The sequence below is a fragment of the Vigna unguiculata genome, chromosome 9, assembly GCF_037176805.1.
Source record: "Vigna unguiculata cultivar grain cowpea cultivar isolate G323 ecotype 2 chromosome 9, ASM3717680v1, whole genome shotgun sequence".
NCBI lineage: Eukaryota > Viridiplantae > Streptophyta > Magnoliopsida > Fabales > Fabaceae > Vigna > Vigna unguiculata.
This window is the reverse complement of record NC_140800.1, coordinates 4010593-4082681: the sequence shown is the minus strand read 5'-3', so window position 1 is coordinate 4082681 and position 72089 is coordinate 4010593. Positions and strand designations below refer to the sequence as shown.

The 72089-nt window shown below is 33.6% G+C and overlaps 6 protein-coding genes across 6 annotated transcripts; 5 read left to right on the top strand and 1 right to left on the bottom strand.

Moving 5' to 3' along the window:
- Positions 1-4878: 4878 nt before the first annotated feature.
- Positions 4879-7985, top strand: LOC114164862 (uncharacterized). Its single transcript, XM_028049634.2, has 6 exons — positions 4879-5645; positions 6078-6175; positions 6773-6797; positions 7088-7208; positions 7297-7431; positions 7605-7985. The coding sequence occupies exons 1-6, from the start codon at positions 5309-5311 to the stop codon at positions 7807-7809; spliced, it is 921 nt and encodes a 306-aa protein (XP_027905435.1). The 5' UTR covers positions 4879-5308; the 3' UTR covers positions 7810-7985.
- Positions 7986-15173: 7188 nt separating this feature from the next.
- LOC114162780 (pectinesterase/pectinesterase inhibitor PPE8B-like) lies at positions 15174-18593 on the top strand. Its single transcript, XM_028046758.2, has 3 exons — positions 15174-15544; positions 15644-16174; positions 17575-18593. Exons 1-3 carry the CDS (start codon positions 15190-15192, stop codon positions 18270-18272), a joined length of 1584 nt encoding a protein of 527 aa, XP_027902559.2. The 5' UTR covers positions 15174-15189; the 3' UTR covers positions 18273-18593.
- A 10445-nt stretch (positions 18594-29038) lies between these two features.
- Positions 29039-31070, top strand: LOC114162726 (pectinesterase/pectinesterase inhibitor PPE8B-like). Its single transcript, XM_028046687.2, has 3 exons — positions 29039-29410; positions 29511-30011; positions 30111-31070. Exons 1-3 carry the CDS (start codon positions 29089-29091, stop codon positions 30812-30814), a joined length of 1527 nt encoding a protein of 508 aa, XP_027902488.1. The 5' UTR covers positions 29039-29088; the 3' UTR covers positions 30815-31070.
- An 18365-nt stretch (positions 31071-49435) lies between these two features.
- Positions 49436-51661, top strand: LOC114162238 (putative pectinesterase/pectinesterase inhibitor 12). Its single transcript, XM_028046065.2, has 2 exons — positions 49436-50564; positions 50775-51661. Exons 1-2 carry the CDS (start codon positions 49637-49639, stop codon positions 51461-51463), a joined length of 1617 nt encoding a protein of 538 aa, XP_027901866.1. The 5' UTR covers positions 49436-49636; the 3' UTR covers positions 51464-51661.
- Positions 51662-62213: 10552 nt separating this feature from the next.
- LOC114164829 (putative pectinesterase/pectinesterase inhibitor 12) lies at positions 62214-64173 on the bottom strand. Its single transcript, XM_028049602.2, has 2 exons — positions 63203-64173; positions 62214-63000 (listed from the first exon to the last, which is right to left on the bottom strand). Exons 1-2 carry the CDS (start codon positions 64155-64157, stop codon positions 62324-62326), a joined length of 1632 nt encoding a protein of 543 aa, XP_027905403.1. The 5' UTR covers positions 64158-64173; the 3' UTR covers positions 62214-62323.
- Positions 64174-68012: 3839 nt separating this feature from the next.
- LOC114163017 (putative pectinesterase/pectinesterase inhibitor 45) lies at positions 68013-70272 on the top strand. Its single transcript, XM_028047063.2, has 3 exons — positions 68013-69182; positions 69282-69442; positions 69526-70272. The coding sequence occupies exons 1-3, from the start codon at positions 68152-68154 to the stop codon at positions 70215-70217; spliced, it is 1884 nt and encodes a 627-aa protein (XP_027902864.2). The 5' UTR covers positions 68013-68151; the 3' UTR covers positions 70218-70272.
- The last annotated feature ends 1817 nt before the right edge of the window (positions 70273-72089 follow it).

Genomic DNA, 72089 nt, shown 5'->3' with positions numbered 1-72089 from the left:
TGCAGATAAGAAAAACCCCTGACAGAAAGGATCTCACAACCGCACAACACCTAATGAACTTGAATACAAAACCACAAAGGAGGGATGAGATCCTAAATTCAACTCAGAAAGGGATAAAATTGCAGAAATTGGGAATTGGGAACTGGAATTGACTTACATGAAGGGGGAGGATGTTCAACTTGGAGGGAGGATCCTGCACTAGCTTCAAGCCTGTTTGCTACCACAAGACAAGAAAGGGGTGATTTTAGATGAAGGACAAAGGTCACAAATTTGGAGAAGTGGAGGAAGTACAAAGAAGAAAAATGAGAAAAGGAAGGTGACTTGAGTGAGACTGTTTTGTGCATTTCAGAAAAGAGTTAGTGGAAAAAAGGGTCTCACAACAAATTTATAGTCACTATATAGTGACCAATTTAAATATCGATTTAAAAGATAAAAAATTATTGGTTATTAAAATAGTTAATATTATGATCGCTAAAAATTTTAGAAACCAATTATAATTTTTAATTCATAATAGTGACTATTTTAGTAACTGATAATTTTTTATTTTATAAATTAGTATCTAAATTGGTCAGTATAGTGACTAACACTTTTTGATCGTTAAAATTAATTGTTAATGGAAGATTTTCTTGTAGTGTTAATAGTGGATCTATTGCTAATCGGAAGATATGACGACAATAAAAGTTCCAAAATTCATTAATAAAATTTGTTTTACTAACATATTTTGTTCGTTGCTAAAATTTATTAGTGGTTGCACAATTTTTTGTGGGTTTAGTTGACTCAACCCATCTATTTATATTTATAGGAGTACAATATTAAAATAAAGGGTTAAATATGTTTTTGGTCCCTTAACTTTGAGTAAATTTTGAAATTAGTCCATTTCGAAACTTTGGACTAATTTAGTCCTTCATCTTTCAAAATACGTGGATTTAGTCATTTTAATCAAATTTTGTTAAGTTTATTTAACCTTTCAAGTGCGTTTCATAATAGTATTTGACTTAACATTAGAGCAAAAATGTGTCAAACAATATAAACAACTCAAACACAATTCTCAACTGCGTACGAAACATCAAATAAACCTAACAAAATTTGATTAAAATGACTAAATCTACGTATTTCGAAAGATGAAAGACTGAATTTGTCCAAAGTTTCGAAATGGACTAATTCCAAAATTCACTAAAAGTTAAGGAATAAAAATATATTTAACCCTAAAATAAACTAGGTCACCTATATAATTGGACAAAGGAATAAATTAATCATCCAAATCATTTAAACTTAATTCAACAGCATTTCAATCTTTTGAAAAATCAAGATATTAACCTACATAAATATATTTAATAGAAAATTATAATAAAAAATAATTAAAAATTATAAAGGTAATAGTAATAAGTTATTATAATTAAATTACCAATTAATTATTCCAATCCAATTTAAACACATTTAATCTACGAATTAAATAATTCGGTCTCAATTTAACTCATATTGAAAAGAAATATTTTCTTCAACCCAAAAGTATTCTATCCTAAATCAGATTGAGATATATATTCTTGACACGACACATAATGTTAGCGATAGAAAATTGATATTTGACTCTTTTTCACCTGCTTTAAAAGTATTGTTGCTAGGGTGAAAAATGGAGCGCCCTTCACCGATTATCATATTGTATGCGGCTAATGTATTGATTGTAAAATAATGGAAAATATTTTTTAATTACTAAATTTTGATAATTTTCTTTTATAATTTTAGGTGTTATCTTTTAAGTGATTTTTTTTTCTCATTCTTAATATTCAAAAATCACTTAAAAGATGACACATCATATTGTAAGAAAGTTGTCAAAACTTAGTAATCAAAATATCATAATTCTAAAATAATACATCTATAATGGGACATGTCAGATTTTATTTATTTAATTTTATAAATCCCTAATGTTTACAAGAAAAGAGCCACGAGTTTGTTTCCTTTGAGTAATGAAATTGGTTAGATTAATAAAGAGTGCAAAATAATCTTCTACGTTGGTTAGCTTCAATTAAGGTTCCTATGTTTTATTTCCTCTGGGGAACGAAATTGTTTGGTTTTGGCGACTGAAAAGAGTGCACAAATCATCTTATCCCTTAGGTAAGTTTTGACGAAGTAGATATAATTTTCCTTTTTAAGGACTAAAAAGTTAGCAGTAATTTTTGAGGACTAATTTTGAAAAAAAAAAATTAAGAAGTACAAAAATTGTATGAAATTAAAAGACTAAAAATAAATTTAAATGCTTATATATATATATATATATATTAATTTATTTTATTATTATTATTATTTTTTTAATCTAAAAGTCTTTGCCACTGTATTTTCTCTTTGGGTCATTCTAAAACTTTATACCAGACAAGAAAATAATATGTTGACCAAGATTCTTGACTTGGATTGGACGAAGTAAAATGAGTTTTTTTTTTTTTTTTTATCAAATTTAAGGGATTTTCTGTATGATGTTTACATCGTTGTTTTCTAGTTTATTTCTTCTAGTTGAATCCTTACTAATCTAAATTATAATGTGGTTGTGTTAATGAAGAAAGAGGGTTCAGACAGTAACAGTAGCTTGGTATGGGAGTTGGTCTCTGTTAACAAGTGGGCTTTTCATTATGGGCTACAGTTTTAAAAAACTTTAAACCCGTATCTTCCCATAATAGATATTCGATGTGGCTTGATCTCAAAAGTACTACTAGTTTCCTTATACATGTTAGATTGCAGCTTCTTCCAACACCTGCATACATTTCTTTCTGTACCTCCACAACTTCTCATTTTATTTTCGTTGCATAATTTGAAAATGACTTATAAACTGTATAATCTACAAGTTTTCCAGATCGTATAATCCAAAAATAATTTTTAATACAATCCAAATTTTTGTTTTCTAAAAAGATTGACTAAAAAAACGTTACAATCCACAAGTAAAAAACAAGTAAAAATGGTTAAAGAGAAAAAATAAGTTTCAGATTATATAATTTAAAGATAATTTTTCAAGAGAAAAAAATAATGATGAGAGAAAATTCCTTATATGAAACTTGTGTATGTATTGTGTCTACTTAGAATGAATTTTTGTCTATACCTTACTATCATTTAATAAACTGTTGTTTATTAAATGCAAAAAACAGCTTTTGGTGTCTAAGTTAATTTTCTGGGTGTAAAATTTGCCTTTCCATCCCAACTTTATGTTGCTATAAATGTAGTGGAAATACCGAAAGTTAAAGGTAGTTGGTTCAATCTTTTGATAGAATGTGATAAACAAGTACTTGGAAGGATATATATATATATACATTGTACCTTGGGAGAATGAGAAGTGGATGACTCAACTGCTTATCTTTTTTTTCTATACCATTATTCTTAGGGTATCCCATATTTTTAAGGAAGGAAACAATGAATTTGTTCCATTAAACAGGACTTTGTTGGTAAACAGTTGATTTACCTTCTTATAACTTTGGTAATTTCCAACATGCTTTTTTTGAATCTTGCTTTTTTGTTTATATATATATAATAACTAAAGTGAAGATTTCTAAAAAAAATCTAAATTAGTTCTAAAAATTGTGTTAATTACACATTTTAATTGGAGATGATGGTTAACATTTATAATGAAAAAAAAGGCTAAATATAACTTCTGATAAAAAGCAGAATAAGTGAATTGTTTTAATGCATTAAAATATCCATATTATATATATATATATATATATATATATATATATATATATATATATATATATATATATATATATATATCGAAAGTTAGTTTAAAATTTTATTTGTGATTGGTGGGAGGTTCTTTTGATGGGCACCAAATAGCTGAGCCACCTCACCGCCGTACCCTTCGTGTATCTATCCACTTCGACTTCGCAATTTCAGTGGCACATGTTACGTTAACCCAATTTGCGGTAGAAAAATAAATATATATATATATATATATAAATACGAACAAATCATTTGATCTAATTCATGTTTTCTAGATTAGATTGAGAAAATTCAAGCATTATTTTTAGTGAATGTATGAATACTATAATTTAAGATTTATTATGGTTAAAAAATATAATAACTTTTTTTTATTACAGTTGTTGTATTATTTTCTTTTTATATTTTTTTATATCTTATATAATAAATAGACACGTAAATTAATTAAAAATTACAAAATACATAAAGGTATAATTAATATGATATTAAGATTTCCCAATATAAAAAAAAATGAGAATATTATTAAAATATTCTTCTTTTTTTAACAAGTTGACGATGAGTCTCATTCCCTTTGTTTTCCTATTATTTCTTCTCTTCTTCTACCTTTACCTACCACATCAACTTCCTCAAGGAAACATAAATGGTTGGAAAAACAAAACAACAAATTTAGAATACATTTTACTTCCCTTCATACAGGAAATAATTTATCCAGTGATCTATTTAAATATACACAAATATTCTTTTTTTTTTTTAATTTAGGTAGCATAGGTCTTTATAAATTATTTATCAGCAAAAATATTTAATTCAATATCGAAAATCAATTTATAGGATTTGAACTTCTTTTTACACTGATTGAGTCCATAATTATTTTACTCATAGTGGAAAATTTTCGTAAACACTTACGTCATCAATCGCCTTTTGGCAGAAAAACTGAACAAAACAGCAAATGAAGCCCGAAATCGCAGTAAAATATCCTGATTATTACCCCCAATTATTTTTCATTTTTTTCCTCCGACAACAAAGATCATGTTAATTATCAATTAATTAGTTACAATTATTCAGTCAAGAAAAAAGGAAGGACCCTGTGTCTATATGTGCCGCCTTGATCCCGTATATAACGTTGGAGTAGAGAATCAAGATCTGAGCACTTTCTACTATTTTCATTGCTTCTTGTTTTGGTTTAGTTTAATGCATATTCTGTTTTGAGCATTGGAGCATCTTCTAGAAATTCTTCTTGTGCTAAGCCATTCTTTCCGCAGGTTTGAAATCAATTCTGTTTGGTTTTGAACCTGCGGTGTGCCAAGTTTTGTTTTTTATTTTCTGAAGTCGTTCCCATTTTGGTGGTTTTTTAACTTTAAGGTTGCGTTAGGAAGAGACCCTTTTGTTGCCGAATGAGAGTGTCCAATGAAAGTTTTTTCCTTGATGCATAGTTAAATTGTTCTATTGATTGGCAAGTCGAAAGGCCTTGGCTTTTTTGCAAGGGAATATTATTACTTTTTTACCAAGATTATGGTGTCCTTTTATTTAAATTAAAGAACCTGCGAGGCCTTGTGCGCTTGTTGTTTCAGCAAGCTCTTCCCCTTTTCTGCATTGCAATAATCTTTTTCTTCTCATGGCTCGTATGTTAGGCTATGAACCTTGTTCCCATTCAAGTAGGGCCTTTTTCAATTACTCTTCTATTTCTTCCCCTGAGGCTAACAGAAGACTTGGATTCACTTTTAGAGCTTGTTCTGATGCCAATGCTGGTGATAATTCTAAGAGGGTTTTCGTGAAGGAAAAGAAAAAGCTTTATGGTTTTGCATGTCTTCCTCACCCACCCTTGTTAGGTGATTTTGAGAAAGGTGTTTCTGTTGAAGATAGGTCTTTGGGTGGAAGTCCCTCCAAACCTTTTTGTTTCCCTGATCAACCCTTACTCCAGAAACTTGTTGTTGCTGTTGATGTTGATGAAGGTTTGTATTTTTGCATGTGTTCCCCATCTTTTTGATGACTTATATTATATGTTATCTTATTAGGCTTAGCTACCGATTTGGTCTTATAATTTTCTATGAAGAATCTTGGCTGAATCGTTATCCTGTTTCTGTTTCATTTATTAGTCTGGATCTATGTTACATTTCCTTTCATTTTATATTTTAGTATGTCTCTTAAACAATATTAAATGATTAAGAAACCAAGACAAATATCCCTTCCCTTGGTGCATGTTACATATATGCCTTCCTTAATTTACTTGTTTATTGTTTGAGTAGAAGCTTTTTTCAATTTATTCCCTTTTCTTAAATGTCAACATATAACGTTCTTGGCAATTCTTAGAATGTAAACTGTACTTTCACTTTTTGATTTTTCCTGTAATGTGTACCTTTTCATTTGCATTTATATATATGCAGTATTAGGAAACTTTGTCTCAGCTCTGAACGAGTTCATAGCAGATCGATACTCATCAAGTCATTCAGTTTCTGAGTATCATGTGTATGAGTTCTTCAAGGTACACCTCATAACTATATCACTAATTCTATTCTTTAATGTCAAGTAATTAGAAATTAGAAATTTACAAATTTTGTATTTACAATATTACAATGATTTGCATTATCTTTCAAAGGCTCATTTTGCCCCTTGTTAACTAATCCTCTTCAGAAGAATTGTAGCCTTAAATTGCGTACAAAATGACAACAGATGTAGTATTAGAGGTTATTAACAGTTGCATGGAAACCCAACTCTAAGGAATCGGGCTTATTTGAGGTGTTTAATTTTCTTAGGTATTGATCTTGCATGATGTAATTTTAAGTTTTAAGATTTGGTTAGAGGTGTGTAAGGATGAGTATGTCTGCCTTCAACCACCTTCTTTCTATGAATGAAAATTTCACTGTTTTTCTGTTACCGTTACAGAAAACATGTTTTCATTTATATTGCTAACTCTTAATTCTGTTCTATGATGGGTATCTTTGAGTTTTTAGAGTTTTTGTCCTTTTTCTTGAGTACTTTTCTCCTCGGTCTGCAACTTACAGTAAGAATTAGTATGATGGGTATTTTTGAATGATTATGTCTGTATGAGAGTCTGATGCATCTTTCATTTCTGATACAGATATGGAACTGTTCACGTGACGAAGGTAATTGCATATCTGTCAGTCACATGGATGTTGCATTGTTTGAAATTCTTAATTATTCTTCTCTACTCCCACTCATGAAAATCTTTGGGAAAATCAGATTTGAATTATTTTGTTTCTAATTTCTTTTTCACCTTGCTTACTGATTGAAGGAACTGTGTTCTGTTTAGAAATTTCACATCTTTCCAGAGATTGTGAATGAAGTTCTTAAACCAGTTTAATTGTGGACCAAAAAATTGTCAAATTTGAATTGCTTTTGCACACCATGCTAACAATACCTTCATGTTGTGCAGCGAATACTCGTGTTCATGAATTTTTTGAGACATCATATTTCAAGTCAGGGATCCAACCTATCCCAGGTGCTAAGGTGGCCTTGCGGAATTTATCAAGATTCTGTAACCTATCAGTTGTAACGTATGATGTTGGTATTGATTTTACTTCAGCCTGTAGTAGAATCTGGGCAGCATGAACTAACAGCCATTTTTGTGTATTTTATGATCAGATCTCGGCAAAATGTGATCAAGGATCACACAATTGAGTGGATAGAGAAGCATTTTTCAGGATTGTTTCAGGATATTCACTTTGGAAACCACTTTGCTCTTGATGGGGTGTCTAGACCAAAGTCAGATATTTGTAGGTATGCAGCATAATCCTATTCACCTGCATTTGTGTGCTTCAGCATAAAACCTTTGTTTCATTTCATTGCCAACATTTTGACCAATTTTGTTGATAGTCAGATAAAAAACACTGCTACCTTAGTGGTTGCAATGACTTGTTGTTTGATAGATTCCTTGTATTGTATACTTGTAGGTCTTTAAATGCAAATATTCTGATTGATGATAACCCAAGATATGCTATAGAGTGTGCTGAAGCAGGAATCAGAGTGCTACTCTTTGATTATGAAAACTCATACCCTTGGGCCAAGACTGATTCTGCTGATCAGCATCCCTTGGTTACCAAAGTTAAGAACTGGGAAGAAGTTGAACAACAATTGATGTCATTGATAGCTTTGTAGTTACTTACTTAATCCTACAACAAGGATCACTGAAAAATACTGGTTTTTAGATGAAGTAGTGGACTATTTCTTATGCCTGAAATATCTAATGAAGACTTGAAAAGGGTGAAATTATGTGAGGTAGCTTCAAGAGTTTATTATTGCAATGCAAGGGCTATAATCCTCGTTCTCACGTATTTCCATATGGTTAATAGAGAAAATTTTGTTTATACACCAGATAGATATTCAAGGAACATTCTTATCATGTGATTTTTTACCTTCATCTAACAAAGCAATCTGGACCATCCATCAAGTTCATTTTGTAACACTTTTGTTAACTCTTTCATTCTATTCAATTCCATAATGCATGGTTATACTAAACTCAAATTTTGAAGAACATCTTTTGAAACAAATAACCTTTTACTCCAGAAGCCTTTTTGAGTTTCATATACATAACATGAATTGAACTTTGCACTGTAGATTTAAGCCTTAATTGTGAGTTTGTGATATGATATGATATGATATAAATTTTCTCCTTTGTGCACTCTGGTGTTTGCGTGCTTAGCAAACTCTTGACTGGATTTTATGCAGCATGACTTGAGGGTGGTCAATAAGGTCATCCAAAGCCAAACTATATAATCAAAAGAGTTTAAATATACTTACTAGAAGTTCATTTTGATCTTTTTAATATTTTTGATTTATTTTTCTTTTAATTTTTTAAAATATTAATTTGGTTTTTCAATTATTAAAACATATTTAATTTTAATTCCTCTATTTAAAATTTTGGTTTAATTTAATTCTCATATCTTTAAAATGATTTAAGTTTATTTTTTTAATTTAAAATTAAATTAAATTATAAATTTTTTATAACATGTATATATAAATAATTAAATATAATTATTAATTTAGTTTGAGAAAACGTAATTGGATTTTTTTAAAATATGAAAATTAAATTAAATCAAAATTTGAAATAAAAAATTAAATTAATTTTTTTTTTAAATTTGAACCTTTCTAAATAATTGAATATCAAATTGAAATTTTTAAAAAATACCAAAAATTAACAAAAAGACAAGAAAAGCTAAAGAACTAGATTAAAAAACCAAATCACTTATTAAACTTAAAATTATATATTATTAAATATTTTAAATTGAGATAATTTGTTCCATCTAAATGATATTTCTATAAATAAAACAAATAGTAATAAAATTTCTAACCATCACAAAATAGATGTCTCAAACTTGCAGAGCAGGGATACAACAGAATTTCTTAATTTTGTGTGATTGTGTTTGGCAAAAGAGAAAGTCATTAAATGCATGGTTGGTTTTGACTCAGCTATAATTATGCTATAAATCGATTTTCAAAAATTAATAAATGATGACACGTGTCTAAAGCGTAGAAGAATTGAAACACATCCTACAAGGAACGTTGAAAAGCGTGTGAAGCCATCGAAGCCCTCGCATGGAATGCTGTGCCATAAAAAGACAGTGTTTCAAAGATAAGAGAATGAAGAAAAAAGGAAAAAGAAAAGAGTTTGGATAAACTATTTACATTACAATTTTTTCTTGATAATCTTCATAATAAAAATATACTAATTTTTTTATTAATTACAAAAACGGATTAGGATTGGGAAAGCTTCCAAAGAAGGAATGGAATTAATGTTATTCCGTTTGTTAAAGCCCCACTGCTGATAACATTTTGAGTTTTGAAAAGTGATTTTGATGATAAGTTTGTAATATGAATTACCTTATATAGAGTTCCATAATTAATGTGCATGAAAGGACCATAACCAAAATCATAAATTTCTTGATACTATTGATGATGCATGCAGGCTCACATGGTGGATCCACAAATTTACGAACCACATTAATTTCGTCTTAAATGTTAGACACAATAATTAGTGTATCTGTAAAAGGTCAAACAAAGTATGAGACTCACCATTGGGATAAGAGACCAAAAGAGATGAATATAACATCAAAATTTTTAGTCTTAAAGAAAAAACATACAAGTGAATTTTCGTCTACATAGTTCTAACCTCATTTGCCAAAAATAAACTGTTAAACTACTAATTAAGTTATTAAAGAATAAAATACTAATTTAGTTACTATTTTTTCTCTCATTAATTCAGTTCTAATATATATATTAATAAAATCTTAAATTTTATGAATTTTGTTGGATTTAACTTTTTTTGTTAATATCGTTTTAGTAATTAAGAAAAAAATAATCCTGTATATTACGTGATAATTATTTTTTAAATTTTAATGTTTTTTAATTTTTTTTAATATATGTGTTAAATCAGCATCATGTCACGAGAAAGAGATTGTGTCACGTGTCATGATTAGTGTCGGTACCTGTTAGAGTTTGTATTAATTGTCTTCTATTCAATTTAATTCCTATATTCGTTATTTTTATTCATTTCAATCCCAGTTTTTTGTTAAACTGAAACAATTTTCCCCTTTTCAAATTAAGACCAAATTTAATTTTTATATAAATGTTAAAATGATTTTTAGGTTCAACCATTTAATTGATTTTTAACCTAAAAAAATGGCATAAAGAATTAAATAATTTAAGGTTTAAACTCTAGGTTGGTCCTTTTCTTTATTTGAAAATCTCAATTTGATCATCAGATTTTGATTGGTCTCAATTGGGTCATATTTTTGAAAATGAATACCAATTAGGTAATTTTCGTTAATACTATACTAACAACATTAGATATATATGTGTCACATATTTATTCGTCATTTTCTGATTTTTTAATTTTTTTTTAAATTATCACAAATCAAATCAGCATTGTTCTATGTGACAATGTTAATGTGGCATGATAGTGGTAGTGTCACATGTCACTGTTAGCACCATATTATTGACTTAATCTCAATTTTATTTTTATATTTGTTATTTTAGTATCAATTTAGTCCTAATTGTTGTTAAAATTAATCAATTTAGTTCTTTTCCAAATAAATAACAAATTTATCTTTTACAAATGTTATACTGATAATTTTATTAAACTTCATATTTTATATAAATATTATACTAATATTTTTTGAATATTTTTAAACTAACTCTATTTAAATTTTTTTTAACAAGATTAACTTTATTTCCATTTATATATTATATTGATCTATTTCAAAAAATTTATAGTTAAAATAATTTTATATATAATTATTTGAAAAATTATTTAAAATATAAATTCAAATAAATAAACAATATTAAAATATGATGTAATAAATTTATTTAAAATATAAATTTTAATTTAAAAATATAATTTTAAAAACAAAGTATTAAATATATTATGATGTTACATTTATCCTTTTAATTAATTCATAAAAGAATAATAATTATGATTTAGTTAAATTAAAAATATTTTTAATTTTTTTTCTTAAAAAAATTATTTTAGTTTAAAATATTTTTTCTGTTTTCATCTAAATATTATATTATCTGATTCCATGATCAACTGAATAAATGTCTTTTTTATGTCACGTCAACTTGTTATTTTCTTTGTTTAATATCCTCTTAATTTATTGGTTTCTTTATTTTTGAGGAGGCTACAATTATTATAGTTTAAGTTTAAAGCTAGATATGTCTTATTTTACGAGATAGGATTATCCCATTTATATTTCCATCGAAGTATATTAATTAGCAGCAGATACCAAGAACATTTTGCACTGTATCAATAGCATCATGTAATACCTGGCTAAACAGTTATTAGAATGGACTCAATATTATACTGAAAGTAGTTAATTACTCATTTAATTCATGTCTTGAAATATATAAATTTTACTCAATATTATACTGATTTCTTAAAGTAGAGGATAGAGGGTGTATTTATTTGAAGTCACAGTTAACTACTTTAGTTCAATTGCAACCTTATTTGAAGTCACAGTTAACTACTTTATTTCAATTGCAACCTTAATTAGGTATTTCTCACACCCAACTAAGGTTTTAATACTTCATATCATTAAACTTAGAAACCATAATTCAATAATCATAAATAAATGTTTCAATTTATCCTTTTTCTGTCATGGGTCTCTTCCAAGTTCATTGATCAAAGGTCAATCTTTTTATGACATAATGAGTGTTGGTGATCCAACAAAAGTTTCTACACATTAAAAAGGAACACAACATAAACCCACAAATGTGCCTAATATGCAAACCAAACCTATAAAATTATTCAATAAAAAAAATTAGATTATTGATTTTTGTACAAGTGGCAATATATAGCACAAAAGCAAGCTGTAAACGCGCTTTTCTTGTTGGGGCATCACCGAATCTTTAAAGGAGGTCCCTTTCACTTTATTTCTTTCCAATAGATAGAGATAAATACTTTCATATATATATATATATATATATATATATATATATATATATATATATATATATATATTCAAGTTTAGAAAATTCATAATAACGTAACGTGTTGTTAAAAAATGAGTAATTTAGATTGTGAGAGAAATGATTGTTGTAGTTATAAGATTAAAATAGCATACACAAAATTGTACACCGAAACAATGTATACTCTTTGAATATAGTTATAGATTACTTATAATAATTTTGAGTTTAAGTTTAGAACTTCAATAGAATATAAAAAGAAAAGTAAAAGTTGTAAAGTCATGAGTAAATCTTGTAAACAACGCACAGAAAATTCAACTAGAAAAATGAAGTGTTAATCCAAATTATTTTGAACTTAGGTACAATATTGTTTGCTGACTCATTTTTTATTTAACATATTGATTCTAAATGTTGCATTGTTTAAAATGCTTTGTGTTATTACTAGAGAAAAAAACAACCTTTTATATTATTTATGAGTCAAATTACGCCGCTTTAAGAAGTACCGTAGATACGAGTGAAGAAAAAGTAAAAAAAAAAAACTTATTTTATATCAATAGTCATGTAACATAAAAAATTAATGTTCCCTTATTCATATAATTCATAAAAAAATATGGATTTTTTTTCACATTTATTGAAGTGAAAGTCAACGTGAAAAAAAACTAAAGAATTAAATATATTTTTAATCTTTGAAATTTAATAAAAAATCAAATTAAATATAAAAATGTTTTCTTTTCTTGTTTATTATAGTTATTTTGATACATTTTGATCTCAAACTTTAAAAACAAATTATATAATCTTTTTAACTCAATTATGATAATTTTTTTTACATATTATTTAAGTTGTTTATACTATTTAACATGTTTTTTCTATTATGTCAGTTAAAAAAACATGTTTAACACATATTTTTTAACATTAATATAAAATTTGAAGACCAAAATATATTAAAGTTTAAAAAAAATTAATTTAAATTAAAGAAATAAAAACATATTCAACCACAAAATTAATTACAATCGTTAATTCAAGAACTTGCAAAAATGACATATTTTTACATTGATTCTTGAATTAGCTAATGTGATAATCTATTTTAAACAAACTACTTCTTTTGGCATCAATAAAAAATTTGCAACAAAGTAAATAATTCTGTTAACCAAACAATTTGAACAACAAAACTTTATAATTACTACATTCTCCATTTCAACTTAAATTACCCAATATAGAAAATTATCCAAAGTATTTGAACAAAACAAAATTAAATATTATTATACCAAATATTTGTACAAAATAAAATTAAATATATTAGACCAAAATTCTTACATTGCGTATGAATTGTGGGGAAGTGAAGCAAGAGACGGTGGGGCAAGGACACGTGGATATTAACATGCTGCGAGACAACATCAAAGACAGTAAAGTGACGCATACAAAGGAGAAAAGTGAACACCTCAATAGTATTTTAACAATTAATTTTCTTACAATTATTTTCATGTGTGCTTTTTATTTTTTTTTTATAATTTAAAATTATTTAAAAAATATCAACAAAATTGTCAAAATTTAATTATCAAACTATAATTATTCAAATTAAAAAGAAAATGATATTTAAAAAGAAGATAATTTTTAATTTTTTAATTTTTCAATATTTTAAAACTATTGAGAGTATGTCAACTCAGAAGTAAAAATATTGTCAAAATTTAGTTATTATCTTATCATTTTCTATTAAAAAGAGATCCTAAATTATTTGTTAAAAAAATTAATATTAAAAGTACTTTTTACGTTAGGTGATATGAACCCATGTAATTTATTTTTTCTGTGTTAGTTTTCTATCATCAAAAATTTGCACAAATTTATGGCTTCATTTTTTTTTTCAATTGTTTTTGTTAATTAATTTAAAAGGCGTGGAATTTTTGTTTTCTGACATATCTTTTGTCATATAACTAAGCTTCGGTTGAACCGGGCGATGGTTGGGTTTTGGAGACAACATGACCGCTATGACATGCTTCGGTATATAACGTGAGTAAAATATTTTATATTACGCTGATTAATGTGTAAAATTATTTTTGTCTCTCAGAACGTGCTGAAATGATTGTGAAATTTTGGTTTTTGCGTGCATCTCAATATTACTCTTCCATATAGTAATTTGTAATGAAGACAGGCACGCATGGGTCTCTCGTGTTATTTTTTTTTCTTTTTTCTTTTGTTTAAATTTCTTGGTGCATCCAAAAGAGAAATGAAAAAAATTTCTTGGTGGGTCACGTAAGAGGAAGAAGATCGTGATCCATGTAGATATATGAATGAACTAAGCTCACAAAGATGTCAAAAGAGAAATGATAGGTTGACATTTACATTTGATTACTTTTTTTATTATTTTAAAAATAATTTATAACTCAAAATAAATTAATTTGTAACCTATAAAAGTGATAAAAAAAATAATTAAATATGAATGTCAACCTATTTTTTTCGATGTAAAAACTGGTTTGAGACAAGCTGTAAGATTCACTCAAAATAGTGACCACAAAAAATGCCCTTATAAATTGTTCACATCGAGAGTGACATCTGCAAGAAACTATTAACAACAAACAAACTACATATCTAAAAACATTTTTTCTTCTTCAAAATAAAGTAACCCTAACCAGTTTAAAATAAAGCCTACACAATAGATAGTAATTAGATTCAAAATGCCATTTTGGAGTATTAAGGTTAATGAAAGTTTGTTCCACACCAAGTGTTTACTTCAAAAATGCCATTTTAGCAACCTTAAAATTCAGAACATAAATGTTATCCTATCCAATAACAAGAAAGTGAGATGAAAAAAAGTGTAGCGTCACCGCCGACACTGCAACAAATCAAACACCCCTTCTTTATATACCATGTTACTATTCCGAAGCAAAGGTTGACTCAGAAGCGTTGCTATTACTTCAATAAAAACCCTTTGAATTTTATATACCTACATTCACATTAAAATGAATCAAACTCATTTTTTTAGAGTATTTTTTTCTAAACTCTGCTGTTTGTCTTAAATTCTCTCAACTGCCCATCTAACCATTACATTCTGAACTATTTATTCCACTTCTCCTCTCTTTAAAGATGCAACTCCCTGAGCGTGTTCCAACACAGCACAACACAATGAAGCTTTCTTCACCCAAACACTTATCTCCAACACTCTTCTTCTTCTTCTTCCTCTTATTTTTGCCGACTGTGATCGGTGCCTCAGATGGCAGCAGTGTGGGATTCGAGTATCTGAACGTTTCGCCTTCTGAATTCGCGGGGACAGTGAAAACTGTGGTTGATGTGTTGCAGGATGTGACCTCCATCCTCTCTGAGTTCGGTTCTGGCTTCGGAGACTCGCTTCTTTCTAACGCCGTCTCTGATTGTCTAGATTTGCTTGACCTCTCCTCTGATGAACTTGATTGGTCTGTCTCTGCTACGCAGAATCCCCAAGGTACCATCTTTTTTCTTCACATTCATCTTTCTTAATTCCAAACAATATATTACAAAATTAAAGATGCAACTTTTCATTTTCTGGTATTGCATGTTGCAGGGAAGCATAACAGCACAGGAAACCAAAGTTCAGATTTGAGGACATGGCTAAGTGCTGCACTTGCGAACCAAGACACATGCATGGACGGATTCGACGGCACCGACGGCATTGTGAAGGGTTTAGTTTCCACAGGGCTTGGCCAAGTCATGTCGTTGCTGCAAGAACTTCTTACGCAGGTGAACCCCATTTCGAACCAATCCCCTTTCTCTTCCACAGAGGAGCAGTTTCCGTCGTGGGTTAAACCGGGGGACAGGAAGCTGCTCCAGACAAATGGGGTGGTCGCGGATGCGGTGGTTTCCGCCGATGGCACCGGGGACTTCACCAAAATCATGGATGCAGTCTTGGCTGCGCCTAATTACAGCATGAAACGCTACGTGATATTCCTGAAGAGAGGGGTTTACCATGAGAACGTTGAGATCAAGAAGAAGAAGTGGAATCTCATGATGATCGGAGAAGGCATGAATGTTACTGTTATCACCGGTAACAGGAGCTTCGTCGACGGTTGGACCACCTTCCGGTCAGCAACTTTTGGTAAGAACACTCTTCTATATATAAGGATGTAATTAACAACTGTTCCATAAATATTTTTAGAAAAAGAAAGTTTCATAGGTTAAAATAATTTATGCATATTTTATCTTTTTAAATTTTTTTATAAATTAATTTTGATATATAGAAGTTTCATTTTATTTTATTTTCGTATTTTCTATCAGAAAATGCTTTGGGAGAAGTTTTCTTTCCATATCCTTTTCTAATTCGTTTAATTTTGAGGGCCCAATTTCTGGTTTTTTCTTTTGTCATATTGGAGAGAGTCATACTGTTACAACTAAAAATAATAAGTGACACATTCTTAATGATTAATGAATATGATGTCCACAAATATAAATATATATATATATATATATATATATATATATATGTATGTTAGGAAATTTAAATTGTTCGTATAATATTTCAATAAATCAATTTCTTAATTTGATGTAATAACATTTGAAATGAATCAATATTGAAAGACTAATTTGATGTGAAAACATTTGACAGAAAAATAACAAAAGAAATTACTGATTTTGTCTGTATAAAAGTAAATCCAACAAATACTTTGATTTATTTACGTGAATAATTTGTTGTGAAATATTTAATTGATAATTGGCAATAAGAAATTGAGTTACTATGAATTATTTTGTATATGTTTGTAATAGTGAAGGAGACCTAAAGTTGACTTGCTATATAACCTATTCCCAAAGTTAGGTGTATTTACCATAATACAAGTCTCTGCATGGCACATGAGATGTTTTACCGTACCTACAAACGTATAGATGTATACCCAATTAAGAGTGAAAGAAAAAGAAAGAACCAGACAAAGTAAAATAAAACTTAGAAAAAGTAATCCTAGCTAGTGTGTGCTATTATAATAAAAATATTGTAGTGCTATGAACAAAAAAAATTTAAACGCATAGAATTTTGTCTTCTAATAAAGCCTCATCATATAATTAAAAAAGAAAATATTATTAAAGATAATTTCAAGGGAAATTAGTTATTGTCTTTTATTGACAGAGTTGATAAAACTACTCTTATATTAATGGTAAATAAATTAAAAAATTAATAATAACTCAATTAAAAATATTTAAATTAATTTATTTAAATCTTAAAAGAATTTAAGATAAAGATTGAGGGAGAAAGAGACCGAGTTATCTGCTAACTTGAACACATGCTGCATGTGAAAAAAATATACGTGGTTATGTATGAGTTATCCAATGCAAAGTTGGTCCTACTATTTAAACGTTAATTAACCACGTATAGAACTGGTAATAATGAAAAATAAATGTGCATGTGCTGCATTAACTACGTTCAAAAGACCAAAAACACTTGTCTTCAACAGCCGAAATCTCTGACCTAATTTTGATTGTTTTTGTGTGGTTGCGTTGCATGCGTAGCTGTGAGTGGCAGAGGATTCATAGCACGAGACATCACCTTCCAGAACACAGCAGGAGCAGTGAAGCACCAAGCTGTGGCACTCAGATCAGACTCTGACCTCTCTGTATTCTACCGATGTGGGATTTCCGGTTACCAAGACAGCCTCTATACCCACACCATGCGCCAATTCTACAGAGAATGCACAATCACTGGCACTGTGGATTTCATATTTGGTGATGCCACTGCCATTTTCCAAAACTGCCTCATAGAGGTCAAACAAGGGTTACCGAATCAAAAGAACACCATCACAGCACAAGGAAGGAAAACCCCTGATGAACCAACTGGTTTCTCGATCCAGTTCTGCAACATTTCTGCTGATTCTGACCTTCTGAACTCGGTTAACTCCACCCGCACATACCTCGGCAGACCCTGGAAACGATATTCCAGAACAGTTTTCATGCAATCTTACATCAGTGATGTGTTGAGTCCCGAAGGGTGGTTGGCGTGGGATGGTGACTTTGCCTTGGACACATTGTACTATGCAGAGTACTTGAATTATGGAGCTGGTGCTGGAGTTGGTAACCGAGTGAAATGGCCAGGGTACCATGTGATGAATGATTCTAGCCAGGCTAGTAATTTCACAGTGTCGCAATTTATTGAGGGGAATCTTTGGTTACCTTCAACTGGTGTAGCCTTCACAGCTGGATTGGAAGAATGAAATTATCAAACAGTTAACACTGCCAAAGCTCTCTCTCGTGTCCTTGTTGTACTTTGCTTATTCAAAGTGCTTTCTTGAGGAAAGAACCACATGAAATGTAAAAAAGGGGGGTGTGGGTTGGTGCTCAATTTCATTGATTTGTACTTTGGCTGTTTAATAATTTTCTGTTTTTATGATTTGTCTCGGAATGGGGTGTTCTGTGTGTGCCTTGTATTGTTTCGTAGAAGGGAAATGTTTGACGCCCAGAGAAAAAGAATACTAAGAAATGTTAAAATGTTTGGTGATGATCCAATAAGAAAAGCTCATTTTCTTGGTGAGGAATATGGACAAAGAAGCTATCCAACCCACACCCCCCTTTTATTAACTCTTGGATATCTATTCTATTAAAAATCTAATCCATTTAATATCTATTCTATTAAAAATCTAATCCATTTAAATTTTATTTTATTGGATTTGGATATCAATCTAATCTACATTTTATATATTTTATGGATTAGATATCCATTTTCAAAATCTAGATTTTCAAAATGGATAATCCAAAATATCCAATCCAAATTTTTACTTTATATTTTTTGTTAGGTTAGGCTAAAGGTTGAGATGGACTAGCCCAAATTTAGTCGTATTTGATTGAGTTGGCGTGACTTTATACAAAATTTGGCCGAATTAGGCCAAATTCTGTCAAGTCGATCCCGATCGAAATTTGACCCAGTTGGTCCTGGACAAAATTTGGAAGAATTCGACCAAATCTGTCAAATTCTTTGGTGTCAGTTTTATGGACACAAATTTGGATCCAAAATGGATGTGGATTAGATTTTCGATAGGGCTGACACCATAGAATTTGGCAGATTTTTTTAGGCCAACGAGGCCAAATTTCAGCATGGGATGAACTTGGATGACTTTCGAACGAATTTCGATCGGGGACGATGTGACCAAATTTGGGCTAAGGTCGACTCGACAAAATTTCAGTCGAGATCGACTTGACTGGATTCAACTGAATTTCGGCCAGGACCGATTTTGCCTAATACAACCAAATTTTGGCCAGAGCCGACTTGGCCAAATATGGCCACATTTGGGTCAGGGTCTAATCAGTCAAATTTTGGTCAGGGTTGACTCCATTAAATTCGTCGGTCGGGATCGACATGACTAAATATGATTAATTTTCGATCACAACCGACTAAGTTGAATATAGTCAAATTTCGTTCGGGACTTAGTTGACCGAATACGACTAAATTTGGGTAAGTGCCGACTTGGCCAAATTTTGGTCATGACCAACTCGACTGAATTTGGCAAAATTTAGGTCAGGACCGACTCGCCTAAATATAACCAAATTTCGATCGTGATCGACTCTATCGAATACGACCAAATTCAAGTAAGGACCAACTCGGTCAAATTTTGATTGAGGCCAACACGATCAAATTTTAACTGGAGCCGACTCGACTAAATTCGGCCAAATTTCGGTCGTGGCTGACTCAGTTGAATACGGCCAAATTTCGATCGTGACCGACTCATTTTAATACGGCCAAATTTCACCCTAGGCCGTCTGAGCCAAATACGACCAAATTTGGGTCAGGGCCGACTCGGCTAAATCTCAATCGGGGCCAACTTGATTCAATTCGACCAAATTTTGACTAAAGCCAACTAGGCTGAATACAGCCAAATTTTGGTCGTGGTTGTCTCGGCCGAATACAGTCAAATTTTGTCTAGGTCGACTCAGCCCAATGCAGTCAAATTTGGGTCGTGGTGTGTAAGACCCGTAGAATTTAATTAATTAATTAAATAATTAATTAATAAATACGGGAGGGGAAATAATTATGACATTAAATTATGGTTGGTATGATGTGGAAAAGTACTAGCTCAAGTGGTTAAGAGTACTTAAATTGTGTGAGAGGACTTGGGTTTGAGTCCTATGTATGCTAACTTTTGTGTTATTGTTTTATTATTTAAATCTATGTAATTATGTTCTGGTATGATATGATGTCTGAATTGGATTTGTTAAGCATGAAACATGACTTGGTTGAATTGGTTGTGTAATTACTTTGTGATTGAATGGTTATGGGTTCAAACCTTGGAGAACCAAACTAAAAACATTATTTTTGGCATTTTGGCTTTGAATTGAATATGAAAGGTTGGGAAAAACCCTAGATAGTTGAGAGGCAGCCTTGGGTAGCTGAAAAACAGATCATAAAGGTCAATTAAATGGTAGTTAACAGTACCATTAGGTAAATTTCGTTTTGGGTAATTAAACTCTACTAAAAGCCAAGTTTAAAAGGGTAAAAAATGGCCATAGGGAAGGTTTTGGCAAGCTGGAATAGCGATCTGAATTAGAGCACGAAAATCAGAGAGAGTGGTGAGGTTTGAGTGAGGTTCTGGTGAGGTTTGAGTGACCACATCAAGAAGGGGGAGACGTAGTGATCATTGGAGTATCTCAAACAATTCAATTTAAGCGAAGGGATTCCAGGTTAGGGGAGCTGGACGCCGTTGTTTTATTTTAAATAATGATAATATGTGATGTATGTTAAATTGAATGTCTATCTACTGATGTGTTCACGAATTTCTGCATTTCTGGAAAATTTCCAGAAATCGCCTGGCGGGTGATGAATCACCGCCAGGCGACTCATCTGTGTAAGCTGGTTTTGGGGTTCTGGAAGGGAAACCGCCTGGCGGCACATTCCCGGCCGCTAGGCGACGCATGGGGTTCTTATCATTTTCTGGATTTTGGGATGAAGGGCTTGGCGGTGTTGATCCGTCCGCCAGGCGACGTAAGCGTTAGGTCTCGAATTTGATAATTCTGGGGTTCTGGGTGATTTTCAAACGAGGAAAACTCTAGGATAAGTCATAGAGAATAATTGGATGTCGAAATTGTTGTTGAATGTTGTGATATAAAAGTTTAATCGAATAGAACAGTACAACTAGGTATTAAGGTTGAAAGATTGGGAAAATTTGGTACTGTGAAGTGCAAGAGAGTGAAGATTCTGAAAGGAAAATTTATGGAGTAGGTACAGTCAGATAAGGGGCTTTATATACGTGAAATTGTGAGGACATAGTGGGGTCTGGAGGCCGAATGGTGTATTGCAGAAATCTGGAAATTTCCAGATCTGATGCACCGCCTGGCGGCGTGAAACTTGCCGCCAGGCGACGACGATGGTAGTGCAGGAGTGGCGTTTTCTTGGTTAAGGGGGGGGGGAGCTGAAGGTTAAAGGAAGTTTTGTATGATAATGAGTTCAGTTAGAAGACAATTGGAGTCATTGGGGATGGAGAGTTTTATGAAATGAAATTCACCTACATGGTGGGTAGGTTATGCGAAAAAGAGTACATGAGAATAACAAAGAACCCAAGTAAATTAGATCGTGATATGAGTTAATATTGGTGTGATGGTAATATGTGATTTTGAGTTACATAAGTTAGAATTCTGTTTTATGTGCGACAGGTTGAATTGTGAAACCTTAGAGGTAATTGGTACTCTCAAGTAGAGGTTTAGGACAAGGATGTTAAGTTGTAATGGTGAATTATATTAGCCTTGGTGACATTTGAATTTGTTTTGAGGATATGTGGAAAAGGATTGGAGAGAAATTATAGGGTGAGGTTTGGGAAAATTGAGTCATATAGTCTGGTTGGACAGTTTGGAACTCGTGCTGTGCAGCTACTGGTATGGCGCCTGGCGGCAGGGTTGAGACCGCCAGGCGATAGTCATCAATACAGAGGGCCACTGGAGTGAGTGGCGCCTGGCAGAGAGGTGGATTCCGCCAGGCGGACGGAGCAGTGACAATGGGGAACGGAAACATCGGCGCCAGGCGGTAGTGAATGACCCGCTGGGCGGTCGCGACTGAGGTTACGTGTTTTAACGCACTTGACGCCTGGCGGTACGCGACACCCGCCAGGCGATCTGGGAGCTGGCAGTGCTTGGCGGCACGTGTCCCCCGCCAGGCAATCTATACTGCTGCAGCTTTGAGTTTTCCTTGTGAATTTGTGATCTACAGTGTGCCTAGTGATGCTTTAAGGGTGAGATTGCTGGTGTTCCTTGAGTTGTGGCTCGGAACGTATCCCTTGAGTTGTGGCTCGGGATAGGGGTTAAGCACGTGGTATTCCTTGAGTTGTGACTCGGAATAACATCTCTTGAGTTGTGGCTCGGGATGGCGGATGAACACGAGGAACCCTTGAGTTGTGGCTCGGGTTGGCGAGTGTTGCCGGTGTGAGTGTGCTGGTTGTGGCCAGTATGGATGGGTCCAGATAGATTGCCCTCCTCAGTTGTTGGCTGACGAGTTTGGTAGTCTTGGGACGAATACAGACTATGTTCGTATATGGGAACTCTACCTGGCGTTGCGGTGTATGATCCGTAGCATGTTTTCCCGCACGTGCTCTATCGGTTGTGGCCGATAGGTATGGCAACAAGTCACCTTGAAGTAATCCTTAGACGTTGTAGAACACGAATAATCTGATTGGGGGTCAGATGGTAGAAATTAAAGAACTGGGCAATGTGATATGTTGATGTTATGTATGATATCTTGTGTTTATATGCTTATATTTCTGCAACTTTATACCTGTGATTTAATTGTTAAGCTCACCCTATCTGCGTATATTTAGCGATGATCGTGTACGCGGTACACGGGAGCAGATGTTGGTGATGCAGGTGGCTCTGGTGCAGCCTAGTCGCGGAGAGGGGATTGACTTGGGGAAACTATTGCGTTTATTTACTTGTTTTTAGAAACATATGTAAACCCTGACGGGTGACTTGATATATTGTGGATTTTGGTTTTGTAAGGAACGTTGTACATTTTATTCGCCCATTTAATAAAGTTTTAAATTTTCCCGTGTCTTGGGAAAATGAGGTATTATTAAACGCAATATTTTATTTATTTCATTTATTTAATTATATATCAGTAATATCTTGGCGGGATATTACAGGGTGAACTCAACTGAATACTTCAAAATTTTGTCCAGGACCAGCTGGGCCAAATTTCGATCGAGACCGACTTGACAGAATTCGGCCAAATTTTTTATAGGATTACGCCAACTCAATTAAATACGACTAAATTTGGACTAGTCGGTCTCAACTTTTAGCCTAACCTAACAAAAAATATAAACTGAAAATTTGAATCGGATATTTTGGATTATCCATTTTGAAAATATAGATTTAGAGAATGAATATCCAATTCATAAAAGATATAAAATATATATCACATTGATATCCTTATCCAATAAAATGAATTTTAAATGGATTGAATTTTTAATAAAATAGATATTAAATGGATTAGATCACAAAAATAATAGATTGGATTATAAAAAATAGATTTTTTGCCCACCCTTGATTAGAATTTTGTGATACATCTCTTCGCATATTGAATGTCAAAATAGAAAACCAATAAAAAAATATTGTTTGCCAACATCTAAACACTTTTCTAAAATCATCCAAGTAATGATAGCAGACATCTGCAAAAGCTTCAAATTATTGTTGTTGCATAAGGTTAGCTTTCCTATTTCCGGCAAAATAATGTCCTTTCTCTTCCTTCTTTCAATCAATAAGAAACTATTATCTAAAAAAGGATAAACAACAAAGAAGAACCTTAGCTATATTGCAACGAGTAAACCAAAACACCATTATTTTATGAAAGAATCAAGTATTTCAGTGCAATAATGTGAGACGTGCGACGTGGAACGTGAGACATGCGACGTGGGACGTGAGACGTGCAACGTGAGACGAGAGACATGAGACGTATGACATGGGACGTGAGACGTAGAACGTAGGACGTGAGACGTGAAACGTAAGACGTGGGACATGAGACGTGGGACGCGAGACATGAGACGACGTGGGACGTGAGACGTGTGACGTGACACGTAAGACATGAGACGTGAAACATGAGACGTGAAACATGAGACGTGAGACGTGAGACGTGATACGAGAGACGTGAGACGAGAGACGCGAGATGCGAGACGTGAGACATGAGTTGGCGTGACCCTATACAAAATTTTACCGAATTAGGCCAAATTTTGTCAAGTCAATCCCGATCGAGATTTGACCCAGTTGGTACTGGATGAAATTTGGAAGTATTCGGCCAAATCTGTCAAATTCTTTGGTATTAGCCCTTTGGACACAAAATTGGATGCACATCCATTATTCAGATCCAAAATGGATGTGGATTAGATTTTCCATAGCGATGACACCATAGAATATGACAGATTTCCATAGCCCAAATTTAGTTGTAATCGGTCGAATAAGTCCCGAACGAAATTTGACTATATTCAACCTAGTCAGTTGTGATCGAAAATTTGTCATGTTTAGTCAAGTCGGTTCCGACCGACGAATTTAGTGGAGTCAACCCTGACCGAAACTTGACTCATCAGGCCTTGGCCCAAATGTGGCCATATTTGGCCAAGTCGGCTTGGGCCAAAATTTGGTCGTATTAGGCAAAATCGGCCCTGGCCGAAATTCAGTCGAATCAACTCAAGTCGATCTCAACTGAAATTTTGTCATGTCGACCTTGGCCCAAATTTGGTCATGTCGTCCCCGACCGAAATTCGTTCAAAAGTCATCCAAGTTCATCCCATGCTGAAATTTGGCCTCATTGGCCCCGACAAAAAATCTGTCAAATTCTATGGTGTCAGCCCTATGAACAGAAGTTTTAAAAAATTTAATTTGAACTTATTTTATGAAAAATGGATTTTGGATTTTGAACTTGATCCAAATATTTAGATCTGGATTTAAACTTGATCTAAATATTTGGATCTGAATTTTAAAAAAAATTCAATCTACTTTTTTGAAAAAATGGATTTGGATCGAAAATCTAATCCAACTATTTGGATTTAAAATGAATGTGGATTGGATCATTAAAAATTCAATCCATGATCACCCCTATTGATTAATATTTAAGACTATACAAACACATTCAGATCTTCTTCATTTTGGAAAGAAATTCGCATCTTCATTCCATTCAAAGTGTAACAGACACTTGGCCATTCCCTTCCTCTTTCAATTTAACAAAATGCTCTATAAAGTTTGAATAACTATTATTAACAAATGAATATGTACCCAAATAATAATATATATAAAATTTATATTAAAATCTCGTTAAGCATTTTTATATAGCTGGAATAGTATTATTGATTGCAAATTTATTAGAACATTCAATTAGTATTATAAGTTATAAATATAAAATTATTATTTGAAAAATGTTTGATAACTGTATTTTTACACGTAAAAAAAATTCCTTTTATTGGTTAGCTGACTAAAATAATCTTAAGATGTTTTTTTTTCTTCTTACAACAGTTATATTTTATCATCGTAAAATTTAAGTTAAGTTTTAGTTATGGAAAAATAATAAAAATTGTATTCTATGGGTGAGTGGGCCAGATTAACAGTAGCTGGCGGGTCAAGTTAACAAGAAACGACTAAAGAGACTACTTCAAAGAAGGTTTTCATAAATTTTATTGACTTGCTGGTTCGAGTAAACCTTGAATTAGCTTTGAGATCACGTACTCGTTTGCACCTCATTCCATTTCTCAACCAACGCTAGTTTGATCGAAAATTACAATTTGGGTGACTCGACTTCGTTGAATGGAAACATCCTTAGCGTAGAGGACATACTAATCTTCTTTGAATAATCTCGAAATAAGTGCAACTTGATTCAGTCAGTTAGGCTCAACCGATTGGTTTGCCTCTGGAAGTCAATTAATCTCCCAATTAAGTCCAAACAAATCAGTAATGAGGATTAAACATGATTGGACTGTGATTAGACTAATCCTAATCAAAGACCCACGACGAAAAGTATAAATCCAAGTCAAAGTATGATGTTTGGGACATTTTTATCTTGCATTAATTACAATATTTATCGCTTTCACCGATTGTGTGTTGACTTTACCATGGAAACACCTTTTAAAGGTATCCATCGATACAAAAAAAAAACTGAAATTATCGACAGAATTTTACCAACGGATATATTTTTGTCGATAAATTTGAATTATCGATGGATTTTACCGACGGATTCTCAAATTTTAATTACCGACAAAAAAATCTGTCGGTAAAATCTGTATTATCGACGAATTTATCCGTCGGTAAAAAGAGCAAGAAATTTTCCGTTCAAATTTGTATTATCGACGGATTATTCCGTCAGTAAAATTTGTCGATAATTTAAAAATTTTTACCGACGAATTTATCGATGATAAATCCGTCGATAAAAGAAGCAGAAAATTTCCTGCCCCAATTTGAATTGTCGACGGGTTTTTTCGTTGGTAAAATCCGTCGATACTGATATAACTTAAAATTCATCGATAATTTATTTTTTTTATCGACAAATTTACCGACAGATTTATATGTTGGTAAAAGAAGCGGAAATTTTTTCGCCCAAAGCTCACCTTATAAGAAGACGAGAAGAAGAAGAAGAAATGAAGAAGAAAAGAAGAAGAAGGAGAAGGAGAAGGAGAAGGAGAAGGAGAAGAAGAAGGAGCAAGAGAAGGAGAAGAAGAAGAGGAGGAAGGAGAAGGAGGAGAAGAAGAAGAAGAAGAGGAAGAAGGAGAAGATGAAGGAGAAGAAGGAGAAGAAGAAGAAGAAGAAGATGAACAAAGAGGAAGAAGAACAAGACGACGGCGGTGGCAGCGGCGGCGACGACGACAACGAAGAAGAAGAAAACGAAAAAAAATGAAAGGGGGAGGAGGAAGAAGATGAACAATGCATATTATTTACTGACGGAATTTTTGATAATTACCGATGGATTTTTCGGTCGATAATTATCGATAAATTTCTCCGTTGATAATTATCGACGGATTTTACAGACAAATATTTTCGTCGGTAATTATCGACAAATTTTTTTCGTCGATAAGTACCAATGGAATATGATTTTCATCGATAAATTTTTAGCGACAAGCATTTTACTGACGTATTTTTGATCGTCGATAATCCATTGATAATGTTGATTTAGCGACGAATTTTGACTGTCGATAATATCAAATTTTCTTGTAGTTTAGTTGACGAACAAGAACACCGAACGAAGAACAAAACAAAATACTTGAAGGACTTAAAAATTGTTTAAGTGAATGTTCGACCCACACTCAAAATAATAATAATAATAATTATTATTATTTACTTTTAAATATTTTTTGAAATTAAATTATCAACTACGGTTTGCAAGGAGAGATGAAATATGTTACAAAATCTAAAACAAAATAACAAAGACCAAATTTAAAAACGAAAGTTTTACCGATCAAAAGTAAAAAAATAATGGAGATCAAAATACAGTTTCGAAATATATATATATATATATATATATATATATATATATATATATATATATATATATATATATATATATATATTTTTTTTTTTTTTTAAGTGACAAAAACATATTTGTATCTTGTAAAAATACTATTAAATTTATTTTACATTATAAATTATAATGCACAAAGAAAAAGATGGTTGACACTATTCTCAACTTTTCAAATAAACAACTCAATGCTATTTTTCTTCTTTCTTTTGTGTTCACTTTGACTGATATACCAATGGAGTAGATGGAATTGCACGAGCTATGCATGTTCAGTTCAGTGATTTTTTGAAGAAATAGGAGAGATGATTTGAGGAAAGGGTGAGAGGATTCTTCAGAGTGAAGAGATGATTTGAAGGTATTTAATGTTTTCATTAGGTGTTTTTGAAGGTATATTTTATGTTCACTTTATTATAATTTCAACAAATAATATATTCACATATAATAATTATAATAATAAATAACAATAACAATAAACAAATAATAACATATTAATATTAATTTTAACGTAAAATAATAATTTTATATTTTAACTTATTAAAATATTTTTTTATTCTATCCCACCTACCTATCAAATCACTTGTTCTCAAATTATTATTTAGAAGTGAACACATTTTCTAATCAGTAAAAATATCTTTATTAGTGTAATTACCTCAAATTACATTCCTTTATTATTTATTGTGATTTTGTTGTTATTAGTATAATAAAAGTTTATTAGACCATATTGATATCTAACAATTACTTTGATTACAATCCAAATTACCCTCTATGTACATGCTATGCTAGAGCTAACCACTTTATTGACAAAACCAGGTCAAATTCTGCTATCTGTCATGCTTTGCTGGCTTGTACCAATCCAATTTGGATTTTCTGCAATTTTTGCAAAATCACTTCATTCTATTCTAAAAATTCCCTCGTCTCTATGCCTACTGTATCAGTTTCCCAGAAACATAACTTTTTATACATCAACCAAACACATCTTCAAATTTCACATATGACACTTTTTTATGGTTCAATTATTCTTCATTCTTTGCAAAATTTGCAACGCTCACAAGGTTTCCCAACGGAGTGTCATTGTGTTCGTCATCACTAAGTGTTCAATTTAAGAAACCCTTTTTTGCGATTTTGACATGGCGTTAATGATGTTTTTTAGAAATGAAAAAAATAAGAAAGGTGAGATGCAGCTGGAGCTGATTTTGAAGTTTTTAGTTTATCTTTAGTTAAACACGAAGTAGGTGCTATCCTTTTTTCATTGATGATGATAAAAAGGATAAAATATTTTAACTAAATTAGATATTTCTTTCATTGTTACATTTTAGAGGCATGAGTTAAATCCATTTCTAATTTAGGTAATAATATATTGAAAATATTATATTTGAATAACAGTCTTATAAATGTTTTTCAACATATAAATCCTAATTATTAACTTAAATAGTGATATTACAAAATATATTTTCATAAGTTTAGGAGATTATAGATATTACAGAGTTTCATTGTCTATAAATTATGTGTTCAAAACACAATATTCAGCTGTATGATGAATTACTAAAAGTTTTCTCCTTCGTCTTATGCAATTCATTGCAATGGCTGTATTCTGGAGAAAACAACTTGCTCCAGTTCCATCTGCCACATTCATCTTCATCTTCTTCTTCTTTGCTCCCTGTGATTTTGCGATACTCCATCCCCTCAAAGTTTCTCCTTCCGAATTCGTAAGCTCCGTGAGAAAAGTAGGTGATGTTTTGCAAAACGTTACCTCCACTCTCAAATCTGAGTTCAGCAATGTCAAGAGTGAGTTTCCTCTTTCTGATGCCATTGTCGCATGTCTTGAGTTGCTGGACTTGTCAGCTGATGAACTCAGCTGGTCCATTTCCGCAGTTGAAACTCCCCAAGGTATCTATCATCTTTATCTGAATGAGTCTTTCTTATATAATCTCATTTATGTTAATTAGTAGAAAAGAAAGGGTATAATATTTGTGGCATGACATGGCAGGGAAGCATAACAGTACTGGGAATCTGAGCTCTGATTTGAGGACATGGCTAAGTGGTGTACTTGCGAACACAGACACGTGCATGGAAGGTTTTGAAGGTACAAGTGGGAATGTGGAGGATCTAATATACGATGAAATTAAGGAAGCAATGTTGTTGCTCCAAAACCTGGTGAACCAGGTTGTTTCGGATTCTTTCAGAATGGACAAAGTTCCTGCATTGGTTGAACCACTGCTGCAGAGAAATACGATGCCTGCGGATGCTGTAGTTGCTGCTGATGGAAGTGGTAATTTTACTACGGTGATGGATGCTGTGAATGCAGCTCCTGAATATAGCATGAGACGCTTTGTGATACACATAAAGAAGGGCTTGTACACCGAGAAAGTTGAGATCAAGAAGAACAAATGGAACATTGTGATGATCGGAGAGGGCATGGATGATACTGTTATCTCCGGTAACCTCAGCCGTACTCAAAATTTAACCACATACAGAACTGCTACCTTTGGTAAGGAAACTTCAGTAGTAATACTAAGAACTAAAAAACATGTTTGGTTTCAAATTTTACACTAATTTTGATTCTTAATTTTTTTATCTTGTTTTGAAGCTGTAAATGGGAGAGGATTCATAGCAACAGACATTTCCTTCAGGAACACTGCAGGACCCGAAAGAAACCAATCTGTTGCACTGAGATCAGACTCTGACCTTTCTGTGTTTCTCCGATGTGGGATCTTTGGGTACCAAGACAGCCTCTATGCCCACTCCTTGCGCCAATTTTACAGAGAATGCAAAATTAGTGGCACCGTGGATTTCATATTTGGACATGCGAGTGCAGTGTTCCAGAACTGCACAATACTGGTGAAGAAAGGGTTAGATAAACAGCAGAACACAATCACAGCTCAAGGAGAAACGTGCCCTTATGGATCATCTGGGTTCTCCATCCAATTCTGCAACGTTTCAGCAGACCATGATCTTCTGCCCTCAGTTAACACCACCTCAACTTACCTTGGAAGACCGTGGAGGAAATATTCTACAACAGTTTTCATGCAGTCTTACATTAGTGAGGTGTTAAGGCCAGAAGGGTGGCTAGAGTGGGATGGAACATCATTGTATTTGGACACTTTGTACTTCGGAGAGTACAAGAATTATGGACCAGGAGCTAGGGTTGATAACAGAGTGAAATGGCCAGGGTACCATGTCATCAATGATTCTAGCCAGGCTTATAACTTCACTGTGGCCAATCTCCTTTTGGGGGATCTTTGGTTACCTTCAACTGGTGTAACATACACTTCTGGATTTGGTGGCCACTGAAACACTACTCCCTGTGTTCATAATTTGCTGGGTCATCATCATGTAGATTAAAGAAATGGACAATGATTATCATAAAATAAGTGCAGCAATTATGTGTATGAATGATTTCTTTAGAAGAAATTCAGGAAGGTTTGATCAAGAGTACTTTTTTAGAAGGGTAAGTTAATGTTAGAATTTCAGATGTTAAAAACAATCAAATAACAAGATAGTAAATCGATTGAGAAATAACAAATATTATCTCTCATTTTCTTGTCTATTTTGTTCTTGCATTTTATCTTTGTTCATAAGCTAGATCCTTTTACTTCCTATTAAGGTAGCTTTTCCTTTCAGAAGAAAATGTTTCAGAGAAAAGAAATGCAAGATGTACTCTTTTATTCTTTTTATTCAAATAATAACCACAACATTTTGTTACTGTTTCCCAATACAATCTTGAAATCGTAAGCATTTGACAATTTTCACTCCTATAAGTTCGACAAACTCAAAACCCAAAAATTTATGTAAATTTATGGAGTTTTCGTTCTCGCATGCTTGATTAGTAAAATTGTAAGATTATAAACTTACTTATTATATAAATTAATATTAAAAAAATATCCTAATAACATATATAAAATTTGAGTAATAGAAAAAACTCGAGGATGAAAACTATAAATTTTAATTTTAAACTCACTTATTCATACAAATTTTACTTATAAAAATGGAAAATTAACTCATTTTTTCTATTTACAGTCGAAAACAATTTAAGAGTTTATCATTTAACTTGAGAGTTGTATGTGTGGTTTTGTTTTGGTGTCATCATCATTGATGTGTACTTGCATATACTTTACTTTTTGTCACATTAGTCATCATGTTTCAATGGTAAGCTAGCATACAACTTAAAAGAGAAAGTAAAAGGCACAAGTAAAACGGAAGGATATTAATTAATTGCCACTTTAATTGGTAATAGTGACAAAAGGTAGGAGTAAGAAAGAGTGAAACTAATTGATTAAAAAAAAAAAAACAAACACATATGGCTTATATATACATTATGTTGAACTACATTTTTGTTTGTATGGAGATGTAGAAGTCCTATAGTGAAAAATAAGTTTAGTGTGTTGTTGAGAGGTGAAGCAATTTAAGAGATAAAAAACAAAGCTAAAGGTCAAGATCAAAGGATGATCACAAGCTTCAAAGTAAAGAACCTTAGTTAGCATGGACAAGGACTTCTTGGAAGCAGGCTCCAATGGTGAATATCAGATTTGTAAGTGACATTGGTGGGTGAAGGGTCTTGGTCAGTTATAATTGATAAAAAATTGAAAGTTGCATCCATTTTGCTTTAATTTGTGACTTCTTGGTAACACAAATGAGGTAAGTTTTGCTCCTATTACCCAACTAATGCACTCCGTTGAAGTCCCACGATTTTTAATTTGCTTTATTCAAGATTAAAATTTTGACCTTCACTTTGTTGATAATTATTCGATTAAGTATGCATCATTATATAAAAAAATTATAATTTATAATTAAAATATTTTTTTCCTATTTTAATAGCTCAGCAACCTAATACGAGTTAACCTAGCTGACCTTATATATCTCTGTGGCTTACTCAAGTTTTTTATTTTATTTATTTTCTATTTCCTAAGTAAAGTTGGTAACAGAGTCTGTCATGAGGACAATGAAGACAAGAGCAACTTGGAAGATATGATTTGGAGGGAAACAAGAAAGAACAAGTAACCGGAGATTCAAAGACAATAAAGAAAAATACAAGGTCTAGAGTAACTAATATGTAATTGTGAATGCGACCTTAAATGAGTATTTTGTTAAATATTTTGATCGATCCCTCCACTTATTTGGTACAATAACTTTATATTTCTTTAAACTAAATATATAAGTTACGGTGAATTTTGTTAAATTAACAAAATTTTGTATGATTAGAGATAGAATATTTCCGACCCCTTTTTCTATTTTGGGTTTTTAATTTCGCTTTGACTATGATCAAAGTCCTAATTTTTTTTATGTGTTTTTGTGTTTTGAGCTTCTTTAGGTTGAATTGAGGGTTTTGGTGCTCAAATTCTTTGGGATCTTCTTTTTGTCAAGTTTGGTATGCGTTTGAGGTAAGAGCAAGGGAAGTTAGGTTTTGTTGAAATTTTGAAAGGAATTGTTTATCTTGGTCATTAATTGAGTTTTGATGTATTAAATTGATGAGTGCATGTGAATTGTGGTGGTTTGTGTTTTCTAGTTTTGCATGCTGAGAACATGTGAAAATATACTATTTTAGCTTAAACGAGAATCTTTAGCTTACGCAAGAACCTCTGTCACTCAATCAAGAGAAATCTAGCTCAAGTGAAAATAGCCAAAATTCTACTTTGCTCTCTATTCGAATTTTAACTCAAGCGAGAATCTTTAGCTTAAGCGAGAACCCATGTCGCTCAAACAAGAATCTCTAGCTCAGACGAGAAAGCCACTAAAACTCTTTTTGTTTTTATTTAATTTTAGCTCAAGCGAGAATCTTTAGCTTAAGTGAGAGTCTCTGTCGCTGAAGCGAGAATATCTAGCTCAAGCGAGAGTTTCGGTCATTCAAGTGAGAATTTCTAGCTCAAGCGAGAATGCTTCAGAGTTTTAATTCCTTATTTTTAACATGTGATTGATTGACTTAATTTTAAAAATACGGTGTATGAAGTTATGCATGAATGATGTTAGTATTTTGAGACTTGACTCGGTATGTTGATGTAAAATATGTGATTGTTTGTTATTTGAAATTTGAGATGGAATTATTGATATATGAATATGAAAATATGATTAAAGATGTATATGATTGCGAAAGTATTATTGTGAAACTGTGATGATAATAAATTTGTTAATATATATATATATATATATATATATATATATTTATGAGTATTGTATGTGTTTGACATAATTCCATGGGTCTCATGGGAAAATTTTATGGTGGTGTTATTTTAGTATATGCATTGGACTATGGATTCAAGTGAGGTGACATCATGAAACTTTAATGATCATTCATACTCAAATAGAGTAGAATGGTTCATGTGGTGAGAGTAGCAGGATAATGACCTTAGATGATCATGGATGAGCAGTAGAAGTCACCACAAGTGCAAGTTTCTAGTGATTCTTATTCAAAATACATGTCTCTGGATAATAATTGAGTTTAATGTAAACTATTTGTGTGCAATTATGTGAATTATTTGTAGTTGCCATATTCAGATTCACTCGCAAACCCACTAATAGGAACACCCGTTAATCCCAAAAGAAGCCAACTGATGACTGTTTCACAATAATCATTTTCCAGCAAGTGTACTGGTACGTAGTAGTATCAACAAGTGTCGTAACCACATGAGTTTAGCAAGTATATTGGTAGTTTGGTTTTTAGGTTTTTGGTTTGTGATAAAGAGTGTAAGTAAAAATAAATAGTAGTTATTAGATAAATTGAGTGAAGTAAGGGTTATGAATTGATTTCATCTCATCTTCTTCTACTACACCACTACCTACCATCTTGTTTACTTACTTTGTAAATCATTCAATGTCTTGGGAGTACTCTTTTTATAGATCTAGGTTCATCCCTGATACACTAGAACTTAAGGACTCCAAATTCAATGTGATTCTTCAACTCCTGGTAGAATGAGTCCTTGCTTTAATGTGTAAGACTCTCTCCTCCAGCATCCAGTCTGGTATGCCATGGAGCATACAATACATGTATGATGATTTGATTGGACCACAGTTTGAGACTGGTTTTCCAACTCAATCCAAACTAGTTAAATAGATGAGTGATCAAGTCATCATTAAACATAAATCAAACCACAAACAATTGAATGAAAGCAAAATAAACAGTTAAATAGGTAAGTGTTCAAGCCATCATTAAACATAAATCAAACCACAAACAATTGAATGAAAGCAAAATGAACAGGTAAGGAGTAGAAGTGAATATAATCAGAATTAATTACATCAAACCCGGACATGAGGGAGTTCAGGTACTCATAGAATATTATAACGTAATTATAGCAGCATCTACACATAAGATTTACACTAAGAGCATCTCCCTCGTGCCTCACAGACTCGATTCTATGTTATTGTTACATTGTGGAGCCTCCGCTCAATGCTTGAAATGAGGACACAAACTCTTTATTTATAGGAATTTTTGGGTAATGCTCAACCCAACTTTTGGTGTTCAGCCACAGGGTTACTTCATTAGTGGATTTCCTTCTCAACTCAACCCCTTGTCCTAGTGCTTAGCACGTGACCTTTCCTTCTTGGAAGGGTTTTTTTGGTTGGTCAACCTTTGGGCTCCAGGTTTCCTTGCAAATAGGGTTTCTTCACGAGGCTTAGCTCCATTTCTTATGCTCAACCAGAAAGTACAAATATGTTGTCCTGTCTTTTCTACTTCCATGGCTTAGCTCTAGGTGGCTCAACTGCATACTTGATAATTTTTTTCATATTCACTGCAAAATAACAAAATATCATTATAATTCATAAAACTTCAATTCTAAATACATCATTCTATTTTAAGTTAAGAGGTTTGTTTTATACACAAATAACATCATTTTACACGTGATAAGTATCAATTTTAAATAAAAAATTAACTTATCTTTTACACTTATCACCGACCCATTAATCTCGGTGGTTGCATACCTCGCGAAGACCCACAAATAGGGATTTTCAACGTTCTGCAACCGTCTCAAACCCAACGTTCTGTAATGACCCACAACACCCATCGTTCTACGGCGACCCCAAACATCCAACTCACGGATCACAAATGGGTTTTTCGGAATTTTGGGAAAATTGGAGTTTTTTTCTTCTTCTAAGATTTGGAGGTTCTGTGAGTTTTTTTTGGAAAATTTTAAAGGGTTTTTGAATGAATGCGTGAAAAGTTTGGAGGCGGTATTAATGTTTTATAATTGTTTTTAATTTAATTTACGCATGGATTAATTAGTTTTATTCATGAAGTTTCTTTTCTCATTACCTCTTCTTCTTCCGTAAGTTTTTTACGTGTTTATATTACATCTAAACTATTTGTAAAATTTATTTTACAACCTTAATCAATTTGATTTATTAAAAGTTACTAATTTTATTTTACAAAAAATAGTTCATTATTCAATTCACTTCTATCTTGAACCAACTTATTCTGTATCTCTAAGAGCAATATATAACTAAATAACATAAGAACTACAATTCTAAAGTTTAACTGAAGACGGTATATAATACTAATCTTAAAAAGTTAAACTATATATGAGCTCAGAGGATAAAGAGGGTCTTGGCGCCAATTTTTTTATAATATATATATATATATAGATATAAATTTAAAATATGTTTTTTTTTAAATTCTGATATATTTTATGTGACATCCCATTTTAATAGATTACACTACTAAATAAAACATCACACAGTTATAATAACGAGAAGCACTCAGATGAACATGAAGCGTACGAAAGGTAACTATTACAGTCATCCTGAAGTACTTAAAAGGAAACTTAGGCATACCACATAGCCCTAAGCAAAAGGAAATTTTTTTTTTTTTTAAGTTTAACAGTCTTGCAAAAGGGTTGCCCTCAAGGCAACTAGTACAAAAGGCCTCATGGCCATGAAACTACTCCTAAGACATCCAGATAGGGAATCTAGGCCGCACCACTCCGTTTCTCAGATCCAGCTCGAACCTCCCTCTCATCTGCTCCCACCAGAAGGTGATCATCGCAAAAGAGGAAACATAACAGAAACAACACAAAATGCAAGGGTAAGCTAGTGTAACATGAAACTTATCATAGAGTAAAAGAATAAGTGCATAAACATATACAGGCATACAACTCAGAGACACATAAATCATATGATGGCAAACAAGCAAGACACCTATGACTCTATTATCAGGATACATATATTAAGATCGGATTCACTGGACACTTGCACTTGTGGTGGCCTCTACTGCTCTGCAGAGCCATTGCCAATGGGTTTCACCCTACCACGCACAAGGTTAACCTTCAAGCATCTAAGGCCATTATCCTGCCAAAGACTAAGGTCTCCCGCCACTCTCACCACTTGGGTCAGATTGCTCTACCTGAGACTCACTGACCCTTTAGAGTTTCAGGATGCGATCCTTACTTGAATCCATATCTTAATATATACACTACACGCCACCATGAGGTCTCCCCACGAGACTCATGGAATTACGCCTATCACACCAAATTCATATTTCATACCATATCCACCACCTTTGGCTTGAAACATCCAATTCTCATGCAATTTGTCAACCAACCAACCAAACAAAATCCATGTGTTATTCATGCCAACATACAAATTTTTAGTTCATAAGATTCAAACAACCACATACACATATTCACATGCTTTAGGTTTTGGAAGGAAGGGGTAAATAAATAAATCACAAAATTCATCCATCAAACAGAGAGAGAAAACAGAATTGGAACCACCCGCTGTAGCAGCCTCGCTCAAGCTAGGAGTAGTTGCCCAGGCGAGAGGAGCTGTCTCGCTCAGGCGACTGGCTCTCGCTTAGGCGAGCCTACAACATTGGGTCCTGGAAGGTTTCACGATTTCTCGCTCAGGCGATGCTGTCTCGCCTGAGCGAGCTGGCCTGTCGCCCAAAAATGCAGCCCCTCGCCTGGGCGAGTGCTCGTGGCAGAACCAGGGTGAACATTCTGATACTCTCGCCTAGGCGAGACGAGCTCGCTTGGGCGAGAATAGCAGAGTTCACCACTGTTAACTCACATGCAGTGGCGGAAACAGCTCAGATCCACTCCCAAATACACATGCAACTCCATTTCATTCAACAAAAGCACACTATGCATGCATATAAGCATAAAAACGACCAAAAACAGCCAAGAATAGTTCAAGATCGATGAATCTAGCTTCCCTTACCTTGCTTAGATGATAACAAAATGACACTGACCCGCAACAAAAATACCACGGTTCCAAGGACTATATTAGAGAGCTGAAACAGAGAGATTCGTACAACACGAAGTTAAGAGACTTAGCCCTAACTTAACCAATGTGCTTAAACAGTGGAAGGAGGGGAAGAAAGTAGGCCAAAGGCTCTAGAGTTCGACTTACCAGGGAGTACAGGGTCGATCTTTGCTACCTCAAGATGGAAGAAAACTGTGCCCTAGCAGAGCCTTGCTGAAGGATAGAGTGTTTGAGGAAGAGGGCAGCTCTGGAAAATAGAAGGGTGAAGAATGAGTGAGTTGGAAGGGTATAGGGGTCCTACAGTAGGGCTGGCCTTGGGCCTCCGAAAAGGCCAGGCCCAAACTCTATAGCACTGAAAAAAAAGGCTTACAATATCTCCCCCACAACAAAATTTTTCGTCCTCGAAAAATTAGACTTACCAGAACAGATGTGGGTATGAACTCCTCATCTCCTCCTCTAGCTCCCAAGTAGCGTCCCCTGTCCTCCGGTCCCAGATGACCTTCACAAGACTTGTGGCTCTTCCCTTGCGCTCCCTCACTTAGCGGTCCTCTATGGCCACGGGCTGTACCACTATTCTGAGATCTTCCCTAACTTGCACATCCTCTGCCTCCAAGACATGCGATGGGTCAAACACGTACTTCCGTAGCTGCGACACGTGGAAGACTGGGTGTAGATTAACCAACTGAGGTGGTAATGCAATCTCATAAGCCACGGGCCCTATCCTCCTCAAGATCTGATATGGACCCAGAAACTTAGGAGACAACTTCCTTGAGCGGATAGCCCTCCCCACACCAGTGGTTCGGGTCACCCTCAAGAACACATGCTCCCCAACCTCAAACTCTAGGGGTCTTCTCTTTCTGTCAGCATATGCCTTCTGCCGACTCTGGGATGCTTGCAACCTGTCTCTCACTAACTGCACCTTCTCTGTGGTCTGTTGCAACAACTCAGGTCCTACCAAAACTGACTCACCGTCCTGGTACCAACATAAAGGAGTCCTACACCTCCTCCCATACAAAGCCTCATAAGGCGCCATCCCTATGCTCGCTTGGTAACTATTGTTATAGGTAAACTCCACCAGCGGTAACACCTCATCCCAACAACCAAGGTGGTCCAAGATACACGTCCTCAACAAGTCCTCCAAGGACTGAATCACTCTCTCTGACTGGCCATCAGTCTGAGGATGATAAGCAGAACTCATCCTCAACCTGCTACCCATAGCCTCCTGCAGTGCCTGCCAGAACCTGGAAGTGAACCGGGGGTCTCTGTCAGACACTATGCTACTAGGCACCCCATGAAGTCTCACTATCTCTCGGATGTAGAGCTGGGCCAACTTAGTCATTGACATTCTGAGATTCACTGCCAAAAAATGAGCACTCTTCGTCAAACGATCCACCACTACCCATATAGCATCATGTTCTCTCACGGTGCGAGGCAAGTGGGTAACAAAATCCATGGCTATGCTATCCCACTTCCACACCGGAATATCTAAGGGCTGGAGCGTTCCACCGGGTTTCTGATGCTCCACCTTCGCCTTTTGACACGTCAAGCAAGCGGATACAAACTGTGCAACTTCCTTTTTCATGCCCTGCCACCAAAAGTTCTCCTTGAGGTCTTGGTACATCTTAGTCATGCCAAGGTGCAGACTAAGACGACTCTTGTGTCCCTCCTCGAGGATCAACTTCCTCAACTCAACATCCTCTGGTACACAAACCCTGCCTCTGAATCTCAACACACCATCACTGCCCAAGGCAAACTCCTTGGCTTGATCCGATCCCAGTAACTCTTTTACCTTCTGTAGACTAACATCCCTTGCTTGTCTTTCTCTGATTAAGCCCAAGAAGTCACTAGATATAACTAAGGTGCTACACCTAATGAATTCCGGCTCCAACTCAAACTGTAGCTTCATGTCCCTAAAACTCTCAAGCAACTCTAACTCTTTCATCATCAAGTGTGCCACATGCACTGTCTTCCTACTCAATGCATCTTCCACCACATTCGCTTTCCCTGGATGATAGAGAAGCTCGAAGTCGTAGTCCTTTAAAAACTCTATCCACCGCCTTTGCCTCATATTCAGCTCTTTTTGATCGAAGAGATACTTTAAGCTCTTGTGGTCACTAAACACACGGAACTGTGCACCATACAAGTAGTGCCTCCATATCTTCAAAGCAAAAACCACCGCTGCTAACTCTAGGTCATGAGTGGGGTAGTTCTTCTCATGAACTTTCAACTGCCTTGAAGCATAGGCCACCACCTTCCTCTCTTGCATCAAGACACACCCAAGTCCCTGATGAGAGGCATCACAATAAACCTCAAAGGGTTTACTCACATCCGGAATTATCAGAACTGGAGCACTCGTCAACCTCTTCTTAAGCTCCCTGAAGCTCTCCTCACACCTATCAGTCCATACAAACGGTTGATCTTTCCTGGTTAGCTGTGTCAGGGGTGCTACTATCTTAGAGAACCCCTCTATAAACCTCCTGTAATAGCCAGCTAAGCCCACGAAGCTCCGAATCTCAGTCACCGACTTGGGACATTCCCACTGTATCACGGCCTCTACCTTAGCTGGATCCACGGCTATTCCCTGAGCTGATATAATGTGCCCCAAGAACTGCACCTCTCTCATCCAGAAGTCGCACTTTGACAACTTGGCAAACAGTTGCTTCTCCCTCAAAATGCTAAGCACTATCCTCAGATGCTCGGCATGTTCCTCTTGCGTCCTGGAGTAGATGAGAATGTCGTCTATGAAGACCACGACAAACTTATCTAGGAACGGACGGAAGATTCGGTTCATGTAGTCCATGAACAAGGCCGGGGCATTAGTCACACCGAATGGCATGACAACATACTCGTAATGCCCGTATCTGGATCTAAAAGCAGTCTTCTCAATATCTTCTGCCTTCACCAGAATCTGATGATAACCTGACCGGAGATCAATCTTGGAGAACACCGACGCCCCATGAAGCTGATCCATCAAATCATCTATTCTTGGCAAGGGGTACTTATTCTTGATAGTCAGCTTGTTCAGCTGCCTATAATCCACACACAACCTCGAGCCACCATCCTTCTTCCTTACCAACAAGACAGGCGCTCCCCACGGCGAAGCACTCGGCCGTATAAACTGTTTCTCAAGCAATCCCTCTATCTGTTTCTTTAACTCCACCAACTCTGCTGGGGCCATGCGGTAAGGAGCTATCGATACAGGACCAGCTCCTGGTACCAAGTCTATGGAGAACTCAACTTCTCTCCTCGGGGGCAAACCTGGTACCTCTTCGGGAAACACATCCTCAAAGTCCCTGACCACTGGTAACACGTTGATCCTTTCCTCCTTCTCAACTTCCATCCTGGCAAAGACCATATAACACTGTGCACCGTTCTGAATTTCCTTCATTACCCCATGGGAAGATATTAGCTCGGGCTCCTCCGAGCTGAGGAACAACAACTTCTTCTCCCGGCAGTCGATGAGAACATGATTGGCAGAAAGCCAATCCATTCCCAAGATCACATCTAGTCCTTGCAGAGGGAGGCATATAAGATTGACTTTGTATACGCGCCCCTCTACCTCAACTGGACATCTAGAACACACTGAAGAAGTCCTAACCAACCCAGACGCCGGAGTCGATACCACTAGATCAAACTGTAGTTCACACACCGGCAGACTTAACTCTCGCACACAAGACTCTGACACAAAAGAGTGTGTCGCTCCAGAATCAAAAAGCACGCACCATGATTTGCCAGATATCACACAACAACCAATAACTAGGTTACCTGAACCTGCTGCCTCTAACCCTGTCATAGCAAAAACCCTGCCTGTAGCCTGAGGCCTACTGCCTCCTCCTCTCTGTTGAGTCTGGCCTGAACTCTGACTCGGAGTGTGTGGTGAAGGTCGTGCTACTGTCCTCCTCAAAGTAGGACAATCCCTACCAAAGTGGCCCTCTCTGCCACAATGGTTACACCTGCGGAACCCAGATAGCTGTGGGCAGAAACTCTTCACGTGTGGTCCTCCGCAGTGGTGGCACTGGATCCTGCTGGGTGGGGAAGAAAAACCTCTAGACCCTTGTGACTGTGGGTGAGGTCTAGCATAAGGCTTCCTCTTTTCTTCAACTCGTGGCCTGGACCCAGATGGTCCGCTAACTCTCTGTTGTGGCTGCTGCTGAGCTTCCACCTCTACCTTCATACGCTCCATGACCCTGGCCTTTTCCACCAAGGCCGCAAAGTCCTTGATGGACAATGGAGCTACCATCAAGCGGATGTCTCCTCTAAGACCATTCTCAAACTTCCTGCAACGCCACTCCTCATCTAGTGGCATGGTGTAAAAACGCCCCAGATGCTTGAATCTCTCGGCGTACTCAGCTACAGACTTGTTTCCCTGCGTCAACTGGAGAAATTCTACCTCCTTAGCGTACCTCACGCTATCAGGGAAATACTCTGAAAGAAACCTCCTCTTGAAGGCTTCCCATGTGATGTCCTCATGCTTCTCTTCCATCACTAACCTCATACTGGCCCACCAGTGCTCAGCCTCTCCTGTGAGCATGTAGACGGTGAAAGCAAGCCTGCTCTCATCCGGGCACCTCTTGGCATCAAAGATGCGCTCCATGTCCTTCATCCATTGGTCCGCCTGATCGGGACTCTTCTTGCCATCAAACTTGGCAGGTTGGTGCTTCAAAAAGTCTTCCAAACTCCATTCAGGGGGTGAAGGTTGGGGATGAGAACCATACATCTGAGCACCAGCAGCATTCTCCCCTAACTGACGGAGAGCATCCACATGCTGCCTCTGAGCGTCCTCTGCAGCCTGCCTTGCAGCTTCCATCTGCTGCATCATGAAGTTCTGCTGCTCAAGGGAGGCTTCCTGGCGCTGCATCGCCGCCTCGTGCTGTTGCATCATGGCATTGCTTTGCTGAGTCAAAGCCGCAGCCATGGCCTCAAACGCCCTAGCCAGATCTTGTCCGTCGCCTTGAGGGGGTGGAGGGGCTATGCGCGGGGGTGCCATGACACTGGACACACAGAAAGCACCATTAGAAACTGGGTTAGACTGGAAACTCATCTAAACACGACAAGGAGGGCACAACAAAAGCTAAGCAACCACATAACCCACAGACACTTAGGAACGAAGGCTCTGATACCATAAAAGTGTGACATCCCATTTTAATAGATTACACTACTAAATAAAACATCACACAGTTATAATAACGAGAAGCACTCAGATGAACATGAAGCGTACGAAAGGTAACTATTACAGTCATCCTGAAGTACTTAAAAGGAAACTTAGGCATACCACATAGCCCTAAGCAAAAGGAAATTTTTTTTTTTTTTTTTAAAGTTTAACAGTCTTGCAAAAGGGTTGCCCTCAAGGCAACTAGTACAAAAGGCCTCATGGCCATGAAACTACTCCTAAGACATCCAGACAGGGAATCTAGGCCGCACCACTCCGTTTCTCAGATCCAGCTCGAACCTCCCTCTCATCTGCTCCCACCAGAAGGTGATCATCGCAAAAGAGGAAACATAACAGAAACAACACAAAATGCAAGGGTAAGCTAGTGTAACATGAAACTTATCATAGAGTAAAAGAATAAGTGCATAAACATATACAGGCATACAACTCAGAGACACATAAATCATATGATGGCAAACAAGCAAGACACCTATGACTCTATTATCAGGATACATATATTAAGATCGGATTCACTGGACACTTGCACTTGTGGTGGCCTCTACTGCTCTGCAGAGCCATTGCCAATGGGTTTCACCCTACCACGCACAAGGTTAACCTTCAAGCATCTAAGGCCATTATCCTGCCAAAGACTAAGGTCTCCCGCCACTCTCACCACTTGGGTCAGATTGCTCTACCTGAGACTCACTGACCCTTTAGAGTTTCAGGATGCGATCCTTACTTGAATCCATATCTTAATATATACACTACACGCCACCATGAGGTCTCCCCACGAGACTCATGGAATTACGCCTATCACACCAAATTCATATTTCATACCATATCCACCACCTTTGGCTTGAAACATCCAATTCTCATGCAATTTGTCAACCAACCAACCAAACAAAATCCATGTGTTATTCATGCCAACATACAAATTTTTAGTTCATAAGATTCAAACAACCACATACACATATTCACATGCTTTAGGTTTTGGAAGGAAGGGGTAAATAAATAAATCACAAAATTCATCCATCAAACAGAGAGAGAAAACAGAATTGGAACCACCCGCTGTAGCAGCCTCGCTCAAGCTAGGAGTAGTTGCCCAGGCGAGAGGAGCTGTCTCGCTCAGGCGACTGGCTCTCGCTTAGGCGAGCCTACAACATTGGGTCCTGGAAGGTTTCACGATTTCTCGCTCAGGCGATGCTGTCTCGCCTGAGCGAGCTGGCCTGTCGCCCAAAAATGCAGCCCCTCGCCTGGGCGAGTGCTCGTGGCAGAACCAGGGTGAACATTCTGATACTCTCGCCTAGGCGAGACGAGCTCGCTTGGGCGAGAATAGCAGAGTTCACCACTGTTAACTCACATGCAGTGGCGGAAACAGCTCAGATCCACTCCCAAATACACATGCAACTCCATTTCATTCAACAAAAGCACACTATGCATGCATATAAGCATAAAAACGACCAAAAACAGCCAAGAATAGTTCAAGATCGATGAATCTAGCTTCCCTTACCTTGCTTAGATGATAACAAAATGACACTGACCCGCAACAAAAATACCACGGTTCCAAGGACTATATTAGAGAGCTGAAACAGAGAGATTCGTACAACACGAAGTTAAGAGACTTAGCCCTAACTTAACCAATGTGCTTAAACAGTGGAAGGAGGGGAAGAAAGTAGGCCAAAGGCTCTAGAGTTCGACTTACCAGGGAGTACAGGGTCGATCTTTGCTACCTCAAGATGGAAGAAAACTGTGCCCTAGCAGAGCCTTGCTGAAGGATAGAGTGTTTGAGGAAGAGGGCAGCTCTGGAAAATAGAAGGGTGAAGAATGAGTGAGTTGGAAGGGTATAGGGGTCCTACAGTAGGGCTGGCCTTGGGCCTCCGAAAAGGCCAGGCCCAAACTCTATAGCACTGAAAAAAAAAGGCTTACATTTTATATATTTAGTATCTGCAAATTATTTTATTTTTGTGTCAAATATTTGTTGAAAATCCGTCGTTCCTGTAAATAACACATTAATATAATTAAAAAAAATACGATCATAATTTGGAAAAGAGAAAAAAATATGTTTTTTTTTTTTTCGTGAAGTGCATAGTGACATCTACAATGGAAAGGTAAAATGGAGGAGTAGGAACAACGAAGAGAATAAGTGTCTGCACAAACATTTTGTAGTATATTCATTTAATTACAAAAGAGCCACAATATATTTTTTAACTACGTACAATTCTCATATAATGATCGTAGAAAAGGTTATAAATGAATGATTTTGTAGTAGTCCTAATATAACATGCATTACTTTCTTCTTTCTCCCACTATTCCGGTGACATGTTTCTTTGTCTTCGTATAATAGCACGTGAAAGAAAACTATTAGTCCAATTATTACCTAATATCTACTCCATTGTTTGATTTACAATATGCTGTGAGACATTTGAGTCACCCAATATCTGAATTTACAAGAGCCTTCACAGCTTCAAAAGTTTTATTTTATCAAATCTATTATCCTTCCTAAATTGATATAAAATAAGTGCAATATATGATAAATTGTTGACAAAGAAGACTACATATATAAATTAACATATTCCAATGGTAATGTTACCACGGCCTTTGTAATATACCTACAACAGAATAATTAGAACCTTTGTTGCATTCTATAGAGACATCAAAGGTAAATTATAGAAAAAAAAATTAACATATAAAACTATTATTGACTAAAAATAATTTATAATATATAAGTAAGTACAAACTTCACCTTACACACTGGTTTTATAAAGTTAAGTTAGGTTTGAAGTTACTCCTTAGATGATTTATATATCAATATCATTTAAAGCTTATTATAACAAAATTTTTTATTTGTTGAACATATCCTATCACCCGTTATTCTTATCAGACTACCTACCTTACAAACCGATTTTATAAAGATTAATGACTTAAAGTTGTTAAAAATTATGCAATTGAAAAATAATCTCTTCAAAGAGAAACATACCCACACAAAAGAGAGGAAATATAAATAAAAACACAACAAAATTTAACATGATTAGACACCACAAGACCTATATCTACAAATACTTAACAAAAGATATTATTACTTAACATGTAATTTTTTTAACAAACGTTCATACAATTTTTAATGGATCTTTAAAGAAGAATTTACCAGAAAGACACATAAAAAATCATGCAATAGAAAAATAATCTATTTACAGATAAACACATATAAAAATAAGAGTAAAAATATAAATAAAAGTACACAGAAAATTTAATATAGTTCGAATTCAATAAAAAGTATTATTATCCGATTGACAAAAAAAACTACAAACTTTTATATAATTTTTTTTTATATAAAACTGGAAATCATTCTCGTGTAATTTTGTTGTGGATAAAACTGTAGACCCCTCTATCGCAATTTAACTTCCAAATGAGTATCAAAGTCTCACTATATACACACAACACAAGACAAGATATTTAGTAAACTGGGGTGACTAACTCTAAAATTAACTCTTTATTTTTATTTTTATAATTTTCTGTTACTCTGTTTTTCATATTTCTCAGTGTAAAATCTTGGTAAATATCTGCCTAACAACCAACAAAAATCCAAAAAGTATTATCGCCTACCAAAGTACACGCACCTTCCCAAAGACATAAAAGCATCAGCACTAAAATAATGGTAAAAGTTAATAGAGTGGGTGTCACGGGCAACATTACACCATAGATGCAAAACATTTTAGAGATACTTTTAATATTAGCAATCAAAATATAAATTTGAATTTTTAGATTGAATAAAAATAAAAATAAAATATTCATGTTGAATTTTAATTCATGACTTTTATTTGAGTATTATTTTTAGAATTGTAACCAAAGTACATTTATTGATAACAAAAACATTAATAAATGAAGAATTCCGTACACTTTGACCTTTTAGATTAATGGTTTTCTTTTAGATTACTAATTCTCCTTTATGCAAAAAGTTGCTCCACTAACTAGGCATATTATATAAATACACATCCAATTAGAGAGAATGGATGAATAATTTGTTCGCATAACATCCACAATAAAATAAAATTTAAAAAATAATACATTTTAGCTCCAATTTATATTTCATTTAATTTGAAAAATCTTATGTAGAAAAAAATACGCTAAATATTTTTCATTAAAAGTAGCAGAACGAGCGTCATATTACAGATTAAGTGGTTCAATTTCTACATATATGATACTATAAATTAAGTATTAAGTTCGTTTTAGTTATTTTCAAATTTGAGTTTCTACCTTTTTTTAAAAAAATTATTGAATATTTCTGGACAGTAATTTATTGAATGCTTTTAATTTAATTTTTCTATTCACTGAATTGTATTATAATTATTTTGTCGCTTCATCTTATTTATTTATTTGTATCAGTTAAAATGTGAAATTTTATACTTTACATAAAATTAATATATAATTTTTTTATTAAAAATTTATTAAAAATATTATATTGTTAACATTATTTATATCAATGATAATGATTTCTCGGTAATGACATGAAAATCATTAAAAAACATGACAGTTATATTATTTAGGATGATTTTTTTAAATAATAAGATTTATTTATTATTTTATATTAACAATATCATCTAATATTAATAAAACTTAGTCGATTCTGTTTTCTCCTGTACACTGCATTTTGTTTTTCACTTATAATCTGATTTTGATGGCTTAATCCATTTCTATGCATTGTTTTGTCTTACAAAATTCCAAGAAAAAAAACACTTATGTCACCTATTCCAAAAAAATCAAGTCACAAGGACTTACTTAAAAACATAAAACTTTTAATTATTCAAATAAAAGTATAATAAAAATTTAATTAAAATATCTAAACTAACAATAACTTAAAACTTAATTAATCCGGAATAGCCAATAAAAATAGTTTGAGATTGTACCTTTATTCATGATAATGGAGTCTCACAAATATAAAAGACAATAAAACTCCTTTTTTTTTGGTTGGGTTCCATCACTTTTTCACTATCTTTTCACGTGAAGTGCGAACAGGAAAAACACAATAATGTGCTCAGGGCTAGCTACATACATATGTTCTTTTTTCTAGTTTGTTATAAACATAAATAGGCTAAATTATATATTTTCCTATTATTTTTTTATTTTATTAAATAATTTTGTTTACCTTTTTATCAATATTAGAGCAATATTTAAATAAAATAAAAAATATGAAAAAGTAATAATTTGTTTATAGCCAAAAGAATCTCCACACGTGAGATTTGGCATATTTGTGGACAAACGTGAATGACGGTTGCCCAGTTCAGTATTCTGACTTATGATTTCACGAGACAAACTCAAGTTGTCTGAATGAACTCATTGATTAAAGATTAACGAATAATAAAACATTAACTAAGGATTTATCTATTTAGGTTATTCTGTTTGGAAGAAGAGATACATCGGTTTTCAATTTAATTTTATATAAGTTTCAAACTACCATCTCATCTTTTATTCTTTCATGTAATTTTATTCTCATCCAAATGGATATAAACTTATGTACCCAACTTTTTAATAAGTTTTGTCAAGAAAGATACTTCATATTTATTAATTTTAAAATAAATTGAACATATATTTTTAATTCTACTATTATAATGTTTTTTTTTTCAATTTCTTTTTGTTAGTTTAACATTAGAATGTTTTAATTTCCTACTTTTAAAAATTTCAGTGCAAACCCATACAGGTTGGGGGTGATCTAGTCTTCGAAGCAGCTTCACGGGTTGCTATATACATTCCATCACTCACGGTCACCCCAAGCACCTTCACATTAATTTCTAAAATTAAAGAAATTCATAGTATATTGCATAAGTCAAATAAATTTTAAGTGTAATCATTTCCATTTTATCTTTAAATATATTTTAATATTATCACAAAATTTATCAATTTATTACTGAATTTAGTTATTGTTATCTAGTCACAATGTGTATCTCTGAGTATCTCCAAGGCATATACAATCCAATACCTCGACATACCATCATCACATATCCTAATGTTCTATTTTTTCTAATTTATATCTAAAAAAGTAAAAAATAAAGTGATGTAATATTTTTAAAATTTTAAAATTGTGTCGTGTTAAAAAGTTGTGTCAATGAAAATGATTTTATTAGTATACAATCAAAGAAATTGAGTGATTTTGGCGTGACTTCAAATATAGTGAAATCGTTTGAGATAACACAACTTCTTTCTTATGAAGTTGTGTCATCGTACTCGTCCAACTTCAAAATTTTTTAAAAGGTTTCACTGTTTTTTTGTAATTTTAAATGTAAATTACTCTGTATTGGTTAAAAGATCTAGAAATCTAAACCTTTTAGCTTAGTAAGTTTTGTAATTTTAAGAGCATGGTTGGTTGGTGAGCCATGAAAATCCCAAATGGGTGTGTCCAATTAACTGCAACATGCAGTCACTGTCTTTTTGTCTGAGACTCAGAGTATCCTCTTCCATAGAAGAAATAACATTTTCTTTTACATTATCTTCCAGGAGCAACTTGCTATAATCTACTCACCCAAAAGTAAAGTTTGTAACTTTTTTATTCTTCTCATCATATTCATTTGACTAAAGTCTAATAAAAAAAAATAAAACCAGAAAAATTTTCCACTTGATATCAATGAATACAGTGGCAGACATACTTCCAATAATGCATTAGTTCAAAACCTGTGTTACTTTAGATTCTAATCACTGTCCCCATCACTTTATTTAAGTGAGTCAAAATATCAAACACTTTCATCTCTGTTTACTTTTTCCTCATTCATCATCTTCATCTTTTCATGGCTCATTCATCTCGTAAACTCGTCTTTCTTCTGCTTGCAATCTTCTACTCACACACTTGTTCTGCCACCTCCTCCAATGCTTCCGCAACACTTCACTCCAATCTCTCTTCCTTAAGATCTTTCTGCACAACCACTCCATATCCAGAAGTTTGTTTCGATTCATTGAAGCTATCCATCTCAATAAACATAAGTCCAAACATTATCAGCTACCTCCTTCAGTCCCTCCAAGTAGCAATATCTGAAGCCACAAAGCTCTCCAACATCTTCCACAACGTTGGACACTCAAACATCATAGAGAAGCAAAGAGGAGCGGTTCAGGACTGCAGAGAACTCCACCAATCCACATTGGCTTCTCTGAAAAGATCACTCTCAGGGATCCGTTCCTCCAACTCCATGAGCATAGTTGATGCAAGAGCCTACCTCAGTGCAGCTCTCACCAACAAGAACACATGCTTGGAAGGCCTAGATTCTGCTTCTGGCACCATGAAACCAGCTCTGGTGAAATCCGTGATCAACACTTACAAGCATGTCAGTAACTCTCTTTCTGTGCTACCGAAGCCTGAGACGGGGACTCCCACAGGCCAGAAGAATAAACAACCATTGATGAATGCTCCGAAGTGGTTATCAAGCCGAAAGCAAGGAACTTTTCAAGATAGGGAAGAATATAACCCAAATGAAGTGCTAGTCGTGGCTGCAGATGGAACTGGGAACTTTAGCACCATCACTGAAGCCATCAACTTTGCTCCGAACAACAGCATGGATAGGACAGTGATCTATGTCAAAGAAGGGATTTACGAGGAAAACGTTGAAATCCCAAGCTATAAGACCAACATTGTGATGCTCGGCGATGGAAGTGATGTCACTGTCATAACTGGTAACAGAAGCGTTGGTGATGGCTGGACCACTTTCAGATCTGCAACTCTAGGTGAACCCTTTTACCCCTTTCTGATTTTTCTGCAATTATTGACTTCTCATGCACTGGTTACCACTTGGCACGAAGTAGAGAAGTGACACAACAAACATATTAATGAATCATCGTTTTCGAAACCATTTTAACTTGAATTATACCATAGTTTTCCCGTATTTAATGGGACCAAAATGGGAATCACATGACAATGTTGTGTGCGTTTTCCAGCGGTTTCCGGTGATGGTTTTCTTGCACGTGACATTGCAATTGAGAACAGTGCAGGGCCTGAGAAGCACCAAGCAGTGGCCTTGAGGGTAAATGCAGACTTAACTGCATTTTACCGGTGTGCCATTTATGGCTACCAAGACACTTTATATGTTCACTCCTTTAGACAATTTTACAGAGAGTGCGACATTTATGGGACCATAGATTTCATATTTGGAAATGCAGCAGTGATTTTTCAAGACTGTAACATCATATCAAGAAAGCCATTGCCTGGGCAATTCACTGTGATCACTGCACAATCCAGAGATAGCCCAGATGAGGACACTGGCATCTCAATCCAGAACTGTTCAATCATAGCTACCCTTGATCTGTATTCCAACTCTAGCAGTTTCAAGAGCTTCCTTGGGAGGCCATGGAGGGTCTATTCTCGCACTGTTTACCTCGAGTCTTACATTGATAACTTCATTGATCCAAAGGGTTGGACAAAGTGGTCTGGTGAACAACCTTTGGACACATTGTACTATGGAGAATATGACAACTATGGACCTGGTTCCACCATAGATAATCGTGTGCAATGGTTGGGCTTCCATTTGATGGATTATGGTGATGCATATAATTTCACAGTTTCGCAGTTCATCAATGGAGATGGTTGGCTTGATACTACTTTGGTACCTTATGATAACGGGATTTGAGGAAATTAGAATAGTGTTATTTTGTTAATGGTTAATCAAGTTTCTTACGATTGTTACTTTCCTCTGCCTCAAGGCCTGTTTGAAAGTCTTATTTACTGGGTTGGCTTATTTGAAATGAGTATGACCAACAGTTAACAAAAATTTAACAGTTAGAAATTGAAGTATGAAGTTCTGAAACTCATTGAATTCTCTTGTATACATTACCTTCTCCCTCATTATATTCAAATCTCTTCAATTAGGTAAACACTGTTTTAAACGGATAGCAGTATACTGAGTGTGAAAAAGCTTATGAAAAAGAAATGACAACAATCAGAGATTATTGGGGGAATTTTGACAACATTTATTCATCAAACGTTAATCAATTTTTGAAATAATAGGGGTTTATTTTTCAAAATGGAAATCTCTAAACGAATTTAGAAAAAAAATGAAAAAACTTTTGAAAATATGGGAAGAAAAGGACCATTACATACTATTTTCTTTTTTCATTTATAAGAAAAAACAATTTTACCCAACATTTTAAGATAATGGTAAAGGTCAATATAATAATATAAATATCAATTTCAAAAATCTAATATGTTTAATTAATATTTTTTTGGAATCGGTAAAAAGTTTCAATATAATACAAAATATATAAATATTATTAAAATTAATATTTAACGTATTTTTAATGATTAAAAAACATATATGAAGTTTAAAGTATCACAATTATCTTTATTATTACAAAACGTTTTGAATCTATGATAATATTAACAGATGATACGAAACTCAAGTTTTAATTTCTCAAATGGTACCTATTTTGATATATGTATCAATTTGGTATTCGTTCTTAAAAAATATCAATTGTGTTTCAACGAGAAGTGTTTCAATTAGGACATTTTTAAAATAAAATAATTAACGCTATTAAAGGTGTGCCACATCTCGATATCTGATTTTTTCCAATTTTTGCAAAAAATTCCGCAACAAAAAAATTGCAACAAATTGACATGTGACACGCCGTTAACGGCGTTAACTAAAATTTTCTAAAATATACCTAATTGAGACACTTCTCAAAAGTTAGGACGCAATTGATAATTTTTTAAGGGTGGATACCAAATTGACATAGGAATACGAAAGTGGGTATCATGAGTAATTAACCAAAACTCAATTAATAATGACCATAGTAATTTGCAATTTAAGTTATTGTATATAGATTTTTGTTGAATTATTATGAAAATTTGTTTTCATCTCTTCAATCCTTTCATCTTGACTACATTATCTTGGTTTATCTTGATTTATTGCAACACTGATTGCTATAAACTTACATTCTTAATCAATGTTTTTATCAAGAAAGCTTTCTTTATAAAAAAAAAATATTCTTTTACCACCCCACCATTTCTGGGTTAAAATTTAATCTATTTATTTTCTTTACAATTGGTATCTCAAATGGTTGGTCACTCACAAACATGAGGGTGCATTTATAAACATACCTCCACTTTTTCTAGAGAAAAATATCTTTTTAAAAAATAATATAAAAAAATATGTTTAACTTTTTCTTTTCTTTTCTTTTTAAGTTTGAGTATTTTTTTTCAACATATCATAAACAAAAACCATTTTATATTTATTTAAAAGTACACTACTATATATATGCGCGTTATAATAACGAGACAAATGATATATGCAACATTATTATAAAATGCGATTTCCTCTGAATCAAAAGAATTTGTTAATAAAATAAAAATATCGCAAAAGTCATGGGTCCAGTAATTTGTGTCTTCAAAACGTTCCAATACACCTAAAGTAGGAGTCCGCAACGGTGCAGCAATGGCAGCAGTTGTTGTTTTTATGTTCTGCACCAGTTTTCGAACTGAAGCATATTAGGACGAGGTTAAAAGGTAAAGGCTTTTGGCCTTGAGTGTGACTAGAAGTCATAGATTCACGTTTATGTTTCGGTTATCCTAGAAACTGAGACTATAGAGTCTCTAAATTTTTAGAGATTCACTGCAACGAACCTCACCACCGTTTGTCGCAGCGAACTTCACCACCATTGCCTCGTCGCGAACTCCACTGCAGCGAACCTCACCACCGTTCGAAACCCTAATCACTGCGCTGCCTCCATCTTCAACGCAAGAACGATCCAGATTGCGCTTGAACCACCTCTACACCACGAATAGAAGAACGCGAGTTCTTCTCTGCCACAAACACGAACTTTGCACCTCTTAACCACCTCCATAGCACACCTTCAAACCTTTATCGGAGCAACCACATCAGACCATTGCGGGAGCAACCCCTGAATTGTGTACAACCTCATTCTTCTCCGCCACGAACACGAACTCACTGGAACGAACCCACCTTCCTGCACCGTTGATGTATAGCCACAACGCCACAACAAAGTGGTACGGAGCAGTGACAACCTTCGTCGGAGCACAATGGTGGTTGTGGTGGACGGTGGCGCAATGGTGTGACGTAGTGTGGTGGAGTTCGCGTAGGGATGAACAACAACTTCAAGTTTGGGATGAAGATAAACAATGTTGGGTTCGCGAATTTGGAACCCTAAATAAGGGATATGACCTCAGTTCAATTAATAACCGAGGCAATAGGCCTCAGTCCTATTTCACTCGAGGCCAAAACCTCTACTGTTAGTGACAATTTTGAAAATTTGGGGAACCCTGATGCGTTATAGGCCTCGGTTGAGTGATAATCGAAGCATAAAAGTCCTTATATGCTTTGGTTGGATTGGGACCCGAGGCAAAAAGGTTTAAAAATTTTCAAAAATTTTACCGCGTCGTTATAGGCTTCGGTTCCGCAATAACCGAGGCCTATAAGGCAATGTAAAACCGTGATTTTGCACTAGTGTTGGTTTCTCTGCTCAACATTAAAAACACACTATTTTGGTATTTTCAAGATACTTTTAATATATTTTAAAATTTTAAAATTAATGACCATTAGTGTATTTTGAAGGCACAACAGAGGAACAATAGAAAAAAAAGGAAAAAGTTACTTTGACACCACCATTCCCAAATAACTACCATTTGACACCAACTTTTCCTAATAAAATATTATTATTTAAATAAAATATTAATTTATATGAGTGTCAAATGAGAGTATTGGTGTCAAAGTACCACCTACCACCATAAAAAAAAAGTAGAGAAAACAAACTCCCTAAAGTAGATATTTCATGTATTTGGATTGGTCTATAACCACTTTATCAATCTTTGAATCATTGGACCCCGATCGGGATGATACATGAATATATGACTAAGGAGTGTTCTTTACACTTAATTTATTAAGCATAATATCCACTTATTTAATTTCTTTTAAAAATTCAAAATATTCTGAGGTCAATCCTTGTCAAGTTCATTTCTTAAAAATCCAAAATATTCTAAAATCATTTTCCCAAATAGTTTTTTTCTACAATTACGTGGTCTTGATTTTTCATTGTGAATGAAAATACGTATGACTGAGGTTAATCCTTGTCGGGTCCCAAAAATTAAAAAATATGTATTTTATTTCTTTTATACACTCTTTTATTTTTATTTGTAGGGGAAAATAAACATTTATAAACATCACATCCTTTTTGCATATTTAATTAAAGGTACCGTCTTATGACGGATGTTATAGGATGCTAATATCTTCCTTACACATAATTGACTTTCGGACCCATAATCTGATTTTCGTAGACCATGTCTTATTTTATAGTTTTTTCTGTAATTTTTCAGAATAAACTATGATGGTGACTTCAAACTTTATTTTCAACTATTTATCCTTTTGTCGTCGTCCCGTCGTGATTTAGATTGCGACATGTATTAATATTTATCCTTTTGTCGTTGTCCCATCATAATTTAGGTTGTGACACATATTAATCAGATAGCAGAGTGGAATCAATCCTTGTCATCGTAAAAGGAAAGTTAAGCTAATTGGCTGGTGTGGTTTGTAACTATACAAATAATGTTGAATCTCTTACACCTAAAAAAAAACTTCTTCTTGTTCTTTTATGTGGAAAATATGGGCACATCTACATAATCAATATGCCAATGGAGAAAACAAGAACTTTATGCTATGGATGTTAAACAAAGGTTAAAATACCTTTTTGGTCCCAATTTTCGTCAAGTTTTTTTAAATAAGTCATAATTTTGGTTTTGTGTTCAAATAGGTCTCAATTTTTGTCAATTTTGTTCAATTGAGTCCTTTTTTGCTAACACCGTTTAAATTAGAGATGGCAAATAAACCCGTTCCCGTGGGTATTGTCCGAACTCGTTTTCGTTTTGATGGGAAATCCCCGCGTTGACTGGGTATGGGGAATCCCCGACTTTTTCAATTGGATATGGGGATGGGTATGGGGATGTACATATCCCCGCCATAATACCCGTCCCCGTTTAAATTATTAAAATATTCTCAATTAATTATATAACTATATATATATATATATATATATATATATTATTTTTTATTTCTTTTAATTATTTGATTTGTCATGAAACTCATTCGCATCTTAATTATATTTTTCATCTTATCATAACCTTTATGTAATTATGTTAAAAAATGTATGTCAATTAAAATTTTTTATGTCTCACATTTGAATATTTCTATTATTTTTTAATATTTTTATTTATTGTATATTTTCCTTTTAAATGAGAATGTTTAATATTCTCAATTTAAGTATTTAATAGAACAAACATTTCATTTACTAGGTAATATAAAAAAAAATCATTTACTTATTATTATTATTATTATTATTAGTTTTTGTTTCATTTGAAGAACTCTTTTGTTTCACTAAAATATTTTTTGTTATTTCTCAACCACTGAGTATATGTTGATATTTGAAAAGTTTTCTTAGATCTCTAAGATATTTTTCAACTTATCATACCTTTAATTATACATTTGTTTTTCTTTATGCGATTTCTTTCTACAGTCTCTCAAATTGTTTGGAAACATTTGTTAATTTTTTAATATTTTTATTTCTTGTTTATTTTCATTATGTAAAATACTATTTCGATATATTTTATCTAATTATTTTTTATTTTCTAACTCATTATCAATCATACTGTAATCTTTTCAATATAATTGTATAAATAACTTTTATTTACTACAATATAAAAATTTAATCTAATTGTCATGAATATTTTTTTATCACCATCCAACATAATCGAAGTTTAAAAGATACAAGATTTATGTTAAATTATGATTATTATTTGTTCTTTGTATCATTTTGATCAAGTAATGTATTATAACTTTTATTAGTGTATAAAAAAGATATTCATTAGAATTTAAAAGATTGAAGTAAACAAACATTTAAAATATATTTTAATTTCAATATTTGTTTTCCTTTTATATTTTTAAAAAAATATTTTTAAATTTTATCAACTATGTTTCATTAATGTTTGTAAATTTAATAAATGTGTTGGTTCTCATGAAATTTTATTTGGTATTATAATCTAAAATGTAAACAATTATAATTTATTTTAAACTTTTATTACAATTATTATTTGTTCTTTGTATCATTTTGATCAAATGATGTATTATAAATTTTATTAGTGTATAAAAAAGAGATTTATTAGAATTTAAAAGATTGAAGTAAACAAACATTTAAAATATATTTTAATTTGAATATTTGTTTTTCTTTTATATTTTTAAAAAAATATTTTTAAATTTTATCAACTATGTTTCATTAATATTTGCAAATTTAATAATTATTTTGGTTCTTATGAAATTTTATTTGGTATTTAAAATGTAAACAATTATAATTTATTTTACAAGATTTGATATCGAAGAAACAATCATCCTTCTAATATTGAATATTTGATAATATTATGTTTCTTTTATCATAATTTTTTATTATTTTATAAAAATTAATTAAAATTAATATTGAAGTAGTAAGAAAATGGGTATGGGTATGGGTACCAGATTATACCCGTTACCCGGTGGAGATGGGGATGAGACGAAAGTTTGATACCCGTTGGATTTGGGTATGAGGATGGGGATGAATTTTTTTTACGAGGATGGGTATGGGATAGTGAAACCCGTGCCCGCCCTACCCCGTTGTCATCCCTAGTTTAAATCATTAATGGCCATGAACAGTGACTGCCACGTGTCACTTCGTGGTTTTTTTTATTCTTTTTTTGAATTTTTTTAAATTTTTTTTAAAATTTTTAAATTTTTTTTTAAAATTTTTTAAATGTACACGTGTCAACCCAAGAGCGTGCCACGTGTCACTTCATGGTTTTTTTGAATTTTTTATTTTTTATTTTTATTTTTGAATTTATTTTTGAATTTTTAAATTTTTTTAAATGTCCACGTGTCAACTCAGTAGTGTGCCACGTGTTAAAGTCAATATTCTATATTCAATTTGGTCCCTATATTTGTTATTTTTGTTCAATTAGGTCCCAATTTTTATTAAAATTAACCAATTTGGTCTCTATCGAAGATGTGACCAAATTTAATTTTTATATCAAAGTTATAATGACGTGAATTTTAATATATTATATAAAAATGTTTAATAAAAAATGTGAATTTTAATATAAAAGTTAAATTTGATTTTAATTTGGAGAGGGACCAAATTGGTTAATGTTAACAAAAATTGGGACCTAATTGAACAAAAATAACGAATATAGGGACCAAATTGAATTTAGAACATTGACTTTGACATGTGGCATGCTATTGGGTTGATACGTGGACATTTAAAAAAAATTGTAAAAAAATTTAAAAGAAAATTAAAAAAAACCATGAAGTGACACGTGGCATGTCCTGGGTTGACATATGTACATTTTAAAAAAATTTTAAAACATTTTAAAAAAATTCAAAAAAATCACGAAGTGACACGTGGCAGTCACTATTCATGGCCGTTAATGATTTAAACGGTGTTAGAAAAAAAGGACCAAATTGAACAATATTGACAAAAATTGGGACCTATTTGAACACAACCAAAATTAGGACTTATTTGAAAAAACTTGACAAAAATTGGGATCAAAAAAGTATTTTAACCTTAAACAAATATAGACAGCTGAAACAAACCATCGAGAATTAAGGCAAGAATGATGGACTTTATGCCTCGATTTATATTTAGGCTTAATTAGTTGAATAATACCCACTTTCATTCAAAAGTTTCAGTTTGGTACTCACTTTTAAAAATGTTTCAATTTCGTTCCAACTTTTGAAAAAGTGTTTTAATTAGGTCCTTTTTAGAAAAAAAATTTATTAACGCCGCTAACGACATGCCACGTGTCATTCTCTGGTTTTTTAATTTTTTTAATTTTTTTTAGAAAAAAAATTGTCATGTGTCAAATCCTTGGTGTGACACATGACATTGTTAATGCCATGTGGCAAGGTACCGACACGTGGCAAGGTACCTACCAAGTGTCATTGTCTTGATTTCAATTTAGTTTCCACATGTGTCTATTTGTTTCAATTTAGTACTCATATATTTTTATTTGTTTCAATTTATTCCACGTTCTATTTATTTCAATTTTGTCCAAATATTTTTTTACAAAATAGAGAAATATTGTCTCTTCCTTAAGACCAAATTTATTATTTATATAAATGTTATATTGATATTTGTTATTAAAAATAACTTACAAAATTAATTACTCATATTTATATTAAAATTTAATAGTAAAAGTCATAAATAACAAAATATGAGTATAACAATTTCAATAATACTCATATTTTTTTATTAAAAATGACGTATTACATTTTTTTCTTAATTGTTAACCCATGTTTTGTTATTCATGACTTTTACCACTAAACTTCAATATAAATATCAATACACTCATGAAAAAAGGAGAATCTATGACGACTTATTATGACAGGTATAAGTCACCTATCATAATAAGCTGATCGGTGGAATTTTTGTAATAAAAGTAACAGTTACTTTGACTGGTAAAAAGGGATCTATCATAATAAGTGATAAGGGAAAATTTATTATGACAGGTGCAGAGGACCTATCATAGTATATGGGCACGGTGGCAAAATTGAAATTATGTTAAAAATATATTATGACAGATTTAGAGAAACCTGTCATAATATCTTTAAATCCCTAATTTTTTCCTTCCCTCTTTTCTCTTTCTCTTTCTCGTCCCATTATTTCTCCAGAAGTATACTTTCTTTCTCAAACAGTCACGTTACCTTCTTATTTCGTGTTGCTGTCATCGCTTCATTGGCCACTCCGTTCGCCGCTTTGTTCGCTGCTCCGTTTTGTCCCTTGAGGCAGTGTAGGAATGCTTCACCAAAAACCAACATCGTCTGGCGAACCGACCTCGCTTCCTCGCTGACAAGTACATCGGCTACAACAACACCACCGTCACGGTGTCGCCCTACGGCGACCACTGGCGCAACCTTCGTCGCATCGTGTCGCTCGAGGTTTTCTCAATGCACCGTTTGAACTACTTCTCGAAAATCTGAACGGACGAGAGCATGAGGCTCGTGCGAAAGCTCGCTCACGACTCGTGCAACGCCTTCGCCAAAGTGGAACTCAAATCTAGGTAAATTTGGCGATAGAATTAAATTAGGTATAAATTATTGAAGACTACATAGCAAAATTTTGATTGTACTCCATATTTTTTAAATTTTTATTATTATTTGTATAATTTATTGAAGCTTTTCAGAAATGATTTTTAACAGTATAATGAGGATGGTGTCTGGGAAGAGGTATTACAGTGAAGATTGTTGGTGGCTTTGGGAGGGGCAAATAACCCTAGAGACTTTTTGGCTTTACTGAGGTGGTTTGATTTTGAGGATTTGGAGAAGAAGCTGAAGAGAATCAATATGTTATGTTAGGTGTAGAAATACTTATGAATGGAGGAAAATTGAAAACATTAAAAAAAATACCCACTTATTATGTTAGGTGTAGAAATACCTATCATAGTAAGTTAGACTTACTATGACAAATTTTCACGATGTCATAGAAAAAGTGCATTTTTTATGACTCCTGCAACTATGATGCCAACATACCTGTCATAATAAATCCTTTTTACCTGTCATAATAAGCTCTTTTTGCACTAGTGATACTTAATTTTGTAAGTCATTTTTTAGTAACAAATATCATTATAACAATTATATAATGATATTTAACACGTGGTGGTACTTTGCCACATGGCACTAACAATGCCACGTATTACACAAAGGATTTGACACGTGGCAATTTTTTTTTTCTAAAAAAAAGTTAAAAAAATCAGAGGCTGACATGTGGCACGTCGATAACTGTGTTAATAATTTTTTTTTTTTAAAGAACCTAATTGAAACACTTTTTCAAAAGTTATGATGAAATTGAAACTTTTTTAAAAGCGGGTATCAAACTAAAAGTTTTGAACGAAAGTGGATACTATTCGACTAATTGAGTCTATATTTTATTTTACTTAAGATATTACCTTATATTAAATTAAATCATAAATGAGGATTGCTATCATACTCATGGAAATTTAAGGGGAAATGAAGTTACTTTATAACTTTCGTTCTTTAAATTCAACAAGTTTAAGAAGATTTACAATAATTTATACATCTTTCTCTCTTAGCTCCACTTTATGAGAAATAGTTTCACAATTCTATATGAAATCATCCTCCTCCAGTATAATTTTATCTATAATTATACATTTATTCTTATAATTTATTCTTCATTCTTTTTAACTTATTCTTATCTTCACAATAGTTTAAACTATCAACATTTACAATACACAAACACAATCCATTTTTTATTGGTTAAATAATGCAAATGAGTATTTATCTTTTACTATTTATTTGGGTTCTTTATCTTTTAAATCTTTATTTAGTTTCATTTTTATAATTTTTACTTGATTCAAAATGACTTTTTTGGGTTTGAAATTAATTTTATTAATGTCTTCCTTTCTCATTAATTATAGTGACCGTTTTTCTTTTTCCTCTCTTTACATTTCTTTAGGATGAAAAAATGAACTGGGTCTGACGGACCAGTTCGTCAATTCGTTTAAAATGGGACAGTTTAAATTGGGACAAACCAGGTTAAGAATTTTAATCCATCGATTCATTTTGGTCTGGTCCGTTCAATTCATCAATTTAACAAACCAATTTATTGGTCAATTTGTTTCAGTTGTTGGTCCGTTTTTTTTTTTATAATTAAAAAATAATTTAAAAGATTAATTTTTTATATTATATTTTTCAAAAGTGTAAATTTATTATAGTATTATAATTTAAATCATTATCACTTACAAATTAAATTCCAACTAATAATTAGTTATAATAGAGTAATTTAACATATAAATTCAATAATTAATTTAATTTATGTAACTAAAAACATTAACTAATCGATTAAGAGTTCAGAAAATATTCTTGTACTTAAAGAAAGAAGAGAATGAGATGATAATTTCAATAATATATTTCTATCCAAGTATTTTTCTTTTTTAAAAAATCCCAAAAATAATGCAGTGTTTCTTTCTATGCTCTCTTTTGAGTTTTTGTTATTTCATCTGAAAATATTCTTGTACTTAATGAAAGAAGAGAATGAGATGATAATTTCAATAATATATTTCTATCCAAATATTTTTCTTTTTTTAAAAAATCCCAAAAATAATGTAGTGTTTCTTTCTATGTTCTCTTTTAAGTTTTTGTTATTTCATCTTGATTCATGTTTTATTGTTTATTTTATGTCTAGTAAAATAAAGTTAGTTTAGTTTCTATCATTATCCAAGTTTATGAAGATTTGATATTCTTAGTTACTTTTAAACTATTGATAACAATGATGCACATGTCAAAAAGTCAACAATTACAATTTAAAAACAAAAATAGTTACTCGACGTAAAGTGTTACATATATATTACGAGCAATTAGCAGTCAACCTTGCTTATTTACTACCTTAAGCCAAAGGGCAGTGACAATTTCTAGTAGCATAACAATTACCAAACTAAATATATTCTATGATCAGATTCCTAAATCAAAAGGAAAATGAGTAACCTGAAGCCAATCATCGTCATTGATGAACTTTGAAACTGTGAAATTGTTGGCGTCCTCATCGGTCATTACATGGTACCCAGACCATTTTACACGATTGTCTGTGCTGGAACCAGGTCCATAATTCTCAAACTCTCCGTAATACAAGGTGTCCAATCTTTTCTTATCATCATTCCACTCTGTCCAACCCTTTGGGTCAATGAAGCCATCAATGAAGGACTCGAGGTAAACGGTGCGAGAATAGTTCCTCCATGGCCTACCAAGGTAGCTCTTAACACTACTGCTATCAAAGCTAGCATTGATGTTGCATGATTGGATTACGATGCCACTGGGCTCATTTGGGTCATCTCTGGACTGTGCAGTGATGACAGTGGCTTGGCCATGCAATGGTTCTTTCGATATAATGTTACATTCTTGTAGAACCACTGCTGCATTCCCAAATATGAAATCTATGGTCCCAGAAATGTCACACTCTTTGTAAAATTGTCTCCAGGAGTGAACATATAAAGTGTCTTGGTAACCATCCATTGCACACCTGTAAAAGGCAGCAAGTTCTGCACTTACCCTCAAGGCAACTGCTTGTGACTTTGGCCCTGCGCTGTTCTTGAACGCTATATCACGTGCCAGAAATCCTTTACCATTAACCGCTGAAAATCAGACAGCACAATAATCATGTAATTGCATTTTGGCCACATCATAGAAAAACTACCGTAACAACATGAATGAGTTTCACTGACACTACTTCAAGATTTTGATATTGAGTTAGAAAACAATGTTATAAAAAGAAGATCTTTTCATTGATCGATATAATGAATTGCAGAAAAATCAGAAAGGGGTAAAAGGGTTCACCTAGAGTTGCAGATCTGAAAGTGGTCCAGCCATCACCAACGCTTCTGTTACCAGTTATGACAGTGACATCACTTCCATCGCCAATCATCACAATGTTGGTCCTATTGCATGGGATTTCCACGTTTTCCTCATAAATCCCTTCTTTGACATAGATCACTATTCTCTCCATGCTGTTAATTGGAGCAGAGTTGATGGCTTCAGTGATGGTTCGAAAATCCCCGGTTCCATCTACAGCCACAACAAGTTTTTCTTTTGGGTCATACTCATCACCATGCGAGTCATCGAAGAAGCTTTGGTCAGTGCTTGTTAGCCACTCTGGATCACCCTTCAAAGGGTTGTTTTCAGGATCAGTCCCCATCGCTGGGTTAGAGAGGATTGCCAGAGAGTTACTTGCATGCTTGTAAGTGTTGATCACAGCCTTCACCAGAACGGGCTTCATGGTGCCAGTAGCAGAATCCAGGCCTTCTAAACATGTGTTCTTGTTGGTGAGGACTGCACTGAGGTAGATTGCTACGTCAGTTGTGTCCATGTCGGAGGAACGGATGCCTGATATGGATTCTTCCAAAGAAGCCAATGAGGATTGATGGAGTTCCCGACAGTCTCGAAGTCCACCTCCTCCTCTTTGCTTGTCTATGATGTTTGGTTTTCCGACATTGTTGAAGAGATTTATGAGGTTTGTGGTTTCAGATACTGCTTTTTGGAGGGAGTGAATGAGGTAGTCGTTTATGTTTGGATTTGGAGATGGAGATGGAGATGGAGATGCAGACGGAGATGGGTCTATTGAGATGTTGAGTGAACTTAAGCAAAGGTTTGGGTATGGGGTGGTTGCGCACAAATATCTTAGGAAAGAGAGGTCAACTTCAACTCCTACGGAAGCATCGGAAGAGTGGACACAAGTAGTTGAGAAGAAGAGTAGACATAGAAGGGAAAATAGTTTATGAGATGAATCAGCCATGAATAGAATAAGGAGATATAATGGAAAGAAAGCTGAGATGAAGATGTTGAGTATTTTACTTCCTTAAATAAGGCACTTGGGGTAGGGAAGTGTGGAGACATTGTTTTTTAGCTGGAATTAATATTTTTAGCTTCATGATATTTTTTCTTTCGAGTCAAGTTTTGTTAATTTTGTTTCAGTGTTTTTCTTGGAAGACTTTTTTTTTATATAAGATAGTTTCTGAAAATTGTTTGTATTTATTTGTAATATCCTTTCTAATTGAATAATACATGTAAAAATTACATCAAGTCAATATATATTTCATGTTCTCTATATCTTATTGATGAAATTTAATTCTTTTTATACATCGTATTAATGAGATAGCAGAGTGGAATAAGTCCTTGTCATCGTAAAAGGAACGTTAAGCTAATTGGCTGGTGTGGTTTCTAATTATACATATAATTTGGAATCTTTTACACTTCAAAAAGACTTGTTCTTTTTTCTGTGGAAAATATTGGCACATATATACATAATCAATGCGCCAATGGAGAAAACAAGAACTTTATGCTATGGATGTTAAACAAATATAGACAGCTGAAACAAACCATCGAGAATTAAGGCAAGAATGATGGAGTTATGCCTCGAATTATATTTTCTTTATTAAGATATTACCTTATGTTAAATTAAATCATAAATGATTGCTATGATATTCATGTTAATTTAAGGGGAAATGAAGTTACTTTATAACTTTTGTTCTTTAAATTCAACAAGTTTAAGAAGATTTACAATAATTTATACATCTTTCTCTCTTAGCTCCACTTCTTGATAAATGATTTTACAATTCTATATGAAATCATCCTCCTTCAGTATATTTTTATCTATAATTATACATATAAATGGATACATTTATTCTTATAACTTTATTCTTCATTCTTTTTGACTTATTCTTATCTTCACAACGGTTTAAACTATCTAAATTTACTATACACAGACACAAACCATTTTTGTATGGGTTAAATCATGCAAATGGTTATTTATCTTTTGCGTTTTTTATTCGGGTTTTTTATCTTTTAAATCTCAATTTAGTTTATTCTTTTATATAATAATTCAAAATGACTTCTTCTTTTTTTCGGCTTGAAATTGATTTTAGTAATGTCTTTCTTTCCTCATTAAATATACCGACCCGATTTTCTTTCTTTTCTCCTCATACTTATTTAGGAATAATAAAACAGAGTCTAACAGGTTAGTTTGTTAAATTCGTTCAAAATGGAACGGATTGGGTTACGAATTTCAACCTATCAACACGATTTGGTTCGATCCGTAAATTGACAAACCAGAATGCAGGCCAGTCCGATTCAACCGTTGGTCCATTCTTTTTATAATTAAAAATTAAAATAAAAAATAATTTAAAAGATTAACTTTTTATATTATATTCTTTTAAAAGTGTAAATATATTATAATATTGTAATTTACATCATTATAACTTATAAATTAAGTTCTAACTATTATTTGTAATAGAGTAATTTAATATGTAAATTTAATAATTCATTTAATTTTTTGACTAAAAACATAAACATTTCAATTAAAAGTTTAGAAAATATTTAATATGATTAAATATGCTTTTAATATTCATTTATTTATATATATATATATATATATATATATATATATAAACAAATTATTGAAAGAAATTAAAACATAAAACAAGAAAAAAAGTAACGGTCTGGCCCATTAGTCCATCATAATGAGAACGAATTGTTATTAGTGGCCCATTTTTATTTGACAAGCTAATGTGACCATTTTTTAACTAGTCATTGACATATTTGGCCAAACGGATCGGACTAGTATGTTTCCTCTTACAGTTCCTAAATTCATAGTCCAACTCAAATAACATGAGATAGAAAAAAAGTTATTTGACACTATTTGACAACCATTTCACAAATTTTCTAAGAGTAAAATAGTTTTTATAAAATTTAACTTATATAGTTTTAAAAGGAAAAGAAAGTGAATAATAATGAGGCATAATGTCAGATGGTAGTAAAAAAAAAAATAGTATCAAAATATCATTGTCCCATAAGATAAACCTAATTTTCATTGTAATTTTTGGCAAAAAATATAAGGTAAGACATACAGTTGTTACGGCATTAATGGTGTTTCAATTCTAGAAGTAAAACTGGTGTTTTAGAAGACAAATGTCACCAAATGCTAATATAAAAGAAAACAAAACCTTCCAATACTACTATAATCCCATCGAATTATTTGATCTCAAAGGACTACAAAACTCGAAATGAAATTAAAATTGAAAAGAAATCAAAATATAAAAATAAAAGCCACCTGGAATTGCCAAGACTGATTAAAATGGGATAAGAGAAAATATGGATCAAAATATCATTGCATCACAAAACTTGCATGAATATTTGGGTTTTCATGATGGTAAAACAGAAGTTTCTATTTTGGTAAAAGTGGTATAACAATTCTGCATGCTGCAAGGTTGTGTTTCTGATACTATCTCCCCTTTCCTCAACTTGTCTTCACCAGTAAGCTACTTAATAAAAAAATCATTACTTTGTTCTTCAGATCAAACCAAAGTGGTGGATTTTTTTTTTTATCAAATTTACAAAAATGGTTATGGTTTTAAGAAGAATTTATTTTCAACAAATAATCTGGGTTGAAGTCGTGCTTTAGAGTACCGTTTCACTAATTTTTTTTATTTTGTTGACTTATTTAATGGAAGTCGTGTGCAGGAGTTTACATTTTTTTTATCTCAATGTTAGAGTCATGCTAATAAGCTCACATTCAATTTGAAATTTTTTAAAATTTATTTAGGAAAATCGTGTTTAAATGCATGTGTATAAATTATTTATTTTTCTTAGTTATTTTGGTCAAACGTTGTTTCAAACTCAAGATGAGACAATGCAATTGGAGTCGTACAATAAAAAATAAACACAAAAACACAAACCATTATATTCGTGTTAAGCACGATTTTACCAAAAAAATATTTAAATACTTTTTTTAGAGGGTATGTTAAAGCTTATTGAAATATGCAGATTTTAATGAGCATTATTCTAAACCTTATACTTTAAAATCACTATATTGGGAAGAAGAATGAATTATAATGCCCAAACTACCAAAGTACCAAAGTTATTATATATACATTATTCATTATAAATCGCACCTTTATTTAACACTTAATAAATATTTATAATTGTTTATTCTCATCACATATATTTGTAATACCTCCACTCAATTCTAATTTTGATTCTTATATTTTATATAATTTAATTTTGGTTTCTAATTTTCATTTTTAACCTTAATTTTAATCCTCCCTAATTTTGGTTGTCCAAAATTTTACACAATTTTAATTCTTGAATGTTGAACTATTTGTGTCGGTACAAGATAACAACTAAATTTTTGTAAAAAATGAAAATTAGTCAAATTGTGAATAATTAAAAGGATCAAAATTATGTAAAAAGGAATGAAAAAGCCAAAATTATGAATGACTATACAGAAAAAAAAATAAAAGTAAATTTACTAAAGCAAATCAGAGAAAAATATTACAAATATTGTAAAATATAAGCAGATGTCTATAATTTTATTTCCGTTATTTGATGTTAATATATCAATTTTTCCTTATCTTGATATATACCATGTTTGTTGTTGTGTTTTTGCCGGTGTCCATGGTGGAACGTGGTTGATGCAAGTGTTGAAGATGGCAACAGAAGAGACTAATTCGGACCACTCGTAACCGCATTAATCTATGAACCCTATGAAGAAGTTCCGAAAATAGAATAGAAACGGAAAAAACTCTGGTCTCCACGTGCGTGCATGCATGCAGAAAGAGTATAAATTCGAGGAAGCTGATGCAAGAAAGCAAAGGGGAAAGAGCCAAAGAATAAAACCTGCTTTACAGCAGAGTCCCCCTAAACGGTTCTCTTTTCTCCTTTGCCATATCCACTGTCTCTTGAGTCTAGGGCAGAGTCCCTCTCTGCCTTAGACACTAACAACCCACCCAATAATGGCCTTCCAGGATTTCGAGCTCATCTCGGAGCGCCGAAGAAACGAGAACAAACTCAGGCTCAGGAAGAAGATCCTCATCAGCGTCGTCTCCGCCGTTCTTCTTGCATGCGTGGTTGCCGCCGCCACATTCGTGGTGGTCCAGAGAACCGGTGGTTCGTCCAAGAAAACTGGAACCCCAATAGAAGAAGCCTCCGAGAGGCCACACGTGGACCAAAACTCGAGGCTGGTGGAAATGATCTGCAGCTCCGCGGAGTACAAAGAGAAATGCCAGAAAACCCTCGGCGAGGCTCTGGAGAAGGACCCCAAGCTCACGGAGCCCAAGGACCTGCTCATGGTGTCCTTTATAATTGCCGAGAACGAGGTGAACAAAGCCTTCAACCAAACCACGAGAATGGACATCGCGTCGGAAGATGAGAAAGGCGCGTACAGTGACTGCAAGGAGATGTTCGATGACGCCAAGGAAGAGCTGAAACGTGCGATCGACGAGGTCGGAGAAAACGATGCCAAAGTACTCTCCACGAAAGCTGCGGAAATCAACAACTGGCTCAGCGCGGTTATGGGCTACCAGCAAACCTGCATCGACGGGATTCCCGAAGGGAAGATGAAGCAAGACTTCGACAAGCTGTTCAAGGAGTCAAGGGAGCTTGTGAGCAATTGCCTTGCCGTTATGGCGCAGTTTGCTTCGTTCTTTTCGATCTTCGAAGGAGCTGGGAACATTCACCTTCCATGGGAAACCGACAATAATGATGCACCTGCCCCTGCTTCTGGTTCTTCTGCTTCTGCTCCCGGTGTTGCCCCTGCAGGTTCTGCTCTTGCTCCTGGTTCCGCTCCTCGTCCGGCTCCGGTCCCAGTTCCTTCCATTGATGATCCACTTCCAACTCTGCCTATTCCTACTTGGGCTGGCCCTTCTGAGTTCAAAGGATCAAATGAGAAACCCACACCCAATGTCACCGTCGCACAAGATGGCAGCGGAGACTTCAAAACCATCTCCGAAGCCTTGGCTGCCATCCAGACACCATACGAGGGAAGGTACACCAGTCTTTTCTCTTTCGATTATTTTAAGGAAATATTTGTTATCTGTGGATTGGATTCTCATCATGCAAAGCATTCACTTTTAATGCATGGCAGGTACGTGGTTTACGTTAAAGCTGGAATTTACGATGAGACCGTGACAGTGACAAAGAAATTGACAAACCTAACCATGTACGGTGACGGAGGTGACAAGAGCATCATCACTGGCAACAAAAATTTCGTTGATGGAGTCAGAACTTTCCAAACTGCATCATTCGGTAAGAGAAAACTCGAAAACCCTTGGATTTCTTGAAGGCTATGTTGCTGAACAAAACTGACCAATTTAACATGCACGTTGCAGTGGTACTGGGAGATGGATTCTTGGGCAAAGAGATGCAATTCAGAAACACTGCCGGAGCAGAGAAGCATCAAGCGGTGGCTGCAAGAGTGCAAGCCGATCAAGCAATGTTTTTCAACTGTGTCTTTGACGGTTACCAAGACACTCTCTACGCCCAAACCCACAGACAGTTCTACCGCGACTGCACGATCACCGGCACCATCGACTTCATCTTCGGGGACGCATCGGCGGTGTTTCAAAACTGCACGATGATGGTGAAGAAGCCCCTTCAGAACCAGCAGAACATTGTGACTGCACAAGGGAGACTGGACAAGCAAGAGAACACAGGGTTCGTTCTGCAGAAGTGTGTGATCAAAGCTGCTGATGACTTTGTCCCGTTGAAGGGAACGGTGAGGAACTACCTCGGAAGGCCATGGAAGGAGTACTCAAGAACCATCATCATGGAGACTCAAATCGATGACTTGATTCACCCAGATGGGTGGCTTCCATGGGAAGGGGACTTTGCACTCAAAACGCTGTACTATGGTGAGTTCAACAACAATGGAGGAGGTGCCAGCACCAGCGCTAGGGTGAATTGGCCTAACCGCAAAGACATTGATAGGGATGAGGCAACCAGGTACACGGTTGAGGCTTTCTTGCAAGGGACATGGATCAATGGCACAGGAGTCCCAGCTCAACTGGGCTTGTATTCTTAAACCCTTTATTCTCTTCAATCATGATTCATGAATATACCTCCATATTTATGATCAATTTTTGCATGAGATTATTAATGCTTTTATCTTTCATTCGTAAATAGAAATATTCATAAAAAAAAAAAAAAAACAAGAAAACTATAGATGTGGGACAAGTATGATTAAACTTAAAAGTAACTACTTCTAAAATAAACATATTTAAAAAACAAAATCACTTGTCCGAAACACAGGAAACTTATTATTTTAAAAGAGGCTATATTAGTAAAATATATAAAATAACTCATAAAATTGGTTATTTTATTAAAAACAAATTTTTTTCAAATAAATATAAACAAACTCACTACTAGTTAATAAAAATGTCACTTATATATGCTATACTTTTTAAATCCTGTGTGTAGAGGTATAAAAATTGTGGAGATTCCCTATATAGTATTTAAGTGGTATATGTAATTTAAGTCTATGTCTATTTTTAAAAACTAAGTATATTAATAAATGATTATCAGCTATTCTCATTTACTATTATTCTTGATTAAAATACAAACTCCGAAACTTAAATGTCAGCATTTTTATTGATTTTCTGTGACCATATTCTTAGTTGTGAACAAGAACCTAATTCAAAAAAATTTGTTAAAAGTGTAAACAAACACTATTCAGGAAGGAAGAAAGAGAAAAAGCACTAAAGGCAAAAGGCATAAAACTATTATTTCTCTCTGTTTTTTTAATAGCCATGGAGTGGTTTATTTATACAAGGGTTTAGACTTAAAACAGATAAAACTAACCAAACAGAAACTGAAAATCCTACAAAGAAATTTAAATATAAGTCTAAATCTTGCGTTAAAATAGAGATGGAACGGTTGAACTTCATATAAAAGAAAATTTATAAAGTTATTGTCTAAATAAAATTGTATCTTTCTATGAGTTCTTCTTCGAAAGACTTACCAAATTGTAACTATGTTGAATTACCACAACAACAAAAATTGAAGAAAAAAAATAATATAATAAATTAATAAAGATGACTAATGAACTGTATAAAACTATAGATACATTTGGTGTATACATATGTAGCAATTAGTAATATTTAACTATAAGCCTGACATATATTGTAAAGTGCAATGGCCCACTATCTATGTGATGAGAAATCCTTGGTGTTGTAAAGAGATTTGTGGATTGATGTAAAAGGCAACAAAAAATGAAGAAAAACACAAAGGCAATAATGGACATGAAACACTCCAGAGAGATCGATGCAGCAAACAAAACAACAAAGTTTTGCAATTAATTAAGCCAAAAAAGTTCATACTACCAAATACTTACACGTACACTTTTGGGCCACTTATTCACGAACCTTGTAAGATACCAATACTGCATCATAACGTTCCAACATATCTTCGACAACACGTGTCATATATACTGAAAAAATATTTTGTAGATACCCATGTTCCCCAACCTTAGTGCAAATTAAGAATAATCACTAAAAGTTTGTTCTTCAATAAATGTCTTAGATAAATTTTCTGAGCGTCAAATATTTATGTACAATGATTTTTTTATATAAACAAAGAATGAATTTATTCATAGTAGAAACATTTTGGATCCTCTAACCCATTTATATACTATGTATACACTTTGTTCTTCCATCGTACATTAGGAATAGAGTGTTCTCATCAAAACCATTCAAATCCAAATGCAATACATGTCCTTCAAAATAAAAAAACAAAATGTGTTGTCTATTTCAAAATGTGAGTTCAAATCCAAGTATAGTATCCAAATATCACTATTCCAGTTACCCTATTTCACACTTAACGTTAATTTTCTTGTTCACAAACTATATTATTTCAGTATTATACTTCTATCATCTGATTCTAACTGTTTACTTTGCAG

Bases quoted from the DNA above. Each gene is read 5' to 3' on its own strand.
- LOC114164862 (XM_028049634.2), top strand. From the start codon at position 5,309: ATGGCTCGTATGTTAGGCTATGAACCTTGTTCCCATTCAAGTAGGGCC. The intron at 5,646-6,077 runs GTTTGTATTTTT...ATATATATGCAG, and splicing joins TGCTGTTGATGTTGATGAAG to TATTAGGAAACTTTGTCTCA. The intron at 6,798-7,087 runs GTAATTGCATAT...CATGTTGTGCAG, and splicing joins GAACTGTTCACGTGACGAAG to CGAATACTCGTGTTCATGAA.
- LOC114162780 (XM_028046758.2), top strand. From the start codon at position 15,190: ATGCAACTCCCTGAGCGTGTTCCAACACAGCACAACACAATGAAGCTT. The intron at 15,545-15,643 runs GTACCATCTTTT...TGCATGTTGCAG, and splicing joins TGCTACGCAGAATCCCCAAG to GGAAGCATAACAGCACAGGA. The intron at 16,175-17,574 runs GTAAGAACACTC...TTGCATGCGTAG, and splicing joins CTTCCGGTCAGCAACTTTTG to CTGTGAGTGGCAGAGGATTC.
- LOC114162726 (XM_028046687.2), top strand. From the start codon at position 29,089: ATGCAATTCATTGCAATGGCTGTATTCTGGAGAAAACAACTTGCTCCA. The intron at 29,411-29,510 runs GTATCTATCATC...ATGACATGGCAG, and splicing joins CGCAGTTGAAACTCCCCAAG to GGAAGCATAACAGTACTGGG. The intron at 30,012-30,110 runs GTAAGGAAACTT...CTTGTTTTGAAG, and splicing joins ATACAGAACTGCTACCTTTG to CTGTAAATGGGAGAGGATTC.
- LOC114162238 (XM_028046065.2), top strand. From the start codon at position 49,637: ATGGCTCATTCATCTCGTAAACTCGTCTTTCTTCTGCTTGCAATCTTC. The intron at 50,565-50,774 runs GTGAACCCTTTT...TGCGTTTTCCAG, and splicing joins TTTCAGATCTGCAACTCTAG to CGGTTTCCGGTGATGGTTTT.
- LOC114164829 (XM_028049602.2), bottom strand. From the start codon at position 64,157: ATGGCTGATTCATCTCATAAACTATTTTCCCTTCTATGTCTACTCTTC. The intron at 63,001-63,202 runs GTGAACCCTTTT...TCTGATTTTCAG, and splicing joins TTTCAGATCTGCAACTCTAG to CGGTTAATGGTAAAGGATTT.
- LOC114163017 (XM_028047063.2), top strand. From the start codon at position 68,152: ATGGCCTTCCAGGATTTCGAGCTCATCTCGGAGCGCCGAAGAAACGAG. The intron at 69,183-69,281 runs GTACACCAGTCT...AATGCATGGCAG, and splicing joins CAGACACCATACGAGGGAAG to GTACGTGGTTTACGTTAAAG. The intron at 69,443-69,525 runs GTAAGAGAAAAC...TGCACGTTGCAG, and splicing joins TTTCCAAACTGCATCATTCG to TGGTACTGGGAGATGGATTC.